The sequence below is a fragment of the Pan troglodytes genome, chromosome 12, assembly GCF_028858775.2.
Source record: "Pan troglodytes isolate AG18354 chromosome 12, NHGRI_mPanTro3-v2.0_pri, whole genome shotgun sequence".
In the NCBI taxonomy this organism is placed as follows: Eukaryota; Metazoa; Chordata; class Mammalia; order Primates; family Hominidae; genus Pan; species Pan troglodytes.
The window spans coordinates 51,850,982-51,921,795 of record NC_072410.2 but is presented as its reverse complement, the minus strand read 5'-3'; the positions used below and the strand labels follow the sequence as shown (position 1 = coordinate 51,921,795).

Here is a 70,814-nt window from a genome sequence, read left to right as displayed (position 1 = left end):
GAATTACCCTGCAGAAAAAGGAGATGCCATAACAGACCAGGCCAGGGAAGCTGAAGGTGATGGAGAGGCCAAATGAAGTGTGTGCATTTTTGATAACTGTGTACTTCTGGTGACTGTACAGTTTGAAATACTGTTTTTTATCAAGTTTTATGAAAATGCAGAATTTTGTTTTACTTTGTTTTTTAAAGCTATTATGTTGTTAGCACACAGAACACTTCATTGTTGTTTCTGGGGGAAGGGGTATATGTCACTAATAGAATGTCTCCAAAGCTGGAGTGATGTGAGGAAAACACCTTTCCCTTCTAGTTTTGGGAGACTTCCTCTTGGCTCCCGGGAGGAGGGATTCCCTGACTTTGATACACATGAGTACCTTGGCACTAAAGCTTTGTGTTTGGAAAAAGCAATTCATTTTTATGTCCTCTTCTCCCTTTCTATCTTTCAGCATAGACTTAACTCTCTTAAGCCCAGACATCTGTTGGGACCTCATCCCCAGTCACTGGTTACCAGTGTGTCAGGCAATCTGGACTTTCCAGTGGTGCCACTGAGATGGCACCTGTCTAAAGAGCGGTGGTTCCGTTCCTAGATTGTGGATCTTCAGATACATTCTGCCATTTTCATTTCACTTCCTGAAAGTCAGGGTCACCTCGTGAAAAGTTGTTAAACAACATGCTAAATGTGAAATGTCAACCCTCACTCTAAACTTCCCCTGTTCAGAGCATCAGATGAAGACTTCATTGGGTTTTATAGTGGCTTTCTGATTTTTGGCAGTCCACTGAAGAAGGGAGTTTGAAAGTTGTTGTATACTGTTAACAATTGTCTTCCATGTCCTGCCTGAAATACCATGATTGTTTATGGAAAGTATCTTTAATAAAGCTGGATACAGTTTGGCTTGGAAAAAAATGTAACTGAAATATATATATAATATATAGGTATATAAATAAAGGCTCTTAAAAATAAGAGGAAAATGTGACAAAATGATAAACATCATGAGAGAGTTTTAAAAAATCCTCTCAGAGAAACTGATTGATTGAGTAGACAAAACATAAATGAGAATGTAAAATGTTTGCATAATGAAAATTATAAGCTTAATCTAATAAATACACCTATAGAACATTTATAAAGAGTGAGCATATACTAGGCCACAAAGAGAATCTCAGGAAATTCCAAAAAAGTAGGCCATGTTATTTTTATTATTATTATTATATTTTATTATACTTTAAGTTCTAGGGTACATGTGCACAACATGCAGGTTTGTTACATAGCTATACATGTGCCATGTTGGTTTGCTGCACCCATCAACTTGTCATTTACATTAGGTATTTCTCCTAATGCTATCCCTCCCCCAGCTCCCCACCCCGCAACAGGCCCTGGTGTGTGATGTTCCCGCCCTGTGTCCATGTGTTCTCATTGTTCAACTCCCACCTATGAGTGAGAACATGCGGTGTTTGGTATTCTGTCCTTGGGTTAATTTGCTTAGAATGATGGTTTCCAGCTTCACCCATGTCCCTGCAAAGGACATAAACTTATCCTTTTTTATGGCTGTATAGTATTCCATGGTATATATGTGCCACATTTTCTTTTTTTTTTCAAAAGCGTTCTCACTCTGTCGCCCAGGCTGGAGTGCAGTGGCGCGATCTCGGCTCATTGCAAGCTCCGCCTCCCGGGTTCACGCCATTCTCCTGCCTCAGCCTCCTGAGTAGCTGGGACTACAGGCGCCCGCCACCACGCCCTGCTAAATTTTTTGTATTTTTTTTAGTAGAGACGGAGTTTAACCGTGTTAGCCAGGATGATCTCGATCTCCTGACCTCCTGATCCACCCGCCTCAGCCTCCCAAAGTGCTGGGATTGAGGCGTGAGCCACTGCGACTGGCCGTGCCACATTTTCTTAATAAAGTCTATCATTGATGGACATTTGGGTTGGTTCCAAGTCTTTGCTATTGTGAGTAGTGAAAGTAGGCCATGTTACTTAATACTGCTTCCTGATGACACAAAGCTAGGAAAACCCTAAAATGAAGAATAGAAAAACATACAAAGAAAAATATATATACATACAAACATTTGTATGTATAATTGACCCATGAGCAACCTAAGTGTGAATAGCATGGTCCACTTATATGTGGATTTTTTTCAATAAATATTTTGAAAAAATTTTTGGAGATTGCCACAATATAAAAAAAATTGCAGATGAACCAGGTAGCCTAGAATTTTTTTTTTCTGAGATGGAATCTTGCTCTGTTGCCCGGGCTGGAGTGCAGTGGCATGATCTTGGCTCACTGCAGCCTCTGCCACTCCAGGTTCAAGCAATTCTCATGCCTCAGCTTCCCAAGTAGCTGGGATTACAGGCATGAACCACCACCCCTGGCTAATTTTTTTATTTTTATTTTTAGTAGAGATGAGGTTTTGCCATGTTGGTCAGGCTGGTTTCAAACTCCTGACCTCAGATGGCCCGACCGCCTTGGCATCCCAAAGTGCTGGGATTACAGGCATGAGCCACCACACCCGGCCGAAATAATTTTTAAAAAATAAGAAAAAGTTAGGTCTGTCATAAATGCATAAAATATATGTAGATGCTAAATCAATTTTATCATTCGCTAACATAAAATATATACAAATCTATTATAAAAAATTAACATTTATCAAAACATATGCACACAAACACAGACCATACATGGTGCCATTTGCAGTTAAGAGAAATGTAAACAAACTTAAAGATGCAATATTAAAAGAAAACTGCATAAATTAGCTGTGGTACATACTGTACTATTGTAATAATTTTGCAGTCACCTCCTGTTGCTACCACGGTGAGCTCAAGTGTTTAAGTATCCACTTAAGACACTACGTGATGCTAATCGTCTCCCATAAGCAGTTCCTCACTCCAGTAAATTGCATATGGCAGTAAAAACTGATTTAGTTCTCCTGTATTTTTCATTTTCAGTGCAATATCATAAACCTTGAATAACATCATGGGTTCCATATGAGATGGCACTAGTGAGTCTGGAAGCACTCCCAAAAAGCAGAGAAAAGTCCTGACATTACCAAAAAAAGTTGAATTGCTTGATATGTGCCATTTATAAAGGTCTGCAGCTGTGGTTGTCTGCCATCCCAAGACAATTGAGTCTTGCAAAGGACAATTGTAAAATAAAGAAAAGGATATTTGTGAAACCATCACTGTAGCTACACCAGCAGGCACAAAAACCTTGCACTTTTTGCAAAATATCTTTTTAATCTCTTATTGAAAAATGCAGTTTTTATGTGGGTGCAGGATTGCTGTAAGAAAGGCATACCTACAGACTTGAACACCATTTGAGAAAAAGCAAAATCCATTAATGACAACTCAAAGCAAAAGGAAGGTAAAGAATCTAAAGCAGGAGAATGTATTGCCAGCAAACGATGGTTTGATAGTTTCAGAAAGAGGTGTGGCTTTTAAAATGTCCATATGACAGGAGAAGCAGCTTCTGTCAATCAAGAGGCGGTAGACAAGTTTCTGGAAAATCATTCAAGAGAAAGGGTATCTTCTTAAACAGGTTTTTTTTTTGTTTTGTTTTTGTTTTGTTTCGTTTTCTGGGTTTTTTAATTTTTTTAATTTTTTTTGAGACAGGGTGTCACTCTGTCACCCAGGCTGGAGTGCAGTGGCGTAATCTTGGCTCACTGCATTCTCCACCTCCCAGATTCAAGTGATTCTCATGCCTCAGCCTCCCAAGTAGCTGGGATTACAGGCACAGCCACCACACCCTGCTAATTTTTGTATTTTTTGTAGAGATGGGATTTCGCCATTTTGCCCAGGCTGGTCTCGAACCCTTGAGCTCAAGCAGTCCACCTGCCTCGGCCTCCCAAAGTACTGGGATTACAGGCATCAGCCACTGTGCCCAGCCTGAACAGGCTTTTAATGTAAATGAAAGTGCCCTATTCTGAGGGGGAAAAATGCCACAAAGTACATTTGTTAGTAAAGAAGAAAAGCAAACACCAGAATTTAAAGCAAAAAGGGATAGACTAACTCTACTGTTTTGTGCAAATACAGTTGGGTTTATATGATCAGGACTGCCCTTATCTATAAAGCTGGTAACCCCTGATCCTTGAAGGGGAAAGGTAAACACCAGCTGCCAGTCTTTTGGTTGTACAACAAGATACGCATCCATTGATGCTTTATCCCAAAGTCAGGAAGTACCTTGCCAATAAGGACTGCCTTTTAAAGTTCTTTTGAGGCCAGGCATGGTGGCTCTTGCCTATCATCCCACACTTTGGGATGCTGAGTAGGAGGAGGGCTTGAAGCCAGAGGTTTGAGACCATCCTGGGAAACAAAGGATGAAACCCCCATCTCCACAAAAATTTAAAAATTAGCTGGGTGCAGTGGCATGAACCTGTAGTCCCAGTTATTCGGGAGGCTGAGGTGGGAGGATCACTTGAGCCCAGGAGTTCAAGGCTGCAGTGAGCTATAATCATGCCACTGCACTGCAGCCTGGGCAACAGAGTGAGACCTTGCCTCTAAAAAATAATTAATTAAAAAATATTTTTTAAAGTCGCTTATGATTTTCTGCTCTACAACGTGTGTAAAACAGCCTTGTTAACTGCGGAATAAGCGACCGTATCACATCTCCTGAATAGAAACTAGGAGCACATCTGATCTGATGCACTTTAATATTGCCTTCATTTTTTGAAAAGATTAATTCAACACTTCTGTGCTGGGACTAAGCAAAGTCAGTCAAAATGTGCCCTTCACTCTTCTTTCCACTGTACTCCAGCCTGGAAGACAGAGCAAGACCCTGTCTCTAAAAAAATTTTTTTTGTATTTTTTTAAAAAGAAAAACAATAGGCTGGGCGTGGTGGCTCGTGCCTGTAATCCCAGCACTTTGGCAGGCTGAGGCAGGCAGATCACCTGAGGTCAGGAGTTTGAGAACAGCCTGGCCAACATGGTGAAACCTCGTCTCTACTAAAAACACAACAATTAGCCAGGCATAGTGGCACGTCCCTGTAGTCCCAGCTACTCAGGAGGCTGAGGCAGGAAAATTGTTTGAACCCGGGAGACAGAGGTTGCAATGAGCCGAGATGGCACCACTGCACTCCAGCCTGGGCGACAGAGCTAGGACTGCTAGGACTTTGTACCCCTATGAAGTCCCTGTAGTTTGTGTTCAACCTCTGCTGTTTTCAACAAACTAGCAAAAAGTTACTAGCTATGAAGCCCTTAATAAAAGTGTGCTTGTTTTGAGACAGAAGGAATGCTGAGGGAAGGAGAACCAATCCAGGGAGGAGAGAGGGTAGTGGCCGCCACAAGGAAAAAGCCAGCACGAAGCTTTTGTTGATCCAGCGAGTATTTATTGAGGACCTGCTGTCTGACAGGCCTGTGCTGGGTGCTGAGGCTACAGGGGCACAGCAAGGCTCTTCCCTTGAGAAGCCACTGATGTCACTGGGTCACTCGAGGTAAGCATGTTTGAAAGGGCTAAATCAAAGAACAAGGCAGGAAGTCCACAAGGCCAACAGAAGGCCCTAGAGAACAAGCAGAGCTCAGAGGCTCCGAAGGCATTGAGGAGGAGGAGGAGGGTCAGTATTGGCAGGCAGGAGCAGCCCCTCAGCTCTGGCCTGCCCTCAGGCCACACCCTGGCCCATGGGCTTCTTGCACACCCACTGATAGGGGGTGTCACAGGTCATGTCATTCCACTTCTGCTGAATTTGGACACAGTCTTCAGTCTGCCCATTCTTGTGCCGCCAGTTGTCAGGCTGATTCTTTTCCCAAAACCTGAAGACAACAGGGCTTTATACTGTTAGATGAAGGCAGCATCCCTTCCCGGTGCTGGGGCTCCTAGGGAGCTGACATGGGATGAGTCTAGGGAGCTGACTTGAGATGGGTCCTTCATCCCCTAGTGGCCCTAGGATGAGGACAGGGCTGGGAGAAGGAGTACCCTGAGGGTGTCTGTGCTCAGGTTGCTCTTAGTTACTGAGGATCCAGGGACAGGGAGGGGTGTCTATGAAGCTGCAAGCTCCCATCCCAGAATTCACACTAATATACCTTCTGAGTGGGCAGGATCCCTTGGAACCAGGCCTGAGTAGGGCAGGGGGAAAAAAACAGAAAGACCCACTCATTGGCTGCATGCCAGCCTCAGGACCTGTCCTTTCCTAATGACCCTCTGTGGAGGAGTCCAGGTGAGAGCGATGACCACACCTGTGTGTCCAAACGCACACACATCACACATATACCACACATACACCTCGCACACCACATGCATTACACATGCCACATACATGGCACACACACCACACATACACCACATACACACCACACACATCACACACACATATACACACAACACTACCACTTACTGGGAAGGGACACACAGTGTGTAGCTAGGTCCACCAAAGACAGTGCCTGGGACAGCGCCAGATGGTGGCTAGACTCACGCTTTGTTCTGGGCGGCGTTGAATGGTGTCCCATCTGTCCAGCGCCAGGAGCCCTCTGTGCCCCTGTCAGTGAGACCGATCCAGTAGTACACTTTACTTGTGAACTCTACCAGAAATGCCTGCAGAGAAAAGGCAGTGTCATTGTTTGTCCCTGTGTGTGGGGAGCCAGTTCTCCAGGCCACCTGGAGAACCTGTTTATAGATATACACATAATTATATATGCATATCAAAAACTGTAAACAGAATTTTAAAACACTTTTATCTCATTTGGGGAAAGTTAAGAGGTAAGACAAAACTGTATACTATAGAATTTTTTAGGATATCTAAACTCAGGGTAAAACCAAAGGAAAACATTTCTACTTCTTTAGTAAATGGCTTGTGTGAAACCTCAAGCTCTCACTCTTTTTTTTTTTTTAATAGATGGGTTTGTTTGATGAGGATTGTGATCTAATGATTGTTTAGCAGCAATTTTACCAAACTGTAAATTCTTTCATTAACAGGCATTATAAACAGATAATACTAATCTTATTTAAAAATCATGAGTGCCACACTGATGAATATACAGCTTATGAATAACTTAAAAAGTATTTCCCATTTTAGGCCAGGCACAGTGGCTCATGTCTGTAATCCCAGCACTTTGGGAGGCCAAGGCAGGCGGATCACCTGAGGTCAGGAGTTCGAGACCAGCTTGGCCAGCATGGTGAAACCCCGTCTCTACTAAAAATACAAAAATTAGCTGGGCATGGTGGCAGGTGCCTGTAATCCCAGCTACTTGGGAAGCTGAGGCAGGAGAATCCCTTGAACCCAGGAGGCGGAGGTTGCAGTGAGCCAAGATCGCACCATTGCACTCCAGCCTGGGCAATAGAGCGAAACTCTGTCGCAAAAAAAAAAAAAAAAAAAGTATTTCCCATTTTAAAAGGCAAACACAGGATACAAAAACCTATACTAAACAAAGAAGCTATAATATGGATACACGATTGATGTGTCTAAAATGATATATACAGTACGTAATTAATGTTAATTATGTGATCAGTACATTTTCCCATATGATTCCCTTCGTGCTTCACTTTCCCCAGAAATTGAATTCTGTACTCCCTCTTCTAAAATTGGTACAATCAGGTTATCCTTGGACATCAAATTATATTTCATCACAAATTTAATAAACCAATGGCACAAAAATGTTTCATTTTCATATTCATCAAATATCTGCCAATGATGAAAATAAACATGTGAAAATATTCTGTAAATTCTACGGCATACTGATTTTGGTGTCACTACAGATGATTCCTTTATGCTAACCCTGCTGGGAAAATATTTATTGCTATTCAGAAGACATGCAGCACCATCAGGTGTGTGTCTAGTATAGTCTATAGCAGGACACTCTTTTGGAGTTTTATGAGCTACGCAAAGAAAAATCCATTGTTCAGTTGCTGTCATTTGAGTACAAGTATCTGGATGGCATTCACTCTGAAGTTTGACAGCAAGTCCAATTAGCTCAAGGCACAATTGTCTTAAATGTCATACTTCCATACACCTTCATCTTGGCCTTTAGGTGCTTCAAGAATTTTGTCAATATTGGAGCAATCTGCTCTTATGTTCTGTTGAATAGACTGTTGAGCAGCTAGTGTACTGTCCATTTTATCAAAGGATTCATCAGGCCAATTATAGATATCCTGTGCCTTGGTGCCCTGCCTGTTCTGCCTCAGCACTGCCATCCCCTCTGCCATGATCATAGTGCCAGCACCTCCCATAGCTTATTAAGAAGATGTGTTTTACGAAGTTGCATGTTCTTTCTCAGGCCAGTAACAGTGGTCTCAGGAGAGCCACAGGGGGGTAGGCAGTTCTGCAAGTCAAATTGGACAAACATTGTGGTTCTTTGTTAGTAATCCTGGCAAGTTCTGATAAGGACCATGACAGTGAGCCACCTGGGACGGTATTGCGTTTGGTGGTCCTCGGACCCATAGTTGTGTGCCTGGTCTTCCCAAGAAGCCTGGGTCTCCTATTCATGGGCCCTCTACAGCAGCTGGATTAACTGACATTAAAATCAAGACAGGCTGGATGCAGTGGCTCACTCCCAGCACTTTGGGAGGCCCACTTCGGTGAATAACTTGAGCCCATAAGTTTGAGACCAGCCTTGGCAACATGGCGAAACCCCATTTCTACAAGAAAAATACTCCCAAAAATTAGCCAGACATGGTGTCGTGCATCTGTAGTCACAGCTACTCGGGGAGCTGAGCTACTCAGTGGGCTGAGGTGGGAGGATCGCTTGAGCAAGGAGGTCAAGGTTGCAGTCAGCCATGATCAGGCTACTGCACTCCAGCCTGGATGACAGAACGAGACACTGTCTCCAAAAAAAAGATGACTGGAAACAAGCCTGAGAGAAAAACAAATGCATGAGAAGGGAAGTGTGCTCCTAGCACTTAAGGGCATCACCTGATGCCACCTCCCCTTGGCCTTCCTCCCTGCTGATGTCTCTTGACCTCTGGTGTCTCCCTCATTCATGGAAGACATGGAGGTTTGCTGTCAGGGATTCTACCTCCAGTGCATGTGCTCATCAGAACTCACTCAATATTTGTTCCCTGCCTGGCAGAGGAGACATGGAGGTCTCCGTCATACCCGCTGAGAGCAGGAAGGCCAAAACACCAAAGTCCCTTATTCCACACCAATTCCACCAACAACACCCCATGCTCGCAGCTCTGACCTGCTCCTCCTTGGAGGCCACAGATGCCAGATGGGCTCCCTGGGACACGCAGAACTGCTCAGCCTCATGCCAAGACTTCTTGACACTAGAAAAATAATATAAGCTTCCACCATTGAACTTCCAGCCTTGCAGGACCATCTGGAGAAGCTGACCTGGAGCAAAGATTGGGGAGAAAAGAGAACCAGGAGCTGCTGGTAGGAGTCCCAGAAGGAACTTTTCTGACCTCTCTAGGGCCTGCCCACTGAGGTTCACAAGCCCATGAAATTCTTGATGTGCAGTGCTCCAGGAGAAAGGCCTGGGGGGCTGCACTGCCATCTCACTACCCAGCACTCCAGGAAGCAGCCCTCAAGACGCCTGGCTTGGGCACTCCTGGGAGGCTCAGGCAGCTCTCTCTTTCCAGATACCTGCTTCCTGGCTATCCTGCCCTCTCTCCCAACTCATTGCTATCACCTGACAGTCCTCTCCACCCCAATTCCTGCCATCTTCCCTGGGGATTTTACAGGTATCCCATAGCCTTACTCATTACCTTGTCTTCATCTCCATCCACTTGCACTGCCACACCCATGGCCATCCTGGGACCTGGTCATCACCTGGTCTGCCTGGCCTTCCATTTTTCAAACTCTTATAGCTCATCCTGTGAGCACAAGCCCCAATTCTGTCAGCTCTTTCTTCCCTCCCTGCCACAACAGCCTGCTCTTTGGCGTCATCTATGCCACAGCTGTTTGAAATGGTGCTGCACAAGCTCAATTAATCACCAAATTGTTCTTTTGTTCAACGTGCATTGTGCAACGTTCCTTAACTTCTTCCAGCTAGCCACTGCCATACTGTACAAAGATCAATCAGACATGATTGATGCCCTTAAGGAACTTAGAGCCTAATAAATGAGACAGATGGAAAAAAGGTGTTGAAGATGCATTGACTAAAAAACACATGCACAGTAGAATAGTCACGGAAGAAGGTATGGTCTGTTTCATCTGAGCAGGAGGTGGGGCTCAGGAAGGACACCCTGGATGAGATGTTACTGGAGCTGAGTCTCTCTTTCTTTCTTTCTTTCTTTCTTTCTTTCTTTCTTTCTTTCTTTCTTTCTTCCTTTCTCTCTTTCTTTCTCTCTCTCTCTCTTTCTTCCTTCCTTCCTTTCTTCCTTTCTTTCTTTTTTTGAGACAGAGTTTTGCTATGGATGCCCAGGCTGGAGTGCAATGGTGCGATCTTGGCTCACTGCAACCTCTACCTCCCGGGTTCAAGCGATTCTCCTGCCTACCCTCCTGAGTAGCTGGGATTACAGGTGCCCGCCACCATGCCCGGCTATTTTTTTGTATTTTTAGTAGAGATGGGGTTTTGCCATGTTGGCCAAGCTGCTCTCAAACTCCTGATCTCAGGTGATCTGCCTGCCTTGGCCTCCCAAAGTGCTGGGATTGCAGGCGTGAGCCACTGTGCCCCGTCTGGAGCTGAGTCTTAAGGGACTGAGGAAGAGTTTGCCAGGTGTTCAGTGTTAAGGAGAGCACCCCAGGCAGGGAAAAGGATAAGCACAAAGGCATAAAGGTCTGGAACAGCCGGGCACAGCCTGATCTATTCAAGCTACTTGGTATTCTTGGGACATAAAGGATGGGTGAGTGATGAATTTGGACAGGTTCACCAGCACTAAATGGTACATTCCATGTGAAACAGTTCGGATTTTTTTTTCCCTATGAGCAATGGGAAGCACTGCAAGGTTTTGAGAAGGATGGTAATATGTCCAGATTTGCACTGGAAAAACGTCAACCTGGTGGAAGCTGAACCAGAAGAAGGTACTCCTAATGAGGACAGAAACACCAAAGATAACACAATGGCGAAAGTCCCAGTAAGAGATGGGTATAAATCAGGGGTTCGAAAAATGTGGTCCCAGACCATCAGCATCACCTGACAACGTGGTAGAAATGCAAATTTTCAGGACCACCATAGCCCTACTGAATCCAAAATTATGTTTTAACAATCTGCTTCAGCAAGCCCTCTGGTGGTTCTGATGCCCAGAACTAGTCATCTAAACCAACGATTGGCAAACTCTAGCCTGTCAGCAGTGTCTTTTTAATAAAATTTATCGGAGCGTAGCCATGCTCATTAGTTTACTGTCTTTTTCTTTTGCTTTATAATTACGAACAGAGTTGAGTAGTTGTAACAGAGATCGTACAGCCCCAAAGCCTAAGATATCTAGTTCTTTGTCCTTTAAGAAAAAAAATTAAGCTAATAGTTCTCAGCCCAGATGCCAGTAGATCCACCTAGGCAGTTAAAAAAAAAATACTGATGCCAGACACCCTCACCAAAAAAAAAAAAAATCACAGTTCTGGAGGTGGGTCCCCAGGCATCAGTACTTTCAAAGCTCCTTGGGCGATTCCAGTGTGCCCCCAAAGTGGAGAAACACTGGGCTCACCTAAAGCAGCAGTGAGAGCTGGGAGGAATAAGGATATTGGGGCACTAGGAGATGTGTGAAGAAGTGGGGCCTCTGACCCCAGACCAGGAACCGGGCAAAGCAGTAAAGTGGAACGTCACTGCTGCCCACCAAGCCCTCATTTGTCAGCCCCCATTTCTTCAGTGGCTGCCCCAAACACTCCCTTCTGTCTCTCAGCTGCCCTCTTGTCCACAGGCCAGTCAAAGAGAACTGCCTGAAGTTTCCAGAATCTCATGATTTTGTGTCTCCATGCCTGCAAACCCTATTTGCTTGGCAAACACCTATTCATCCTTCAGGATGAAGTTCAAGAGTCATCTTCTCACAAAGCATCTTTTGATCTTTTCCCCACAGATCTCTTCCCTCCCCCTAGAAGATTCCTTTTCCCTTCTTTTTGTTCTGCCCCCAACCCCAGTTCTCAGTACCTGCTTCTAACCTATCAGCCTTATACCTGTCTATATGTCTTTCATGCAAGTCTGTACTACTAGCCTGTAAGCTTCTCAAGGGTACCTATCACACCTTATTCACCTTTTTACCCAGCACATCACAGGGCCTCAATAAAGCATCAGGTGAGGGCATGAATGCTAGGTACTTTGTTAAAGTCCTTACATGTGTGAACTCATTGGATCCTCACTGTGATGCAAATAATATTGTCTCCCCCTTGCAGATGAGAAAAGTGTAGCTCAGAGAAGGTAAGTAACATGCTCAAGATCATACCATTTGGGATATCAGGAAGTCAGAAATAAGGCTGTGTGGCCCACTAGCCCATGCCGTCCTTATCACACACGTGCACCATTTACAGTTGGTTTCCTGTGTTCATTTGGTCACCGTGACCAGGATATAAGCAACTTGAGAGCAGAAACTTCCCACCTCACACCATCTCCAAAACTGCCCAGGCTCCTTGGGCCCATTTCCCTGGATTTGGTCAAGGAGATGCATGTTGCAGTAAAAAAGAGGCTGATGAGATGGAAGACTCTACCCTCTCAAGAGACTGTGCCCTCCCCAACGGGACTCCCCTCTCCCACTTACTTTGGGTTCTTTGTAGCTGTTCCTGTGAAGTAACGACCTCATGGAGGGTCTTCAGGCGACTCTGCTCCTGCTGGATTTCCATGGTTAGAGCTTTGGTGTTCTCTAGATCCCCTCTTAACCTCCGGATCTCGGCACTGGCCTTCTGCAGATTGCTGTCTAACATCTGGGTCTGGGAAGTTAAGGCTGAAGCATTCTTCATTCCTTGTTTTAGGGTCTGTATCTCTCTGCTGGCATTTTTCATATGACCATTTAAGACCTGAATCTGGGCATTTAAGGTATTCGCATTTTCCATCTCTGCCTTGAATACCTGAATCTGAGTATCTGTCTGGTCCAGACGGCCATTTGCTTTTTGGGTCTGGGCTGTGACCATTTCCAAATCCCTTTTTAACACGTGAATTTCATCACCAGCCCTTTCCAGATGACCTCTTAAGAACTGGATCTCAGCACTAGTGTTGTCAAAACTGCTTTTTATAAAGGCCTGGGTCTGGGAGTTTAAAGCATTTGTGTTCTGCAGATTTTCCTTTAGTCCCTGGATCTCAGCATTGGCTCCTTCCAAACTATTTCTTAAAACCTGGTTCTGGGTCCTCAAGTCATTGACACTATCTAGATGGCCTCTCAAAACATGGATCTCGGCATTAGCATTCTTTAAACTGCTATTGGCTAATTGAGCCTGGGTATTTGCCATTTCCAAACTGGCATTCAACATCTGAATTTCAGAGTTTGCATTTTCTAAGCCTCTGCTTAGCAGGTGGAGCTCAATGCTGGTGTTTTCTAAACTGCTTTTTAAGAAATTCAGTGTCTGGAAAGTTAAAGCATCTGCCTTTTCAAGGTCTCCCTTGAGCCTCTGGATCTCAGCATTGATTCCCTCCAGGGAACTCCTTAACATCTGTGTCTGCAAACTCAATGTAGTGGCATCCTTTAGAACTCCTTTTACCATCTGGATTCCAGCACTGGTGTTTCCCAGAAGATCACCGAGCACCTGGAGCTGCGAATTGACATTGTCCACTCTGCACTTCAACATCTGGATTTCTACTACCCAGGCACTGGAATTCTCCATGTGGCCTTTAAATGTCTGGATAAGCTCTCGCATTTCTGCCTCCCTGCCAAAGTGGTGATGATCTGGAGGGAGGAAGTGAAGAAGGCAGCCAAAGAGGCCCATTATGTAGGGTAGCATTTTATGGGCCAACCAGAGTGTTCCTAACATTTCCAAGGGAAATGGGTACTGCACAGCCTTCAGTGCTCCCCCAAGCACCCTCCTGGTCACACAGCCACCCAGACCCTGGGGATGGTCCACCTGAGAATGTGGGCCAAGAAACAAAGATCTAATTCACTGTTACACACAAATGAAGGGGTCAGAAGGATTGAAATGCTTGCCTGCTGTAAGCCAGCTGCCACCAGAAGTCATGCTGGTAAGGCTTGGATTATTTTGTCGTTATAATTGCTCAACTTGAAAGTAACTGATTTTATCATTTAGAGCTGTTGAAGTTTAATTCTACTGGAATTTCACCATAGATGGGTCATTATGGGAAAGAAAATAGGTATGAATAAAGCCTGTGGTTAGTCCTACATTATATTTGTACACCAAGCATAGAGCCTCTTGATTCACCATTGTTACTTGATAAAAACCACCACAAACATAAGTTTTATGATGGCAAATTCCATGGAGAAGAAAACACAAAGGAAAGAAACAGAAACAAAACAAAATAGGTGTGCTGGGAGGAAGTACCCTGTTCAATCAACAGGGCTGTGATAGAGGCACGCCATGCCCTCCAGGTAACTAACACTGGACCTCAGCTGAGATGGCCTTTTAAAGAGCCAGCACCCCCGGTGTTACATAGGGCAAGGGTCCCTACAGAACAGTTTGAGGATACAGGAAACCTGAGTAAAAGGCCTTGCGCTGGGGTCGTTGAAGGAGACCCCGCAGCCCCTTTAATCTGCAAGGTCTTTCCCACCAACCTCACATGCATCTACCTCTGGTCCTGCTAGCATCCTTTGTTCACCTCACGAACTAGGACCTAATCTCACACATCCATGATCCCCTTCTGATTCCAGTCTCCCCTCAGGAATAGGGAGAAAAACCCAACTTGGCAGGGACCCTTTCTGGAGCATCCATGTACTATTTCTCATGCACTGCCTATGTAGATGTGTGAGACCTCAGTCACTGTGCTAAGGTAAGAGAGGCGACCTTTCAAGGTACTGGGAGTTCAGTCAAAGATTCTGCTTTGTAAAGATAGACAAACAAATCAATGTGACAGAATGGAGAATACAGAAGTAGACCCCCACACATATGGACAATCGAATTTCAACAAAGGTGCAAAGGCAATTCGTGGAGAAAGATAACTTTTTCAACAAATGGTGCTGGAACAATCCATTTCACACCGTTATACAATAATTAACTCAAATGAGGCAGAGACCTAAATGTAAAACTAAAAACTGGGCCGGGCGCGGTGGCTCACGCCTGTAATCCCAGCACTTTGGGAGGCCGAGGTGGGTAGATCACGAGGTCAGGGGATCGAGACCATCCTGGCTAACACGGTGAAACTCCGTCTCTACTAAAAATACAAAAAATTAGCCAGGCGTGGTGGCGGGCACCTGTAGTCCCAGCTACTCCACAGGCTGAGGCAGGAGAATGGCATGAACCTGGGAGGCAGAGCTTGCAGTGAGCCGAGATCGCGCCACTGCACTCCAGCCTGGGTGACAGAGCGAGACTCCGTCAAAAAACAAAAACAAAAACTAAAACTAAACACTGTACAATTTCCAGAAACAAAGGAGAACATCTTTGTAGCCTTGGATTAGGCAAATTTCTCACATACGAGACCATGAGAGTAATCCATAACAGAAATAAAATGATAAATTAGACTATCAAAATTAAAATCTTGTTAGGAGAATGAAAAGACAAGTCACAGACTGAGAGAAAATATTTGAAAATCACATGACTAGCAAAGAACAAAGAGTACATACTCTATGATCCCTTTTCTATAAAACTCTAGAAAAAGCAAACTAATCTATAGTTACAGCAAGTAGATCTGTGGCTGCCCAGGGATGAGGAGAGGAAGGGAGAGGAAGGAATTACAAAGAGCCACAAGGAAACTTTGGGGTGAGGAGGATGACTATGTGATGATGATTGTGGTGATGGTTTCAGGGGCACACACATATGTCAAAACTTAACAGATTGTATGCTTTAAATATATACACCATTAGACCTCAATAAAACTGTGTTTTTAAAAAATTATCTCTTTCTATGAGGATGGTGGAGCCCATTCAGTGGTCTGAGGGTACCAGGGGAGAAGCTCATCCTAGGGTCTGAACATCTGAAGGCTCCAGCTCCCTCTGCACCCCACCCCCACTGTGGCTACTTACTGTTGGGTTCAAAAGGTAAATGCCCAGTAATGTTGTCTCCCAGAATTACAGCTTGCACAGGCTTCGGAACAGGTCTTGTGTGCTGTTGAACTGAGACATTCCATTTTTCCAGGTCAGCAAATCCCCAGCCCTGAGCCTGGGAGGATACGCTGTCCCACACAGAGGTAGAGTTCCAGAAGCGGGGAGATAGCAGCAAAGACCCTCCCAGGGTTTCCCTCATGAACCTCAGTTCTTGGGAGGCTCCCCCTTGGACAGTGGCCTCTATCTGTTCCCAGGGAAGCTGTGGCTTGGGCCTGGAGCTGGAGGTGGAATGATCTTTCTGGGAGCAGAGAGGCCTAGAGAGTGTGCATCTGGGGCCCCTGGGGACTTTGTGCTGAAAGGAGAGAAAGTTAGTGAGATTTGGGTCACCTGGGGGCTTACCCACTACAAAGAGAGTCACAAGAGAGAAGACCAAGGTCACAGCCATAAATGCCGGGGTAGCCTGAACGAGCCTCGGTATCTTGGGGGCTGCAGGAGCCATTGCCACAGAGTCCACCTCTGCAGGGGAGAAGCCAGTGTCCAAGGTGAGAGGGTGCTGTGCAGGCTGAGACACAGCCTCTCTGATTCTGTTTCCTGGGTTGTCTAATGGGGATGATAACTCCTGCCATGCTTATCATGCAAGTGGTTATGGAGAAGGAAGACAAAACACTTTGGGCTGTTCACCAGAGCTAGATGTGGATATGGTAGCAACACAGAGCTGAGGAGCTCTGAGACCGAGACCACCACTCTCCAAATCTCAAGGAGGCTTTGGTGGTGCACAGGGCACAGAACCTGGCACAGAGCACAGAGCAACAAAAGTGTAGTTTGAATGAAAGAAGAAAGGAAGGGAGGGAGGCCTCACAGGACCAGCTCAGTGTGCAGGGCTGGGATTCCAAGCCAGGACCATCTGAATTCAAAGTTCATCCCCTTTCTCTTGCCAGGTCTGCATCCCCAAGGACAAGGGTCTGGGGAGAGCAATAAGACAGCAATAAGCTGCCTTATGGCAGAGGGCCAAAGGACAGGCAGGCTACTCCCTCACTGGGCACGAGCTGGGGCCCCAGTTTTCTCACCTTGGGGGTGCAGGGAGACACACTGGTTATCTGTGCAGAAGCGGACTGCCTCACTGTCCATCTCTGCTTCCTTAATCCTCCAGCACTGCTCCCAGCCACTGACTCCTGGAAGGGCCGTCCTGTGGACCAATGGCAGTGGAAGCAAAGCTGAGACACCCACACTTATATGCTCCTGACAGAGGTCCTGACCACCCTCCCAGCTCTTCCTCCCTCCCTGCCTGACTCTGCAGAAACCCGCCCCAGTGGGCCCCTCCCCTAGAGGCTCCCAGACACCCATCTGCCCTATTTTCTTCCTCTTCCCATTAGCACCTTCCCATCAGTTCTCAGCCCCATCATCCCAGCCTCTGCCACATCCAGCATAACCCCAAACACACCTCTTCTTCTCTGGGGGCTGGGACTGGCACCTAGGAAGGGGGTCTCAGCTTTGCATAGAAAACATCCTTATGACTATGGCTGACCTTTAATTCTAGCCCCAGAACCTCTTAAGTAAAAGGAGTCAGGTAAAAGAGGGGCCAGGTCAGTGTGGCCGATATTTGCAGGTCAATGGAGGAAGCGGGGTGACCAGCCACTTGGGGACTCACAACTGAATTATAGTATACAGGAGGATGTGTGGAGGTTATATAAAAATACTACATGATTTTGTACAAGGGACTTGAGCATCTGTGGACTTTGGTACCCATGGGGGTCCTGGAACAAATCCCCTGCAGATACCAAGGGACCACTCTGTAAAAAATATATCTGGTCTTCATCTCAGCTCCTGACACAGAACTCCTAAAACCCTTAGAGTTTCCTGGGTGACAGGAGTGTTTTTTGTTATTCATCATAAGCCCCTTAGGACTACACTTGGGTTTATGCTAATGAGGTGACACAGGGTGGACCTTTAGATAATTTCAGGCTGGAGGCTGGTCCCAGAAAGACCAAACATGGGATTAGACTTTGGAAGACTGGGACTTTCAGCCACCCACTCCCATTCCCTACTCCCAGACCTCCAGGTATGGGAGATAGCCTGGGGTCTGGGCTATAACGACTCTTAAAAAATGAGATTCAAGGAGCTTAGGGATTGGTGATCCACATGCCAGGAGGGTGTCATGCCCTGACTCCACAGAGACAGTCTCCTGCACTTGGGGCCCCACTGGGCCTTGCCCTGTGTACCTCTTCATCAGGCTGTTTTTGTCCTTTACAAGAAAAGAATAGTAAGTACAGGGTTTTTCTGAGTTCTGTGAATTGTTCTAGTGAATTATGAAAACTGAGAGGTTGTTGCAGAAACCCCCTAATTTTTTGTTTGAGACAGGGTCTCCCTCTGTCACTCAGGCTGGAGTGCAGTGGTACAATCATAAGTCAATGCAGCCTTGAACTCCTGGACCCAAGTGATCCTCAGTTCTCAGCCCCAACATCCCAGCCTCTGTCACATCCAGCATAACCCCAGCATAATTGGGACTACAGGTGTGTGCCAACATACCTGGCTAATTTTTTATTTTAATTTTTTTGTAGAGATGGGATATCTTTTTATTCCCCAGGCTGGTCTGGAACTCCCGGCTTCAAGTGATCCTCCCACCTCAGCCTCCCAAAGTGCTGGGACTACAGGCATGAGCCACCTTGCCTAGCCAGAACCCCCAAATTTGTAGTTGACCAGGCAGAAGTGGGGTCACTACCTCACTTGTAGCTAGCATCTGAAGGGGGGCAGTCTTGTGGGACTGAGGCGTTACCCTGTGAGATCTGTGCTAACTCTGGAAGTTAGTGTTAGAATCTGTTTGAATTGTTGGATGCCCAGCGGGTGTCAGAGAATCGGCTGGTGTCAGGAAAAAGCACACATTTGGTGTCAGAGGTGGTGTCAGAAAATACCAAGCAGGCCCCAACTTTAGCTGATTGGATCCATGCCTCCTGAGGTGACCAGGTTCTCAAGACTAACTCAAAAGAATCTGATGGAGCAGGCTGGGGCCAATGTGTGGCTTTCAATGAGCCCTATCCCTTCCAGGAGGAACAGATACTGCTTCAGGGGTTCCTGCTGCTGGGTGGGCCTAGCATTAGAAGAGAAGGCATGAGGCATCCCAGTGGACAGTGCCATGGAGCTGTGCAAGCGTGATGTCCCTGTCCCTGCCACAGGGGTTACCAGCTGAACAGAACCAATATTCCCATGGCTGGTCAAGGAACCCCTCTAAAAGCCAGTGCTGGGGTTACCAGCAGATTCCTGTTCTTTGGTTCCTTCTTGTCTCCATTACTTCAAACGGTCACAATCTTTTTGAAATAAATCACATTTTCTTTCACTTTGGAAAGTCTAATTACATATTATACCATCATAGCAACTCTTAAACTCACAAACTTGCAAATGGCTTGTTCCATCCATGTTGTGTTGTTTCTTTGCTACTTTCACCCTCTGTTCCTATGTCCCATTCTCATGTCTTTTGCACAGATCCTGGGGTCAGCCTCTTATAGGTCCCCAGCTGCCGACTAACAACACTGCAGACCGACCACAAAGGTGGAGAAGCCACACGGAACGTGCCTCCTCTGAGGCCGGGCCAGGAGAACAGCTTTGGCCCAGGAGGAGCCTGTGCCATGCGTGGCTGATGTCAACCCGGCAAGCAAGTTGCCCCGTGGGTAGGGGATCTGCAGGCAGGAAGGGAGCGGTTGCCCACACCCAGTTCATGATGGTTGGGGTGTGTGTGTTTGTGTGTGTGTGTGTGTTGAACTGTGCAGTGTTAGGGGCCCAATGTGTAGAGTGCAGAGCCACCATTTGCTGCCTTTTACCTCCTGTTTATTGAAAACTGACCTTAGAGAGGAGGGCACAGCAGGAATGAAGGGTGAAGGCACCCATTTCTGGACTATCAACAGCGCTGCCTGAGATCCCAGTGGTGTCTGCCAGACTCCTTCTCCGCCACATAGAATGGGATGGAAGCTGCTGGAGGTGCCTCCCTAGAGGCCCATCAGACACCCAGGGCTGGTGGCTGAAAAGAAAGGGCTTGTCTTGGTTTCTGTTTCCCCATACACAGGAAGGGCCCAGGCTGGACCTACTCAGGACCTATTTCCTCCTGAGGCCTGAGGGCTGAGGGAACCTCGAAGGCAGAACTCTACGGATTCCTTGCCCAACTGGAAGGTCAGAGTCTGGGCCAGGGGAGGGGCATAGTTCTTCCCTGGCCTCCTCACCCACCCTCCGGGCCCTAGCTCTTCTATTTCCCACAGGAACACCATCTACCAGCAGGGCAGAAAAACCAGGGGGTTGCTATGTCTTCACTGAGAGGCTTTCTGTTCTCTGGCCAGACAAAAACAAATGGGCATTAATACAAGAACTGGCCAGGCACGGTGGCTCATGCCTGCAATACCAGCACTTTGTGAGGCCGAGGCAGGTGGATCACTTGAGGCCAAGAGTTCAAGACCAGTCTGGCCAACATGATGAAACCCTTGTCTCTATTAAAAATACAAAAACTAACTGGGCGTGGTGGCAGGTGACTGTAATCCCAGCTACTCGGGAGGCTGAGACAGGAGAATCATTTGAACCTGGGAGGCGGAGGTGGCAGTGAGCCGAGATTGCACACTGCACTCCAGCCTGGGTGACAGAGCAAGACTCCAAAAAAAAAAAAAAAAAAAAGAAAGAGTCTACTTGGGACTAAAGCCAAACCAGAGGGAGCCAGAGCCAGGAGAGGGAGAGAGGCGGATTCTTCTTTATATTTTTTAATCCAGGACATTTTATTTAATAGTAGGGACAGCTTCTTGACATGATGTGAGCACTTGTATTCAGCAGTACAAAGTGTCCTGATTTTACACCCTACAAAATACAGCAACGACAATTCATCACATTTATAGGCCTGAATGCAAACCACCATCTCACCTGGCTTTTATTCCATTCATCTCCTAACTGTTCTCCCTGCCTCTCCTCTTACCCCCTCTCAAGTCCTGTCACCATGGTGCAAGCATAATGATCTTTTCAAAAAAAATTAGGTGTACACACAAATATTACTTAGCTCTCTCAGCTGGGAGAGGCAATGATGTTCAAATAGCAACAGCCACACAGCCCCCAGGTTTTGATTTCTAACACCATTCTCCAAAAAAAGGAAACCAGGGCTCATTAGAGAAATGGCTGACTCTAGAACTGGGGCAGGAAATACTCAAGATGAGCCTGGAGCATCTTGTAGTACCAGAAAGTAAGGAGATGCTTAGTTACCAAAACAAACAAACAAACAAACAAACAAACAAAAAAAAACTGAGGGAAGTATGTCAAAATGACACAGGAACCAATGAAGGAGCTCCCAATGGCCAAAGCCAGAGCAATTTGAGCAAAAACAAAACAAAAAACCAAATAAAATAGTATTGGATTATAACCCAAAGTGTAAGAGAAATATCTGTGAGTCCATACTGACATAAATGAATGTCTGAGTAAGTAAACAAATAGATAAGTCTCTAGGGCAGAAAATGTCCAAATATTTTATGTAAATATCCCATTCTGAGAAAAGTAGAGTGTAACTTCCTACTCTTTCAGTGTGAACTGCATATAGTGACTTCCTTCCAAAAAGTTCAGTACAGGAAAAGGGAGAAAAGAGTAACTCTGGAGTCAATAAACTTGGCAAACACTACCCTAGCCTGGAGATCAAGGTCAACGCCAACAGTAATGAATTCTATTGATGGTATGTACCCTTCATAGGATGTGATGAGAATGGCCCTTTATCTCCATGGTCTTCCTCCTGAAACTCAGTACCCCAATCTAATCATGAGAAAAACACCAGACAAATTCCATTTAAGGGACAATCTACAAAGTACCTGACCAGTGGGCTCCTCAAAACTGTCAAAGTCTTCAAAAACAAGGAAAGACTGAGAAAATGTCACAGCCAAGAGGATCCCAAGGAGACATGATGGCTAAATGTAATGTGGTATTCTGGATGGGATCCTAGGAGAGAAAAAGGATGTTAGGGGAAAACCAACGAAATCTGAATAAAGTATGGACTTCAGTTAAATATTGGCTCATTAATTGTGACAAATGTACCATACTAATATAAGATGTTAACAATCGGGGAAATGGGAAAGGGTGGGTATATAGAAACTCTCTGTATTATCTTCACAATTTTTCTGTAAAGCTGAAACTATTCTATAATATAAAGTTTTTTAAAAAAATTATTGAGACAGGGTCTCACTCTATCACCCAGGCTGGAGTACAGTGGCGTGATTACAGCTCACTGCAGCCTTGACCTCCCAGGTTCAAGCAATTCTCCCACCTCAGCCTCTTGATTTGCTGGGACTACAGGCATATGCCACCACACACGGCTAAGTTTTGTATTTTTTTTTAGAGACAGGGTCTCCCTATGTTGCCCAGGCTGGCCTCAAACTCTTGTGATCAAGTGATTCTCCTTGAGTTCTGTGCTCTGTGAACACAGGCATGAGCCACTGAGCCCAGCCTAAAAAGGTATTTAAAAGATATTAGGGATGGCTGGGTATGGCAATTCACACCTGTAATCTAAGCACTTTGGGAAGCTGAGGCAGGAGGATCACCTGAGCTCAGGAGTTTGAAGCCAGCCTGGGCAACATAGCAAGACCTCATCTCTACTAAAATTAAAAAAAAATTAGCTGGGCATGGTGGTGCACACCTGAGGTTCCAGGTACTCAGGAGGCTAAGGCAGGAGGATTGGTTAAACCCAGGAGTTCAAGGTTGCAGTGAGCTGTGATTGTGCCACTGTACTCCAACCTGAGTGGCAAAGGGAGGCCCTGTCTCAAAAAAATCAAAATTAAAAAAAGACATAAGTAGTAATTATGGAATCTCAGAAGACCAGAGTCAAGCTTTAGAGTCTATGCTGGCAGGAGGAATGCTCCAAGAACGGCAGCACTAAATCTAGTCTGAGCTCTGAAAAAACACCAGGACAAATCAAAGGTCTCACATGGTTGAATCCGACCGGTGGTCCCTGGGTCACATGACTGCACTTTAAAAATAAATAAATAATTAAATTAAATTAAATTAAAACAGGGTCTTGCTCTGTAGCCCAGGCTAGAGTGCAGTGGTGTGATCACGGCTCACTGCAGCCTCAATCTCTTGAGCCCAAGCAATCCTCCCACCTCAGCCTCCGAAGAGCTAGGATTACAAGTCCGCACTACCACACCCAGCTAATTTTTTCTGTATTTTTTGTGGAGACGGGGTCCCACTGGGTTGACCAAGCAGATCTTCAACTCCTGGCCTCAAGTGATCCTCCTGCCTTGGCTCCCAAAGGGCCTCCCAAAACATCTAGCCTCATGCCTGCACTTTTCTGCAAGGAAGGCTCTAAGTGCTAGTTCTGCTTCTAACTTTAAAAGGTGAACTCAAAATACAGGAAGATACCTAAACCAAGAAGCTGTTCAGGATAAAGGAAGAACCACAAGAGTGTGACAAATGTTTTCCAGTGACATAATTCTATTGCATGTCTGTAGATCTTGTTATTCCTGGAAGCATTTAAGCTTTCAAATGTAACAAATCATTTGTCACGCTTCTTCAACACTAAGTAAAAAACAGATGTCACTCATCTGCCTAAAACACTTCAATGTTTCCTCCTTGTCCTTCACATAAAATCCAAAACCCCTCCTCTGGCTTTGAAGGCCCTCCAAGAGCTGCCTGTCCCCTGCTTCACCTCACACCACACTCCAGCTAGACTGGACTTCTCTTGGTGCCTCAGGCCTGTCACACTCCTTCTCTGCATTTTCTGTTTCCTCTCTCTTTCCTCGTCTGTGTCCCCATCCCACTCTGCCTAAATTCTGCTCATCTCTCAAGGCTCAGCTTATGTGCCTCTTCCTCAGGGAGCCTTACGAAATCCTTTCACTTTAGGCTCCCATAGATTAATAAAAGTTTCCTTTTTGAAAACACACTGAGTTTATCATAAATTGGGTAGCCTGTGTTTTCTCCCCCCAAAAACAGAGATTCATTCTGGTCCTGAAAAAAAAAAGAAAGTTGCCTTGGGACAGATAGGAGGGGAGGTTCTTGGAGGTCTGGGATGGGAACAGAGAGGTAGAGAGAAAGGAGGGCCTGAAATCTCTGAGGGAGGCAACGCATTGCCCTGCTGGGGGCTACCTGGAGCCCTGGCCAGGTGGGGTCACCAAGGGAGCCAATGGCAGCCCCCATGCCCAGGGCCCAGCCCCAACCAGGGCGACAATGCCAGGAATAATGCCAATAATCCCAGAAGCCAGGGTGCTTTGTAAGAAAAAGGGGAAGTGCTAGGCAACTACACACGTGTGCGCGCACACACACACACACACACCCCACCCAAATAATGGCTTATCTTCCAAAGCACTGGGAAAATTAAAGCAAAGAAAGCATAGCTCATACAATATGAGAAAAAGAGGAGAGAGAGAAAGAGAAAGTGAGAGAGAATGACAAAGAAAGAGAAAATGAAGTGATTCAATAGATAGATAGATCAATAAAGCATAAAAACAGAAAAATAAAATATTATAGTACATGTTCACGAGCATTAGGACTAGTTGGTCAGTGGGGGTGACTCAAGTATTTTTTTCTCTTCTTTTATATTCAAACACAAAAGGATAAATTTTTCAAGAGTATTTTATTGCAACATTGAAAGAGGGCATGTCAAGCATTGTTAGCCTGCCAAATCAGAAAAAAAAAAGAAAGAAAACAACTAATGTAATATAATAAATACCCAAGTTGACTGAGAAAAAGTTCTCACCTGTCCCTGGCTCCCAATTTTTCACCTGACAATGGAAAAATCCCCAGAATTTCACAAGAAATACTGCGGGGTCCATGATACGAGGAGCTGCCCAGGTATTGATAACACCCCAAGACCTGCTAGAGACAGGACTAGAGCACTATCAATGGTGGGACTTCATGGGCGAGGCCACACTGCCAGCAGAAGGGCAGGTGCCCATGTAGCGACCTCCCTGGAGAAGCAAGGCATGCATACAGTGGGGGAGGGAGCCAAGGTCACAAGACAAAGCAAAGCAACAGGTGTCCCAGCTTCCTCAAGGGAGGAAGCCAAGGCAATGCTGCACTTGTTGGGTTCAGGCTGGGGCACAGACTCCAGATAAAAACACATCCTCACTGACTCAGGCTCTTTCAGTTTCAAGAAAAAGCAATGGTTGGGGTCAGGAGCACAGCCTCGTAAGGTCCCCATGCACAGAAACCAGGAGGATCAGAAGGGCTGGGAGGATCTGAGGCAGCCCTGGGAACGGGAGCAGCCGGAGCCCTTCAGGCTGCCCTCCGGGACCTCCATTGCGACTCCTCTGAGCCGTTCTCTTTTCTCTGCCAACTATAATCCTCTGCAGTCACTTCTTTTTTTTTGAAACAAAGTCTTGCCCTGTTGCCCAGGCTGGAGTGCAGTGGTGGGATCTCAGCTCACTGCAACCTCTGCCTCCCAGGTTCAAGTGATTCGCCTGCCTCAGTCTCCCAAGTAGTTGGAATTACAGGTGCCCACCACCATGCCCGGCTAATTTTTGTATTTTTAGTAGAGATGGGGTTTCACCATGTTGGCCAGGCTGTCTCGAACTCCTGACCTTAGGTGACCCACCCACTTCAGCCTCCCAAAGTGCTGGGATTATAGGCAAGAGCCACCGTGCCCGGCCTGCATTCATGTCTTTCCTCTGCCTCATAGCTTCTGCTCATTGCTAGTTTCTTCCAATGCCGCGTGACGGCCCCTCCAGCCTTTCTCTTAACTCAGTGCCTTCCAGCTCAACTTCCTTTTGTTAACAGCTTCATCCTCTTGCTATTTCCTGGTTCAAATTCTTTCCCAGAGAAATGGTCTGATTTTCCCAGCTCATCTCTTTGCCAAAACCAACCAGAGATCCCCGACCAGCCTTGTTCTTGTCACCTCCCATTTCCTCCATTGGTGAGGGAGGGATCCCCTGCCCTAAATAGGACAAGATGGCCAAAACACGACATTTGACACTGTGCAGGTGAGACTGGCAGCAGTTTACTAGTCACAAATACAGTCTACTGGGGAAAGATATCATAAGCCACACAGGGCCACACGGGGTCACCCTCAGGAGCAGAGTGAACCAGCCAGGGCTGTGGGAGTCAGGCCTTGTAGTAACAAAAGGATGAGATGCCCCGGATTCCTGTAGGAGGATGTGATTGGCTTGTTTGAATAGTTTCTCAGGCTGGCAGAGAAGTGAAACCCATTAAGTAGAAAACTGGGTGGTGTGCAGCTGGTCCAGATGATAGGGAATTAGCCAGGTGGGGACCGAGGGCAAGGATATATCTGGTGAGAGGCAGGGAACTCAGGGTTAGGTCTTTGGGGCCCTGTGAGGCATAAAATGTCACAGCAGCACGTGGTATTTCAGGTCTTACAATGCAAGCCTGTGCCTTCAGCTGTGACCCATTTGCACCCAGAACAACACACTGCTGGTTACACTTATTTAAGGAAGCATCTTTTCCTGAGGACCCTAATGAAGACCTGTGCTCACTCCACCCTCCCCTCCTCTCTGTGGTGGCTGCTGCCTGGATTCCCGCTTCAGCCACTGGACTTGGGATTTGGAACTGATGCCTGTGGAACTGGGTCTCTGTGAAGAGTGGGGAACCTGCTGAGACTTGTTCTTGGGAATTGAGCTAGAGACTAGAAGATTGTCCAGTGAACAAGAAGAAAGATCACCAAGATCGTGACATTGGAGACCTTGCTCTACTTTAATAAAAACTAGAGATAAGTACTGGTCACATTTTGTGGCATTTCCAGGGCTGGAACTTCCCCAGTCCTTGTTATTTTTGACTCCCCAGATGTTTCCTGAGGATACCCTAGAACTTCATGTCCACCAGAGGAGACTGCCTTTCCCACATATTCACCTGGACAACCAGAAATGAAAAAGTGCACGTGGAGTGAGTCCTTGACCCAGGCAGCATTTTATTCTGAGGAAGCTGGAAGGTGAATTCATGAAGGCACTGAAGGCTGCTTCCCATGCACAAGACACAGGAAGACAGGAAATGCAGAAGGAGGAGGAGGTGCCGGAGAGGTGAGGACAGAGGCTGTATGGACGCTGGGTGGAAGGCAGGGCTCGGCACTCCAGCGTACTAAGGGAGTGGAAGGAGAAGGGAGCCAGCCGAGCTCTGAAGGAGATACAAGTCCGTGTCAGCCGCTGACTTGAACCAGAGAAGAACGGGTTCAGGCTTTAGATGATGTGGATGAAGAAACCACTGGGGACATACCATGAGCAGGATTTCCAAGAACAGAGCAATTTGCATGGCAAACACAGCCAGCTGCTAGCTGCCAGCACAGCTAAGCAGAGACATGGAAATTCTAGGGGGTTTGGCCAAGAAAAGCCCTGGATGACAATATCAGGAGAATTGCTTGGTTGCTCTGGAGTAACTTTGATGTGATGAAGCTGAGGCTTCTCTGAAAGAGTGGAAAACCCCAGGGTGTTGTGCCGGATTACGGGTCTTGATCCTCCTTAGCAGGGCAATTGGAACTTCTAAATCCTCTCTACCCACCCCTCCCACTTTAACCTGAATTCTCCTTTCCATTCCAGCTGCCTCCAAGAGGTCAGAGAATTTCCAGCCAAGACAGACGGACTCCAGAATGCCACTGTGGGACGATTTTGAAGCAAGAAAAATTAACGTGCAAAGTCGTCCTGGAGTCTGGGGAAGAAAGGCATTTCCTCATGTTTAACAAGCGTTGGAGCTCAAAGAGTGAGCTTGGGAGCCTGTCCTGTCATGGTTCTGATGGGACATAGGGTCGCTTACAAATGAAAAGAAACGTTATGTCACAGGGGGCATCATTCCAGGCCTGAAGTGAGGGAGCCTTTATATTGCCACAGTGTTCATTGTTCCCAGCATTGTTGGGCTCACCTGGAATCCAGAACCTACCAAGAGGGGGGAAAAAGATGGATTTACAAAGTGGAAAATCAAAAAGAACTTATTTCCAGTGAAGAAATGAGTTAACTCAACCCAAGCTTTTGTCCTAGGGAATGGCATAGCAAATGTCTGCACCCAAGCCTCAGAGGAAGGGGACTGGTGAGACTTCGACCTCTAAGCTTTCACATGCCCCAAGTCCAGGCCAAACCAACCCACCACTTTCAAGTCCCTACACAAACCCACACTGTGAAGACCTAGACTCATGACAAGATCCCTGAAGCTGGCCAGGTAGAAGGCCTTGTTGCCAAACCCCAGAGGGCGTGGAGGGCTCAGGTCCACAGCCAGTTAGTGACAGGGTTGCGCTCGATCTTGGTTGCAATGTTCCAGTCATCCTAAGACAGGGAAGAATCAGAAACCCTGTCTCATGGGGAACTTCGCCCCCACTCCCTTCATGCCCTGGCCATGGCCGGGGAAAGTCAGGCTGGCAGGGAGGGCTCCAGGGGCTTACCTCGCACTTTGGACCTTGTTGAATGGCGTGTCATCCACCCAGGACCAGTCCCCTTCCATCCCTGCTTTAGTCAGGCCAATCCAGTAGATGAGTCCCCCCGCTGTTTTATACAGAAACTCCTGTAGGAAAGACAGGATAAGCAGAGGTGCGGCCACACTTGGAGCTTGATCACCTGTCTCTGGGTGTTCTTCACCTGCGCTCAGTGACAGCCCTGACCCACAGATGCGCTGCACAAACTGGCCTCTCAAGCTTCTTCCTGCCCTTGCCCAGAGCCCAGATTTCATCTTCCAGATTATGATGTGTCCCTGCTCTGCAGCTAACAAGCTCAGGACTCAAGCCTTTCTGCCACTCAGGAAGCAGGTGCTGAAGCACAGGAAGGCCTCAGCTGAACTCCAGAGCACGGACCACAAGAGAATGGTTCATATGATAAAACCTGAATTAAATGAGCCCTGAATCCACATACGGCACTGTGCTGAGTCGTCCATATGCATTCACTCCTTTCCTCTGAGGCAGGTGCCATCACCATGCATGTTTCATCAAGTGAGGGCCAGTGAAGTTTGCCCAGTGAAGTTGGGTATTCCACCCAAGCTGCTAGGACTAGTTAGATGGCAAGGTTTGGGCTCTAGAACTACGCCAGAGCCCAGGCTCTGACCTGCTCTGCTATCCCACCTCCCAGATGAAAAGGGCCTGCCCAATTTCTGCCTCACCAGGCAGGAGACTTCTTGAGTCATGTGGAATCATTAAGGCTGTTCACAAATATTTCTTTTTTTCTGGGCACATGGAAAGTAGATCCTCTCTGCCCTGTTCCAGGAGTACTGGAATCCAGGATCCTCCCAATCCAGCAGTACTGCATAACTTACTTAACTTAATTAACATAACTTAAGCTAGTGAAATGTAAGCAAAAATGAGGTATGTTAAATCTGGGCAGAAGCTTTGCACAATATGTCAAGTTCCCTTTTCCTGCCCCAGCAATTGTGGAGACATGTTAAGATGAAGACTCCTTGGCCTGGGTCCTTGAGTAGCCACAGTGAGCACAGCCCCCTTGCCGGCCCTTATTCGACATGCTACTGAGAACTAATCCTTCTTCATTAGGTCATCAATATTTGGGGATTTTTGTTCACACAGTGTAATCTTGCCCATCCTCCCTGGCCCAGTGCTCATACGCCCCCTTCACAGAGCCCATAGGCACAGCACTCACCTGCTCACTCTCTGAGGTCACCGAGGTCAGGTGTGAATTCCTGGACACACAGAACTGCTCGGCACTATACCAGGTCTTTGAAATGAGAGAAAAGTAATAGAAGTTCCCCTTGAAGTACTTCCAGCCTTGAGAAACCACCTGTAGAATATCATCTAGAGAACAAGAGGTAAAAGTGAACGCTGGTATTCTTGATTTCTTGGGATGCTGGCTTGGTGGGGGCACTTGAATGAGGTCTCAGAGACAGCAGCAAATGGAGCTGTGCTCTGGTGTCCTTGGGTCCTTGTATAGGGGAGTAGGGACACTCTTTCAAATCCTGAAAGTCAGACAGAGACTAATAGAGTCTCTGGGACTGGAGAGGTTATAATGCAAGAGGTTGGACAAAGAGTGTCTTCCCCATGATGAGGAAGCAACCCTCCATCGGCCATGACAAGTAGCTGAGCCCCTGGACTCTAGAAAGGAACTTGATGGGAAATGACTAGGTGTGGGCCAGGGTGGACATCCCCTAATGCTTTTACATTCTGCACTTTTGTGTGGGAGCTCTAGCTGGACCCTGGTCTCTTTTCTCCTAACAGCCCCTAAGTCCTCCCCAACCTCAAGCCCTCTCTCCTTAACTTCCTAGCCCATGGCTGCCCCTCTTTTGCCCCCACTTTCCTCCCCAACCCACCAGCCCAATGGCCTCAGGTCTGGGACAGGTAAGATCCCATGGGCCACTGGTCAGCTTCAATGTAATTTTCTGAGTCACTTACTTTGTCGTTTGAGCAACTTGCTCATATTCTCCAAGCTGCCCTGGAGTGCCCGGATCTTTGTATTTAAAGCACTGGCTTTCTCCAAATCACTTTTTAACTCTGGGATTTGGGCATTTAAGGTACTGACTTCTTCCCAACTTCTTGTTAAGATCTGGATCTGTGCGTTGGCCTTCTCCACACTGGTTTTTAACTTCAGGAACTGAGAACGCACATAACCCAGGCTCACATTCACCATCTGGATCTGAACGCCAGCTGCCTCCATGCCGTCGCTATTCTTTTTAATTTCAGAATCCAGGGTGCTGATGTTGTCCACACGACCTTTCAGCAACTGTACATTGGTCTTTACATCTGATATGGTGCCCATAAACCGGGGATCTGGGATTGAGAAAGTCAGGAGGTCAGCTGAGGGGAGCCCCAGGGACAGGAGTGGGGGTGTTGTCAGGTTGATCAAAGGAAGGGAAGGAATAGGCTGAAGCTTCCCAAAGAACCAAGACAGTCCAATGGGCCACCCCAACCCTCCAATCATTCATTAACATACAACAAACGTGCAATGGGCACCCACCATGTGCCAGGAACACAGGTGGATACAGATAATGGGGAGACTGATAAAACACAGGCTCTCTGTGAAAAGATTTCACAGGCAAGCAGAAGCAGGAGTTAGAAACCATTCCTGAATTTTCTGAGTGTTCAGGGAACATTTGATAAAGGGTGCCCTCCATGAGCCCCGTCACTCTCCCCAGAACTTGATTCCCCCTAGACCCCACCCCTTGGTTGCCATCCCTCTGTTTTCAGAAACCCCTGAAGTGGCCATCTGCTAGGACAGCACCACTCCCCCACATCTGTCCATGGGCCCCTCTGTGACCATGGGAAGAACCAGCCACTAATCTGGAAGTGGCTTCTCCAGAGAACATGGAAGAGGAAATTACAAAACTGTTTCTCCCCTTCCCTTGCCCCACCCACTTTCACATTCTGCTCAGGTCCCAGGCCTGGGTACCAGAGAGAGGATCAAAGATAAACCAAGAAGCTCAAAGGCGAGCCCTGAGGAAAATGCCATGCTAGAGGCCAGGGGTCTAGGATGGGGCAAGGGGGACTCTGCTCAGAGCCTACAAGTCTAAGACCAAATATGTCCCGAGGCCACAGAGGGAGAAAAAAAACCCAACAGCTTCTTGGGTCCCCTTGCTCTGCTTCCTGGAGCCCTGGCAGGAGGAAGAAGGCTCTGCCAGCAGCAAAGGCCATGAAGCCTGACAGAGCCAGAAAAGGAAGAAAGATAAACCATGCAACATCAAATGAGCAGGAAGCCTCCCTAGATGTGATCTTTACAGGGACAGGAGAATGAAGACAGCACCAATGGGTCCTGGTGAGAGGGGACTGAGTCATGGATATCTGTTGGCTCGTTGGCCAGGCTCTCCATCTGGTGAGTTGGGGCCAATGATACATGAGGCTCGGTCCTTCACAGGGTCAGGAGACATTGCACTGTCAAGGACTGTCCACAAGGCTCTAGATCCAAGGAGCAGAGCTCAGATTGGTGTGGGGGTGGACGGGGAGAAAATAGCACAGGATGAAAAACTAGATGAATGTTTCCTGAGGACAAAAGAATGTATCCTTGAGCACCAATGTGCAAATGCTAATCCCAATAATATCCCAGAAATTGGGAGGGAAAGAGCATCAGCTCACCGTACTGGGGGTGGCACACCCTGTTACTGCACATGGAAAGAGGAGGAAGGAGACGAATGAAAAAGCCACAGGCAGGAGAAACCCGGAGAGCAGGGAAGTGGTCTCGATCTGGAGGGAGCCGGCTGGCCACAGAGAGGGGCTAAGCCCAGATGATGAAACATGAGGACTTACAAAGGACGGCCTGCAGCAGGACGGAGGCGACCAGGACCAGCGTCAGGCAGATTAATGCAGCACGGACTGTGGGTGTTTTCCCCGGGACCAGAGATGGACCGGACTTGGGAGGAGGCTCTGCTGGAAGAAGAAGAAAATGTGTGTTGAAGGAGCAGCAAAGGGCAGGTTTGCACACAGAACACGGAGCAGGTTCTAAGCAGCGATGTGGCTTGCCTCGGGGCCAGAGGGAGATGTTCTGTTTGTCCACAGTGAAGTGCGCATCAGGGGCCTCCCTCTCCACAGTCATCCTGAGTGCTCACCCTTATCCTGAGAGCACAGATGCTTCTGGCTGCCTGTCTCTCCAAGGGCTCTTATCTAGAGGAAACAGGAAGTCAGTCCCACAGCAGGTCACCATATCATCCCAACTTCCCTATTCCTGACTAGATACCTTGTCTGGCTGACTCCCATCCTCAGATGTCTGAGCTTTCAGGAAGAGGCCATTTGTTGTCTTCTCTGGGGGTCTGTTACATGGATACATTAACCATCTTGTCCCAAAGCTATCCCATTTCTCTTGTAAGACTCTCATCATCCATCCACCCATCCATTCACCCCACAAATACAGGCTGAGTGCCTTCTAGGTACTGATGCTCTACCAGGCATAGGGCCACAGTGATGAATAACTCACAGTCCTTGCACCAAGCAGCTCATAGTCTGGTAGGAAAGACAGACATGAGCAAATAAATTGCAAGGTGATGAGCACCAGAGATAAATATGCCCAGTTCAAAGAAGCATACGAAATGGAGTAATGGGGGAAAAAAAAAAAACTCCAGTAGAAAGATAAGCATATGCCAAAGGATGGAGCATAAGATAGCATGGAGTGCTTGGCAAATTGTAAATAGTTGCAATATTGCTGGAATGTAAAATATACATTCCAACAGGAAGGGGACGCACACGGGGTGGAAGAGGCACCTGGGGTCTGATGATGAAGATCCTTCTGATCATGTCAAGGAGCTGGACCTCTGGCTTGTGGGTGACATGGGGCCAATTAAGGACTTCAGGCAGGAGAGAGACAAGGACAGGGACACTGTAGAAACATCACTCTGATCCTGGTGAGGAGCAGACTGGTGGGAGAAGCCTGGAAGCAGAGATACCAAATAGGCAACCATTGCAATAGAATATCCTGCTTCCTGTTATTAATGCATCTTGGCTGATACAATATCCCTTTATAATATGCAACTTGGAGATTCAAAGTGTAAACCTAAGACTTGGGTTCTCCTCCCTGCTTCCTGCACCATGTGAGATTTTCAAAAAAAGTAGGGGTGCTCAGCAACCTCAGACTAGGAATCGTTCTGTTTCTCTCTCCTCTCTCTCTGTCCCCACCTCCTCTCTCCTTCTTTGTAGTCCTAAATAGAGAGTTCCATATGTGCAAGAAGCTCAGGGCACAGAAGAGCTGATTTGGGCTCAATGAAGGACTAAATTTTCTCCTGGGCGGCTTCTCATGCTTTGAAGAAGTCTGCCAAATCTGAGAAATTTGGCCCATGGCAGACTCTAGACAAATATTTCTTGGAATATAGGAAAGAGGAGAGGAAAGAGGGAGGGAAGGAAGGAAAAAAGAAGGAAATTGGTCCAGATAATTGGAGGATGGGTGAATGGATGAATGGATGGATAGAGGATGCATGGATGGATGTGTGAATGGTAAGTGACTTGGAGACTTGATAGCTGATCATGCCACTCAGACATTTACACAGTCTGGGGCCTGGGATCTGCCTTCTAGAAGCTGCTGCTTCTTTCCTATGTCTCCAGAAGTTCTCATTCATCTTCAATGCAAAAGCATAAGGGGAAGTGTGATTTACTCCTTACCCAGGAATGAACAAAAGCTCTGGCCGCAGGACAAGAAAGCTATCCTGGGCCTACTGAGGCTGAGCCAGTGGAGCTGGATGACAGCCTGTATCAGGGACCAGGATTAGAGGTTAAGTTAACAGGGCCAAGGAAATATCTACCTATGCTTTCAGGGGCTACTGCCACCTTTGGTACTTGGGAAGATAGTGGCTGCACGCTCAGCCCATGCCTATGTGCAGCTCATTGTAGTTACAGGCCCTTGATGCTCTCTCTCCAGCTAACCGGGCCTCAGGCTGGAGCGGCTTCTCGGACTGGATGAGGGAACCCAGAGAGGACCCCACACTGGGAAGCTCTGGGAAGGAAGCTGGGTAGCAAAGATGGTGTCTCATTTGTTCTGTCCCATCGCTTCCCTACCCAGCCTGTCTGTAACTTCCAGGCCTGCTGTCTGCTCTAAATTTTAACATTTGATAGTCCCGAATCTGAGGGCCTGGCTCCACAGCACTGCCTGCCTCTGAATGTCCATGAAGATTCCTACTCTCTTCAGGCGGCTCGTGTGGTTGCAGAGCCTTGGTTCCATCAGGGCTTAGACAGGATTAGAATGTTCCACTTCTGGACTCTCGTGCTTGGGACCCAGCCTAACTCCAGAATCATCTCTGCCCTTCTGCTCCTGGCTCCTGGCCCTTCATCCATAGCCTGTCCTATTTCTGGGCCTGGGGATAGAGAAGAATCCAAATTACTCAAGACCCTGGTAGAAGGGGCCTTGCAGGGGTCCATGTCTCCTCCTGAGGCATTTGCAGGAAAGAAGCCGCCACACAGTGTGCCTGGGAAGTGTCTTGTCCATTTCCGCTTGGTTGAGAAGTTGGGTTTTCTCTGCTGGTTAGTGGTATGAGTTATTCTTTATAGAGCCCCCCAGATGCTCTCTCATTGGTCCCAGGAAAGGATGAGGAAGCCTCAGCAGGCTGGGCCCATGGCATAGGAAGGGGCTGGAGCAGGGAGCATTTACTCCAAGTGATGGAAATGCAGGCTGAGGTAGGTAGAATAGCTACCGCTAGGCGAAAGGCTGTTCCAGCATGAGGAAGCTGAGCAAAGGCATGGAATCCTGGGCTGTGGGCCTTCTGGGGTTTCAGAGGAGGTGGATGTAAAAGTCCCAAACCATAGGAAGTTTCATTTCCCACTTTGTGGAGAGGGAGGGAGTCAGAAGCCATCTTCCTATTATCATGCTCATCTACAGGTCTTTCCTGAGCACCTCTCCTGTGCAAACCTCTGGATGCTCTATCTGGCACCTGGCCTGGCAGGAGAAAAGACAGAGAAGCAGGCAGGTGCCTTGGCCACACTTTCCAGTCAGGAAGGCGGGCAGTTCTCCTGGGCACTCAGACAATGCCCTGCTCTTCCAAACAGAAGAGGAACTCTGGCCAGACCTAGTGACCAAAAAAATCACCGCTGTGATGAGAACGGGAAGTCTGTGCTCATTTTTTTAGTTTCTCCTCTTCCTGTGTTCCTGGGGTTCTAATATTTTCTCTGGATAAGGATGGAGGAAGAAAACAGCTTGGTCACTTTTTCCCTTTCTCTGGTTGAGACTATGGTTGGGCCCAGCCTTATGCTTGGAGGAGGACCATGGGTTTAATCAACAAGACTGGAACAGAGACCTGGGTTGTATGAAATGCTCCAGCAGTGCCAAGAGTCATCTCCAGGGAGGAGTCACCCGAGTCCCTCAGTCAAGTCATGGAGGAAAGTAGAGTGAACGCCAAATTGCGGAGTGGGGACAGGGAAGGAGAAGAGAGGGAGGAGGGGAGAATGACTCTGAAATGAGAGGAGATTACAGCTGGTCACACCTGGCTTACAGGCCTCAGAGGGACTCCTGTGATGTGATGCGGGATTTGGCCCACAGCCTCCAAAAAATCAAGGGATTCCATGCCACCCTCTGGACATGTGCCCTGGGCACAGGGGATAGGGCAGAGAAACCAAGGAGCATAGGTGGCACCATTCACTCCTCTAGTCCTGCTGTGCACTAGGTACCAGGACACAGCAAGGAAAAAGACAACCACAGACCCTGCCCTCAGGAATGGTTTTCCTATTGTTGAAAAAATATGACATCCTTAATGCTGGGGAGAAGGGAAGGCTCTCCCAAGACTAAAAATGACTGACGACACTATAGGGGCCTTCCCAGGTCTTCCTGGACCCTGATAATGGGTTCCTCTTTTATGACATTATATGAGGACAGGTCTCTTTGGAACAGTGACAATAAGCCAGACCCTACTGGTCAGGGTATTTCACCCAGTGCCATCATAAATAGTGTGATATGTAAATGGGCTGGCAACCTAGCCACATGGAAGAGCTGCTGTGTACCCGGCAGAGGAGGCTGCCCCAAAACTACGTCATAAGTCAAAGAACTCATGCCTATAGCCTCAGTGGGAAGGGCGAATCTATGTCAGGAAAGTAATGAAAGGCTTTTGGGAAAAAAAATATGCATAGTTTCTTTTTAAATCTTTTATTTATTATATAATTAATGATAATTAATGATAGAAAAAAATCCAAGTAAGAAAAAAACCCACCATAGACTGGATGCAGTGGCTCATGTGTGTAATCCCAGCACTTTGGGAGGCCAAGGTGGGTGGATCACCTGGGGTCAGGAGTTTGAGACCAGCCTGGCCAACATAAGTGAAACTCGTCTCTACTAAAAATACAAAAATCAGCCAGGCATGGTGGTGTGTGCCTGTAGTCCCAGCTACTCGGGAGGCTGAGGTGGGAGAATCACTTGAACCTGGAAGGTGGAGATTGCAGTGAGCTGAGATTGTGCCACCGCACTCCAGCCTGGGTGATAGAGTGAGACTCTGTTTCAAAACAAAACAAAACAAAACAAAACCATCATAGAGAAAACAAATGTTGTACCCATAGTTCAGTCTTCCTAACCACCCACGTGTATATGTATACACATCTATATCTATAGCCATAGCTGTGTCTAATCATAACTATGCATATATTATATACATAATCACAACACAATTTCTGCTTATTTTCCCTAGCATCCTTCCCCACCTGTCCTGCATTTCTTTTTTGTTTTTTTGTTTTGTTTTGTTTTGTTTGAGATAGAGTCTCACTCTGTTGCCCAGGCTGGAGTGGAGTGGCGCGATCTTGGCTCACTACAACCTCTGCCTCCAGGGTTCAAGCAATTCTCCTGCCTCACCCTCCTGAGTAGCTGGGACTACAGGTGTCTGCCACCACATCCAGCTAATTTTTTGTATTTTTAGTAGAGATGGGGTTTCACCGTGTTAACCAGGATGGTCTCAATCTCCTGACCTTGTGATCCACCTGCCTTGGCCTCCCAAAGTGCTGGGATTACAGGCGTGAGCCACTGCGCCCAACCTCTCCTGCATTTCTGATACCAAAAATCCCCCTCCATTGGGAAATTTTTTCAGTTTGTGATTCAAATGGGGCTGCTGATCCTAGATACCTGCAGGTGTAGGAGTGACAACTTGCAATGATGGGTGCCCAGGGTTTGGGTAGGAAGGTAGCTCTCCTCTCTCCCTAAACTGAGGGCCCTAAAGATATGACTATAGGGCAGCTAGTAACCAGTTCCTCTGTCATGTGGAAGACCCCAGTAGAATAAGACCAGCACAGAGACAGAAGCTGTAACAAAAAATGAAGAGACAGAAAGTGAGTCCTGATGTCTTTGAGTGCTGGATCCTGTTGAACTTGAGTTCCATTCCCCACAGACACTGTGTTTCTTGGTTTGGTTATGTGAACACAAACAAAAATGAAAATCTCTTATTTTCATTTGAATTTAATTGGATGAGTTTCTGTTTCTTGCAACAAAAGAGTCCTGTCCAATGCGTTATGTAAGCATATATATTTTTTTTTACAAAACTAGACTTATACCCTATAGTGTGTAAGTTTTTTTGTGTAATAATGTATTATGGATAACCTTAAAATCAAACTTACATCTGCATAATAACTTTTACTTTTATGTCATGCTCTACTGTAACTTCATTTTCACTTTTTATATTTGATACATTTGGATTTCATGATATTCCATTTTCTTCTTATCTCTTATGGTTTTGTTCAAGTATTCCATGATTTTAGAAAGGAATCTAACTTATCCATTTCTAAATGGGTAGCCTGCTGTCCAGATACCATTTTTTAAAACCATGCATAATTTTATCTCTGATTATGAAGTACCATCTTCATCATGTGTTTCATAATATGTTTGAGTTTGTTTCATATCTTTAAAGGTCTGTTTCTGGACTTTCTATTGTGTTCCATTTGTCTTTCTATTGATATAACAAAACTCTATAATATTAATTAGTATAGCTTTATAATAAAGGCCCTATCTCCAGACACAGTCATATTGAGGATTAGGGATTCAACATGTAAATGAACAGAAAACACAATTCAATCCATAACAGAGCTCATAGAACAGACTAGCAGAAAAATATAACCCGTAATAAGGATAAAAACCAATCTACTGAAACGAACCCAGAAATGATACAGATGTTAGACTTTCCAGACAAGGACATTACAATAGACATTATAACTGTGTTTCTTGTGTTCAAACAGTTAAATAGAGACATGAAACATTTAATAGATACAAATTGCACTTATAATGACTAAAAAAACTACAACGCCTGGTATGAAAAATACACTGAAAGGGATTAATGGCAGGTTATAAATTGTAGAAGAAAAGATCAATGAAGTTGAAGATATACCAATAGAAACTATGCAAAATGAAGCACAGAGAGAAAAAATAACAGAACATCAGGAAGTCTGAGACAACTTCATGCAATTTAATATACGTGGATTTGAAGTCCTCAAAGCGGGTGGAGAGGGACAGAAAATATATTCAAAGAAACAATGGTCAAAATGTTTCCAAGTTTAAGAGCTATTTATTTATATAATAACATGGATGGGTCCATTCCAAGATGGCCAAATAGGAACAGCTCCGGTCTGCAGCTCCCAGCGTGATTGACATAGAAGCAGGGTGATTTCCGCATTTTCAACTGAGGTACCTGGTTCATCTCATTGGGACTGGTTGGACAGTGAGTGCAGCCCACAGAGGGCGAGCCAAAGCAGGGTGGAGTGTCACTTCACCCAGGAAGCACAGGGATTGGGGGATTTCCCTTTCCTAGCCAAGGGAAGCCGTGACAGACGGTACCTGGAAAATCGGTACACTCCTGCCTAAATACTGCTTTTCCTACAGTCTTAGCAACCAGCAGACCAGGAGGTTCTCTCCTGTGCCTGGCTCAGAGGGCCCCACACCCACGGAGCCTTGCTCACTGCTAGCACAGCAGTCTGAGATCGACCTGCGAGGCTGCAGCCTGGCTGGGGGAGGGGCGTACACCATTGCTGAGGCTTGAGTAGGTAAACAAAATGGTCAGGAAGCTCAAACTGGGCACAGCCCATCACAGCTCAGCAAGACCTACTGCCTCTATAGGCTCCACCTCTGTGGGCAGGGCATAGCTAAACAAAAGGCAGCAGACAACTTCCGCAGACTTAAACATCCCTATCTAACAGCTCTGAAGAGAGCAGTGGTTCTCCCAGCACAGTGCTTGAGCTCTGAGAACAGACAGACTGCCTCCTCAAGTGAGTCCCTGACCCCCGTGTAGCCTAACTGGGAGACACCTCCCAGTAGGGGCAGACAGACACCTCATATAGACGGGTGACCCTCTGGGATGAAGCTTTCAGAGGAAGGATTAGGCAGCAATATTTGCTGTTCTGCAGCCTCTGCTGGTGATACCCAGACAAACAGGGTCTGGAATGGACCTCCAGCAAACTCCAGCAGACCTGCACTGACTGTTAGGAGGAAAACTAACAAACAGAAAGGAATAGCATCAACATCAACATCAACAAAAAGGACATCCACACCAAAACCATGCCAACATCAAAGACCAAAGGTAGATAAAACCACGAAGATGGGGAGAAACCAGAGCAGAAAAGCTGAAAATTCTAAAGAACAGAGCACCTCTTCTCCTCCAAAGGATCGCAGCTCCTCGCCAGCAACAGAACAAAACTGGGTGGAAAATGACTTTGACGAGTTGACAGAAGTAGGCTTCAGACGGTCGATAATAACAAACTTCTCTGAGTTAAAGGAGCATGATCTAACCCATTGCAAGGAAGCTAGAAACCTTGAAAAAAGGTTAGACGAATGGCTAACTAGAATAAACAGTGTAGAGAAGACCTTAAATGACCTGATGGAGCTGAAAACCATGGCATGAGAACTTCGTAACACATGCACAAACTTCAATAGCTGATTCGATCAAGTGGAAGAAAGGATATCCGTGATTGAAGATCAAATTAATGAAATAAAGCGAGAAGACAAGATTAGAGAAAAAAAGAGTAAAAAGAAACAAACAAAGCCTCCAAGAAATATGGGACTATGTGAAAAGACCAAATCTACGTTTGATTAGTGTACCTGAAAGTGATGGGGAGAATGGAACCAAGTTGGAAAACACTCTTCAGGATATTATCCAGGAGAACTTCCCCAACCTAGCAAGGCAGACCAACATTCAAATTCAGGAAATACAGAGAACACCACAAAGATACTCCTCAAGAAGAGCAACGCCAAGACACATAATTGTCAGATTCACCAAAGTTTAAATGAAGGAAAAAATGTTAAGTCCAGCCAGAGAGAAAAGTCGTGTTACCCAGAAAGGGAAGCCCATCAGACTAACAGTGGATCTCTCAGCAGAAACCCTACAAGCCAGAAGAGAGTGGGGGCCAATATTCAACATTCTTAAAGAAAATAATTTTTAACCCAGAATTTCATATCCAGCCAAACTAAGCTTCATAAGTGAAGGAGAAATAAAATCCTTTACAGACAAGCAAATGCTGAGAGATTTTGTCACCACCAGGCCTGCCTTACAAGAGCTCCTGAAGGAAGCACTAAACATGGAGAGGAACAACTGGTACCAGCCACTGCAAAAACATGCCAAATTGTAAAGACCATTGATGCTATGAAGAAACTGCATCAATTAACGGGCAAAATAACCAGCTAACATCATAATGACAGGATCAAATTCACACATAACAATTATTAACCTTAAATGTAAATGGGCTAAATGTCCCAATTAAAAGACACAGACTGGCAAATTGGATAAAGAGTCAAGACCCGCTTTCTGCCCGTGGACGCCGCTGAAGAAGCATCGTTAAAGTCTCTCTTCACCCTGCCGTCATGTCTAAGTCAGAGTCTCCTAAAGAGCCCGAACAGCTGAGGAAGCTCTTCTTTGGAGGGTTGAGCTTTGAAACAACTGATGAGAGCCTGAGGAGCCATTTTGAGCAATGGGGAACGCTCACGGACTGTGTGGTAATGAGAGATCCAAACACCAAGCGCTCCAGGGGCTTTGGGTTTGTCACATATGCCACTGTGGAGGAGGTGGATGCAGCTATGAATGCAAGGCCACACAAGGTGGATGGAAGAGTTGTGGAACCAAAGAGAGCTGTCTCCAGAGAAGATTCTCAAAGACCAGGTGCCCACTTAACTGTGAAAAAGATATTTGTTGGTGGCATTAAAGAAGACACTGAAGAACATCACCTAAGAGATTATTTTGAACAGTATGGAAAAATTGAAGTGATTGAAATCATGACTGACCGAGGCAGTGGCAAGAAAAGGGGCTTTGCCTTTGTAACCTTTGATGACCATGACTCCGTGGATAAGATTGTCATTCAGAAATACCATACTGTGAATGGCCACAACTGTGAAGTTAGAAAAGCCCTGTCAAAGCAAGAGATGGCTAGTGCTTCATCCAGCCAAAGAGGTCGAAGTGGTTCTGGAAACTTTGGTGGCGGTCGTGGAGGTGGTTTCGGTGGGAATGACAACTTCGGTCGTGGAGGAAACTTCAGTGGTCGTGGTGGCTTTGGTGGCAGCCGTGGTGGTGGTGGATATGGTGGCAGTGGGGATGGCTATAATGGATTTGGTAATGATGGAAGCAATTTTGGAGGTGGTGGAAGCTACAATGATTTTGGCAATTACAACAATCAGTCTTCAAATTTTGGACCCATGAAGGGAGGAAATTTTGGAGGCAGAAGCTCTGGCCCCTATAGCGGTGGAGGCCAATACTTTGCAAAACCGCGAAACCAAGGTGGCTATGGCGGTTCCAGCAGCAGCAGTAGCTATGGCAGTGGCAGAAGATTTTAATTAGGAAACAAAGCTTAGCAGGAGAGGAGAGCCAGAGAAGTGACAGGGAAGCTACAGGTTACAACAGATTTGTGAACTCAGCCAAGCACAGTGGTGGCAGGGCCTAGCTGCTACAAAGAAGACATGTTTTAGACAAATACTCATGTGTATGGGCAAAAAACTCGAGGACTGTATTTGTGACTAATTGTATAACAGGTTATTTTAGTTTCTGTTCTGTGGAAAGTGTAAAGCATTCCAACAAAGGGTTTTAATGTAGATTTTTTTTTTGCACCCCATGCTGTTGATTGCTAAATGTAATAGTCTGATCGTGACGCTGAATAAATGTCTTTTTAAAAAAAAAAAAAAAAAAAAAAGAGTCAAGACCCATCAGTGTGCTGTATTCAGGATACCCATCTCACGTGCAGAGACACACATAGGCTCAAAGTAAAGGGATGGAGGAAGATCTACCAAGCAAATGGAAAGCAAAAAAAAGCAAGAGTTGCAATCCTGATAAATAAATCTCTGATAAAACAGACTCTAAACCAACAAAGATCAAAAGAGACAAAGAAGGCCATTACATAATGGTAAAGGAATCAATTCAACAAGAAGAGCTAACTATTCTAAATATATATGCAGCCAATACAGGAGCACCCAGATTCATAAAGCAAGTCCTTAGAGACCTACAAAGAAACTTAGACTCCCACACAGTAATAATGGGAGACTTTAACACCTCACTGTCAATATTAGACAGATCAACAAGACAGAAGGTTAACAAGGATATCCAGGACTTGAACTCGGCTTTGCACCAAGCAGACCTAATAGATAGCTACAGAACTCTCCACCCCAAATCGACAGAATATACATTCTTCTCAGCACCACATCACACTTATTCTAAAATTGACCACATAATTGGAAGTAAAGCACTCCTCAGCAAATGTAAAAGAACAGAAATCACAACAAACTGGCTCTCAGACTACAGTGCAATCAAATTAGAAATCAGGATTAAGAAACTCACTCAAAACCACACGACTACATGGAAACTGAACAACTTGCTCCTGAATGACTACTGGGCAAATAACAAAATGAAGGCAAAAATAAAGATGTTCTTTGAAACTAATGAGAACAAAGACACAACATACCAGAATCTCTGGAACACATTTAAAGCAGTGTGTAGGGGGAAATTTATAGCACTAAATGCCCACAAGAGAAAGCAGAAAAGATCAAAAATCGACACCCTAACATCACAATTAAAAGAACTAGAGAAGCAAGAGCAAACATATTCAAAAGCTAGCAGATGGCAAGAAATAACTAAGATCAGAGCAGAACTGAAAGAGATAGAGACACAAGAAACCCTTCAAGAAATGAATGAATCCAGAAGCTGGTTTTTTGAAAAGATCAACAAAATTGATAGACCACTAGCAAGACTAATAAAGAAGAAAAGAGAGATGAATCAAATAGATGCAATAAAAAATGATAAAGGGGATATCACCACCGATCCCACAGGAATACAAACTACCATCAGAGAATACTATAAACACCTCTATGCAAATAAACTAGAAAATCTAGAAGAAATGGATAAATTTCTGGACACATACACCCTCCCAAGACTAAACCAGGAAGAAGTGAATCCCTGAATAGACCAATAACAGGCTCTGAAATTGAGGCAATAATTAATGGCCTACCAAACAAAAAAAGTCCAGGACCAGATGGATTCACAGCCGAATTCTACCAGAGGTGCAAAGAGGAGCTGGTACCATTCCTTCTGAAACTATTCCAATCAACAGAAAAAGAGGGAATCCTCCCTAACTCATTTTATGAGGCCAACATCATCCTGATACCAAAGCCTGGCAGAGACACAACAAAAAAAGAGAATTTTAGACCAATATCCCTTATGAACATTGATGCGAAAATCCTCAATAAAATACTGGCAAACCGAATCCAGCAGCACATCAAAAAGCTTATCCACCATGATCAAGTCGGCTTCATCCCTGGGATGCAAGGCTGGTTCAACATACTCAAATCAATAAATGTAATCCATCACATAAACAGAACCAATGACAAAAACCACATTATTATCTCAATAGATGCAGAAAAGGCCTTTGACAAAATTCAATAGCGCTTCATGCTGAAAACTCTCAATAAACTAGGTGTTGATGGAATGTATCTCAAAATAATAAGCGCTATTTATGACAAACCCACAGCCAATATCATACTGAATGGGCAAAAACTGGAAGCATTCCCTTTGAAAGCAGGCACAAGACAAGTATGCCCTCTCTCACCACTCCTATTCAACATAGTGTTGGAAGTTCTGGCCAGGGCAATCAGGCAAGAGAAAGAAATAAAGGGTATTCAATTAGGAAAAGAGGAAGTCAAATTGTCCCTGTTTGCAGATGACATGATTGTATATTTAGAAAACCCCATCATCTCAGCACAAAATCTTCTTAAGCTGATAAGCAACTTCAGAAAAGTCTCAGGATACAAAATCAATGTGCAAAAATCACAAGCATTCCTATACACTAATAACAGACAGAGAGCCAAATCATGAGTGAATTCCCATTCACAATTGCTACAAAGAGAATAAAATACCTAGGAGTCCAACTTACAAGGGATGTGAAGGACCTCTTCAAGGAGAACTACAAACCACTGCTCAGTGAAATAAAAGAGGACACAAACAAATCGAAGAACATTCCATGCTCATGAATAGGAAGAATCAATATTGTGAAAATGGCCATACTGCTCAAAGTAATTTATAGATTCAATGCCATCACCATCAAGCTACCAATGACTTTCTTCACAGAAGTGGAAAAAACTACTTTAAAGTTCATGTGGAACCAAAATAAGAGCCCGCATAGCCAAGACAATCCTAAGCCAAAGGAACAAAGCTGGAGGCATCACGCTACCTGACTTCAAACTATACTACAAGGCTACAGTAACCAAAACAGCATGGTACTGGTACCAAAACAGATATATAGACCAATGGAACAGAGCAGAGGCCTCAGAAATAACACCACACATCTACAACCATCTGATCTGACAAACCTAACAAAAACAAGCAATGAGGAAAGGATTCCCTATTTAATAAGTGGTGCTGGGAAAACTGGCTAGCCATATGTAGAAAGCTGAAACTGGATCCCTTCCTTACACCTTATACAAAAATTAATTCAAGATGGAGTAAAGACTTAAATGTAAGACCTAAAACCATAAAAACCCTAGAAGAAAACCTAGGCAATCCGTTTCAGGACATAGGCATGGGCAAAGACTTCATGACTAAAACACCAAAAGCAATGGCAACAAAAGCCAAAATAGACAAATGGGATCTAATTAAACTAAAGAGCTTCTGCACAGCAAAAGAAACTACCATCAGAGTGAACAGGCAAATTACAGCATGGGAGAAAACTTTTGCAATCTACCCATCTGACAAAGGGCTAATATCCAGAATCTACAAAGAACTTAAACAAATTTACAAGAAAAAAACCCCATAAAAAGTGGGCAAAGGATACGAACAGACACTTCTCAAAAGAAGACATTTATGCAGCCAACAGACATATGAAAAAATGCTCATCATCATTGGTCATCAGAGAAATGCAAATCAAAACCACAACAAGATACCATCTCCCGCCAGTTAGAATGGCAATCATTAAAAAGTCAGGAAACAACAGATGCTGGAGAGGATGTGGAGGAATAGGAACCCTTCTACACTGTTAGTGGGAGTGTAAATTAGTTCAACCATTGTGGAAGACAGTGTGGTGATTCCTCAAGGATCTAGAACTAGAAATACCATTTGATCCAGCGATCCCACTACTGCGTATATACCCAAAAGACTATAAATCGTGCTACTATAAAGACACATGCAAACGTATGTTTATTGCAGCACTATTCACAATAGGAAAGACTTGGAACCAACCCAAATGCCCATCAATGATAGACTGGATTAAGAAAATGTGGCACATATACACCATGGAACACTATGCAGCCATAAAAAAGGATGAGTTTATATCCTTTGCAGGGACATGGATGAAGCTGGAAACCATCATTCTCAGCAAACTATCACAAGGACAGAAAACCAAACACTGTATGCTCTCACTCATAGGTGGGAATTGAACAACGAGAACACTTGGACACAGGGTGGGCAACATCACATGCCGGGGCCTCTCAGGGAGTGGGGAGCTGGGGGAGGGATAGCATTAGGAGAAATACCTGATGTAAATGACCAGTTGATGGGTGCAGCAAACCAACATGGCACATGTATACCTATGTAACAAACCTGCACGTTGTGCACATGTACCCTAGAACTTAAAGAATAATTTTAAAAAAATAGATGAATGCATTTTACTACGTGAAATAAGCCAGACCCAACAGACAACACATTATGTGATTCCATTCATATGACACCCGAAAAAGGAAAAACTGGAAGGATGGAAACTGATTAGTGGTTGACAAGAGCTGACAGAAAGAGAAGTGGTTGCTAAAAAGTAGATGAACAGGGGAACCTTAAGGGTGATGGAATGCCTTGCATGGTACTGTGTTGGTGTACATCACTCTATGCATTTGTCAAAACCCACAGAACTCTACATAACAACGAGTGAAATTTCAAAAGTAAGAAAAGGACATGAACAGACACTTCTCAAAAGGAGATGTACAAATGGCCAATAAACATAAAAATGCTCAACATCATTAATCATCATAGAAGTGCAAATTAAAACCACATCTCACACCAGTCAGAATGGTTATTATTAAAAAGTCAAAAAATAATAGATATTGGTGAGGGTGCAGAGAAAAGGGAACACTTATACACTGTTGGTAAGAATGTAAATTAGTTTAGCCCCTGTGGAAAGCAGTATGGAGATTTCTCAAATAACTAAAAGTAGAACTACCATTTGGTCCAGCAATCCCACTGCTGGGATTCTACCCAAAGGAAAGGAAATCACTCTACCAAAAAGACACCTACACTTGTATGTTTATTGCAGCACTATTCACAATAGCAAAGTCATGGAATCAACCCAGGCACCCATCAATGGTGGACTGAATAAAGAAAAAATGATATATATACACCATGGAATACTGTGCAGCCATTAAAAAGAATGAAATCGTGTCCTTTGCAGCAACATGAAAGCAGCTGGAGGCCATTAACCTAACTAAGTGAATTAACACAGAAAGAAGAAACCAAATGTTCTCACTTATAAGTGGGAGCTAAACAATGCGTACCCACAGACATAAGATGAAAACAATAGATACTGAGGACTCCAAAAGTGGGGAGGGAGGGGGACAAAGGTTGGAAAACTACCTATTGAATACTATGTTCACTATTTGGGTAATAGGCTCAATAGTAGCCCAGGCTCTTCTCTCTCTCTGTCTCTCGTTGTTGTTGTTGTTGTTGTTGTTGTTGTTAATAGAGAAACAGGGTCTCACCATGTTGCCCAGGCTGGAGTGCAGTGGGTATTCACAGGTGCAATCAGTGCACTACACAGGCCAGAACTCCTAGGCTCAAGTGATCCTCCTGCCTCAGCCTCTGAGCAGCTGAGACTACACATGCATGCCACTGCACCTGGTGTAGGCTCTTCTTTGAAGGAGAATCTGGAAATTATATCTCCATGTCCACTACATAGGATAGTTGATCCTGACATTTGAAGGAAGAAAGTTCACTGACACAGAAATAGGGTATAGTAGGTAGTCTCAATGATCCCTGCCTTCATTTCCTGTGAGCTTGGAATCATGACCTTCCTCCATGAATGAAGTCTTCAGATGGGACCACAGCCCCAGCCAATAGTTTGACTGTAATCTCATGAGAGACCTTGAGCTTGATGCACCCAGCTAAGCTGCACCTGGATACCTGCCCACAAAAACTGAGATGATAAATATCTGTTAAAAACCACTACGTTTTAGGGTAATTTGTTATGCAGCAATAAATTACTAACACAGGGGGCAGGGAGGGTTATGAATAGGACCCAAGCAATGTATATCTCATATCTACCTAGTTCAGCCTGCAAAGCTTGGAATTCTGGAGCTCTTAACAAACAGGATGATCAATAGGCTAAGCTCCCTCAGATGTGAAGATTTGGTTCACCCTATCAAGTAAAGGACCCAGATAGCTGATGTGCTAACTAAAGGGAAAAGGAAAAAAGAATAAATGAATAATCACGGAGGGAAGTCATATGGTTTCATGAACATAGCAGAAACAAGAACTAAAAGGACTACCTGCATTTCCTCCTTTCTGTATTATATATATTTTTATATTTTTAATTTCATTTAGTTTTTCTTTCTTCTCTCATTTACCATTGGATATAACTGTTCAAATATCCAAATGGAATAATAACAGAACTAGAGGAGGGGCTGGGCACAGTGGCTCGTGCCTGTAATCCCAGCACTTTGGGAGGCCGAGGCAGGTGATCACCTGAGGTCAGGAGTTCGAGACCAGCCTGGCCAACATGGTGAAACTCTGTCTCTACTAAAAATACAAAAATTAGCTGGGTGTGGTGGTGGGCACCTGTAATCCCAGCTACTCGGAGGTTGAGGCAGGAGAATCTCTTGAACCTGGGAGGCGGAGGTTGCCGTCAGCCAAGATTGCACCACTGCACTCCAGCCTGGGTGACAGAGGGAGACTCCATCTCAAAGAAAAAGAGGAGGAAAATCAGTCGTTCAGTAATCCTAGACTTAAAGCTGGATGCAACAACTTAAAAGACAGTGGGGGGGTGCCTGCTCTTAGAAAGAGCGTATGTTTTCTGTTGGGTAAGATACAACTGCTCCAGATCAGGTGACAACAGCTTGAGGAAATGTCAGCACAAGGAAAAGTATGTGTATGGATATTGGGCTGTAAAGATAGTTGTCTTTTTGGCCTGTCCAGAATACCCTTACTGATAAAGATGAATCTCAAAAATCTATGGTAGGCAGGATCCCCAACTCCCAGTGAGAAGACAAAAAGAGTTGTTTCTTCTTTCTAACTGCCTGGCAGCTGGATCTCAGGCATATTATCCCGGCTCAGGCAGTCAGATGCCACCACCTGTGTGATTGAGACAATAATGCACTCTTTCTTTGGTTCTGCCTCTTTTTCAAGTCTTCCCATCGAATCTGAGAGCAAATGGCCACCCTCTGAATAAATTCCCTTTATGCTTAAGTTATGCAGACATAGGCTTGTTGTTTCCAATAGAGAACACTGTGACTGGGCGCAGTGACTCACGCCTGTAATCCCAGAACTTTGGGAGGTGGAGGCAGGCAGATCACTTGAGGTCAGGAGTTCAGGACTACCCTGGCCAACATTGAGAAACCCCGTCTCTACTAAAAATACAAAAATTAGCCAGGTGTGGTGGCGGGCATCTGTGATCCCAGCTACTCAGGAGGCTGAGGCAGGAGAATCGCTTGAACCTGGGAGACGGAGGCTGCAGTGAGCTGAGACCACACCACTGTACTCCAGCCTGGGTGAGAGAGTGAGACTCTGTCTCAAATAATAATAACGATAAATTTTTAAAATAAACCCTGTGTAATATACCCACCAAGTTATCCCCTTTCCTTCTAAGAGTGACCCAGCCTTCCCAACATGTGTTGCCTCGAACACTAGTCCAGGATGTTCTTCCCAGAAAAGGGTCCAAGACTAAATAAGTTGGTGAAATATTTCATACTGTCTACTTTTTTTTTGAGAATTATATTAAAGTTCCTGAGAAGTCCTGTGTTAAATATGTTTAACATTTTTATACCAGGGTTTTGGTATCATTTTGCTTTTATACTCTCTTCACAGAAGACACTTCTCACTCTGAGAAACACTGGCCTGAATTCGAGAAAGGACGATTCAGAGAGACTGAAGTTCTCTCTGATTTCCCAGTTCTAGTTTGCTCTGTGAGATCTTGCCACTTCCCCAGATGAATCACACAAAGAATCACCACCCCCTTCACAGGAAGCCATGCTCCCCACAGAATATCATCACCCTTCTATTGAGTACTCTACCTTCCCCATTACGTTCAGATGCTTCCTCAGACATTTATAAAGTGTTTTATTCTGGGGTCTGTTTAGGGCTCTCTATTCTGTTTCACTGGTCTTCAAATTATCTTGATATCACTAAACTAATAGCTGCTTTATAAAACATCTTAAAATATGGCAGGCCTCCTTTTTAACCTTTTCTTAATTAAAATTTTCTTTGCCATTTTTAACTTGCTCTTTCAAATTACCCTTTGGCAAGTCCTATTGGGATTTTAAGTGGAATTTTAGTAAAGCTGTAAAATAACTTAGGGAGAGTTGATGTCTTTAGGATAGTTTTTATATCCACCTGCATGTGGTGTTTCTCTATTTCATTTATACCTGTCGGTCAAACTTGTTTTGGTTTTCTTCTTGTGAGCACCAATCTTTTGTTTGAAGGGAAGAAAACAACATTATTATTTGTAGATGATATGATTTTTTTACCTAAACCTGGAAGAGTTACTTAAATTGATGAGGGTTAATCTTCATATAGACAAAAACAATCCACATTAATAACTTTCCTATAAACCAAAACCAGCTCATTAGAAATGGTGGATATGCAGAGCAATTGGGGGGCTTCATATATATTTAGGAACAGAATTAACAAGACTTGGTAATGGGCTTGGTGTAGAGGATGTTGGGGTGGGAGCATCAGTGAAATATTTCAGAATTTGCCCCACTGTCACCCTGCGAGGGAAGACCATGTTGGATTAAACATTCTCCTTTCCATTCTAAAACCCAAATTTCTGCTTCTTGATGACACTTCTCAAGGTTTTTGACATTCCTGGTTTCAGGACTGTTGGTATGGTCTTAGCTACTTCGTTCTTTTCATTTTGGTTAGCTAGTCAGCTCCTACCCCACCATTGTTCCCAGAAATCTGCCTGTAGGATTCTCTGCAGCTATTTTGCATCACTCTTCTCTGGTTGTTTTGATAAAGTGGGAAGAAAGATCCTCTGTGGGAGTTACAAAGAGGAACTGAAAAGAGGAGTGAAGATTTAGAACAATAGTAAAGGATAACAGAAGAGGAAACTCACTAAAGGCAAAGAAATGGGTGGGCAGCTCAGAGACTGCTTATTCATGGTGATCTGTAAATGTCAAAGGCTCTCAGACACACATGGAAGTAGGCAAGGGAAATGCCAAAGCTCCCATTCTGGGCTCACTTAAAACCTTGCAGGTTATAACTGCAGAAAAGAAAAAATATATATTTATATTTATATATAAATATATATAAAAGAAAATATATATGTATATATATAAAAATGTAAATATTGCTATAAAGGAATCAAATTATTGAGAAACACACCAATCAGAATTACAGACTTTTAGGGTTAAAGGTTACCGTTTACAGTACATAACAACAATCTCTGAAGTCCAGACATCTTAAAAGACTCCTTTGTAACTGGCCAGGTGCAGTGGCTGTCACTTTGGGAGGCCGAGGTGGGCAGATCACCTGGTCAGGAGTTCGAGACCAGCCTGACCAATGTTGTGAAACCCCATTTCTACTAAAAATACAAAAATTAGCCGGGCATGGTGGTGGGCACCTGTAATCTCAGCTAATCAGGAGGCTGAGGCAGGAGAATCACTTGAACCTGGGAGGCAGAGGTTGCAGTGAGCTGAGATCATGCCACTGTATTCCAGCCTGGGAGGCAGAGTTAGACTGTGTCTCAAAAAAAAAAAAAAAAAAGACTCCTTTGTTATGAAACAGAACAGGATTATACACCTTCAACAAGTCCTCCCACTGGGCAAAAGAGTAAAACTGATGCTCTTTGTGATTATTCTCAATATACCTCCTTCTCAGTACTTGCTTTAAATAGATCTGCTTTCCTGTAGTTTTGTGGGAGGGACTATTTCTCCTCATGTCTCTAAGATCTGTTTTATGAGCACCATTCTTAACATTAAGCCTGTTCTCAAGGTTAAGACCATTAGTCCAGAAGAAAACTCCTGAGAAACTTCAATATGAAAAGTAAAAGAGTAGAAGATAATTTTAAACAAATGGAATATGCAATTGTTCATTGGTGTTTAAAATTGGCCTCTTAGGTTTAGACAGAAAACTCTGATTTGAAGTTTTGCCAGTTATCATTGTGTAAATATCCCCACGATAGCTGATTTCAACTTGGCACGATGTCACCAAACACGGTTGTGAAGAGAGGCCCACAATAGGCTCCCATAAGCCTGTAAAGGACAATGCCAGGGCACCACTGTTTTCCTCCCGTGACCATGATCTATCCAATTGTGTGGTTTTCCCCCAGCCTTGCTCTCCAGAAAGGAGAAGAGAGGGGTTTGCCTATAGGTTTGGGATGGAAGGACAGAGATACTAGGAGTATGACACTGTTAAATGCTACCCAGGAGACCCAGAGTAGGGAAAAGATGCAAAGGCCCCAGTATAAAATGGAAGGAATGAGCCCCAGCCCCTTAGAGGAGTCTCCGTTCTGAGAACTTATCTGTCGATTTCCACCAACTTCCGCCAACAACCTGCTGTGGCTTTTAAGTTCTGTCTGTAGACTCCAAAATGAACTGTTCCTCTTCCCTGGCCACAAGAGGCCTGGCTGCCCACATGCCACAACTCCCTGATGTGGGCATGGCTCCTTTACGTGATTGTGGCCTATGGTCAGTTTCTCAGGAGTGGGTGATTGATAGGGAAAGCTCTGGTGCTTTCCCTGGAGCAAGAACCACCAGGACCACAAAGGCCTCATGTTTGGCCACCAGCTACCTCCCTACAAGGAACAAAAACCCTTTCCATGAGTGTAACAACTCCAGGGACCCGAGGATATTTCCTGGGTATGTGGGGAGAATTAGATGAATAACGGGAGAGTAAAACATAAACCTGATCCCACTAGTCGTTTGCTTCAAAAGAGTCTCATTACCCTTAAAAGAAAAGAAAAATATCCTGATCATCTAACAAAACCCTTTGGGATCTGGAGCCTATCTTCACATTCCCATCTCTCACCACTCTCCTCACTGGCTTTCTTTATGTTTGGAAATATGCCAAGCCCATTTCTTCACAGGCCCTTTGCACTTGTGAATGTATATATGTAGGTATGTATGTATTTACATACATGTACATATATCTTTTCTTGGTGAACCATTTGAAAGTAAATTGTAGCATTTCAGCGTTATTTGATATTTCAGCCCTTACCTAAAAACAAACAAGGATATTCTCCCCCCATAATCCTAATACAATTACCACACCCAAGGAATTTAATGTGGATAAAATATCAAAGCCGTTATAAAAATTTACAGACCAGGCACAGTGGCTCATGCCTGTAATCCCAGAACTTTGGGAGTCCAAGGCAGGAGCATCACCTGCGTCCAGGAGTTTAAGACCAGCCTGGGCAACATAGTGAAACCTCAGCTCTACAAAAAACTAAAAAAATTTGTGGTGGTGCATGCCTATAGTCCCAGATACTGTGGAGGCTGAGGTGGGAGGATCACTTGAGCTTAGGAGGTCGAGGTTGCAGTAAGCCATGATCACACCATTGCACTTCAACCTGGGCAACAGAGAGGGGCTCTGTATCAGAAAAAAAAAATTTACAAAAACCCTTAAATGAAAATATTTACCCAAAAGAAGCTAGGTTTATTTCCTGATCCCAGGATCCAATTAAAGTTCACACATGGTATTTGGTTGTCACGGCTCCTTAGTTTCCATTAATCTAGGCCAGCCTCATAACCACAACCATCACTTACACACACTCCCCTCTTTTTATCTTTCATCATATTAACATATTAAAGAGTTCATGTCCATTGCTTGTAGAATGCCCAATTCTGGACTTGTCTGATTGCTTCCTTATGATTAGATTCAGGTTGTGGTTTTCTTTTAAAATAAACTGTTAGTGCAACTTGACACCCCTCATGTGAGGGTGGTGCTGAGTAGTGGCTTAGCTGGGAACCCAGCAAGTGTGTTCCAACCGTTGCCCAACCTGGCCTCCTGGTGTCCCCTGGACTCCACAGCCCTGATGCTGCTCAGGTTTTGAACCCTCCCCCACTAGAAAAATACTGAAGAATTTTCTGTGCTCCAGAGCAAGTGCTCCAGAGCTCCTAAGACCAACTGTTTATTGCCTTTGGATAACAATGCCTGAAACACTGGAACAAACATGTTTTGACGAAGGACATGGAAACTAGGATGTACCTCTATCCAGAAGCCTCTGTGTCAGAGATCTTAATCAAGACCAAGAAGATGCCCCACTAGGCAGAGAGACTATTTACTGACAGTGTTACACCCAAGGGGTGTATATCCTTGAGGATTCCACTGTGGGACCACAGAACCAGACATGTCACCCTCACCTATAATACCAACCGCACCCAGCTGGTGTGGAGAGGATCAATGCATTTATTGAGTGAATCCTGAAAACAGAAGCTGGATGCAAATCTACTGAGATGCCCTAGGACTCCTCTAGTGGCATCTTTAAATCATCTGGGAATTTGGCTTGGCCTAGTTCAAAACTAACATGGTCAAATGAAGATTTGTGTTTCTGGCCAAGATGGAGTAACAGAGATTATGTTTACTCTCACACCTAAGATAAAACAGACAATATACAGAAAACAGTGGTTTTTAGGACACTGGACATCAGGCAATGAAGAATAGTGATCCCTGAAACAAAGGAAACAAATGAGGTAAGCTCTATGATTGCCCTAGCTTACTACCTGCGGAGTTTCCAGGCCACAGCACCAAGAGGAAGAACAGAAGGCACCAGGCAGACTCCCTGAGTTGAGAAGACAGAGCTGAGAGTCCAGGGATACCACAGCAGCTAGAGTACACAGGACAGAGCTTGTAATCCAGATCTCTGGAGTTCTATATCTGAGAAGACAGGAGAGAGCTGCTCAGATACAGAATTCCAGAGATCTGGAGCCTTCAGCACCAGTCAGCACATGTGTGTGAGGAAAGCACCTGAAGCTGGAGAAAGAACCATTCAAAGGGATTAGAAGGAAAAATGTTGTTGCCCATGCAAAGCCTAGAATGGTGCCTGTTTCCATCAGCCAGACTAGAAAATTTATAATTCACAGGGCATTGGGTAGAGTATGCAGGACTCAGGGCAGGAAGAGCATCAGGAAAAATAGCTAATGCATGCTGGGCTTAATGCATAGGTGATGGGTTGATAGGTGCAGCAAACCACCATGGCACACGTTTACCTATGTAACAAACCTGCACATCCTGTACATGTATCCTGGGACTTCATAAAATAAAATAAACTGTGTATTTAAAATAATAATAAATATAAGGTCGTGTTTGTCTACAAACAAGGATAATTAGACTTTTTCCTGTCCAATTTGGTTGCCCTTTATTCCTTTTTCTTGACTAATTGCTCTGACTAGGACTTCCAGTACTATGTTGAATAAAAGTGAAAGTGGGCATCTTCGTCTTGTTCCAGACGTTAGAGAAAAGGCTTTTGGTGTTTCCCTATTCAGTGTGATATTAGCTGTACATTTGTCTTATATGGCCTTTATTGTTTTGAAGTTTATTCCTTTTGTACCCACTTTGTTGAGAATTTTTTAATCATGAAAGGATATTCAATTTTATAGAATGCTTCTTCAGCGTCTATTGAAATGATCATCTGCTTTTTGTCCCTAACTCTGTTAATGTGATGTATCATGTTTATTGATTTGCTTATGTTAAACCAGGCTTTATCCCTGAAATAAAATTCACTTGATTATGGTAGATGATCTCTCTAATGTGTTGTTGGGTTTGTTAGAATTTTGTTGAGAATTTTTGCTCCTATGTTCATCAGGATATTGACTGGTAGTTTTCTTATTTATTGTGTCTGGTTTTGATATTGAGTAATGCTGGCCTCATAGGATGAGTTTGGATGTTTCCCCTCTTTAATCTTTTGGAATAGTTTGAGTAGAATTAATATAGCTCTTCTTTAAATGTTTGGTAGAATTCAGCAATGAAGCAATCAGGTCCTAGGATTTTTATTGATGGGAGACTTTTTAATTAGTGCTTTGATCTCATTACTTGTTACTGGTCTGTTAAGATTTACTATTTCTTCAAGTTCAATTTTAGTAGGTGGTACATGTCCAGGAATTTATTCATTTCTTCTTGGTTTTCCAGTAGGTGGGTGTATAGATATTTATAATAGCCTCTAATGATCCTTTATACATCAACGGTATTAGTTGTAATGTCTCATTTTTTATTTCTCATTTTATTTATTTGGGTTTTCTCTTTGTTAGTCTAGCTAAAGTTTTGTTGATTTTGTTCATATTTTCCAAAAACCAGCTTTTTGTTTCCTTGATGTATTACATTGGGTATTGTGTTTTTAATCTTAATTTCACTTATTACTGCTCTGATCTTTATTATTTGTTTTCCTCTACAAATTTTGACTTTGGTTTGTTCTGGCTTTTCTAGTTAAGGTGCACTGTTAGGTGTTTATTTGCAGTCTTTCTACTTTTCTTTAAAAAAGTGGCTCCAATTTATGGCTCTAATTGATGCCTCACTTTCTACTTTTTTGATGTAGGCATTTATTGCTATAAATTTCCCACTTAGTGCTGCTTTTATTTCATAGGTTTTGGTGTGTTGTGCTACCATTTTAATTTGTTTCAAGAAATTTTTAAAATTCCTTCTTGATTTCTTCATTGACTCACTGGTCATTCAGGAGCATATTGTTTAATTTCCATGTATTAGTACAGTTTCCAAAATTCCTCTTGTTATTGATTTCTAGTTTTATTCATTGTGATCAGAAAATATATTTGATATGATTTTGAATTTTCTGAATTTCTTGTGATTTATTTTGTGGCATAACATGTAGCCTATCCTGAAGAATGTTCCGTGTGTGGAGGAATAGAATATGTATTCTGCAGCTGGTAGGTTGTTGTATAAATGTCAGTGCCGTGTTTGGATATGGTTTGTCACCACCAAAACTCATGTTGAAATTTGATCCCCAACATGGCAAAGTTGGGAGGTGAGCTTAGTGGGTCATAGAGGTGGATCCCTCATAAATGTCTTGATAAGTGAGACTAGATTAGTTCTTGGGGAAATGAATTAGTTTCCTTGAGAGTGGGCTATTATAACACCAGGATGCCCCTCAGACTTTATCTCTTCACATGTGTCCATTTCTCCTTTGACCTTCTCTACCATCTTTTGACCCAGCACATGGCCCTCACCAGAAGCTAGGCAGATGCTGATGCCATACTCCTCATACTTCCCAGCCTACACAACTGTGAGCTAAGTAAGCTTCTTTTCTGTGTAAATTACTCAGTCTCAGGTCCTCTGTTATAGTAACACAAAATGGATTAAGTCAGATAGGTCCATTTGGTATAGAGTGCAGTTTAACTCTGATGTTTGTTTGTTATTTTCTGTCTGGATAATCTGTCTATTACTGAAAGTGGGTGTTGAAGTTGCCTAATATTATATTGCAGTCTCTATTTCCCTTTAAATCAATTAATATTTGCTTTATACGTCTGGGTGCTCTGATATTGGAATGCATAGTTACAATTATTATACCCTCTTGCTAAATTGACTCCTTTATAACCTCTTGCTGAATTGACTCCTTTATCATTATATAATGACCTTCTTTGTTTTTCTTTACACTTTTTGACTTGAAGCCTAGTTTATCTGATATGAGTATAGTTACTCTTGCCCCTTTTTTTGCTTCCATTTGTATAAAATATCTTTTTCTAACTCTTCATTTCCAGTCTGTATGTTCCGTTATAGGTGAAGTGAGTTTCTTGTAGGCAACACATAGTTGGGTCTTATTTTTTTAAATCATGCAGCCATTTATGTCTTTTAATTGGGGATTTAGTCCATTTATATTCAATGTTATTTTGATAGGTAAGGACTTACTACTGGCATTTTTGTTACTTGCTTTGTGGTTATTTTGTAAGTCTTCTTTTTCTTTCTTCCTTTCTTGCTCTCTTCCTTTGTGGTTAAGTGATATCTCTGGTAGTATGTTTTTAATTCCTTGCTTTTTTATTTTTAGTGTATCTATTACAGGTTTTTGCTTTGTGGTTACTGGGTAATTTATAAAGGAAAGAGGTTTAATTGACTTACAGTTCTACATGGCTGGGGAGGCCTCAGGAAACTTACAATCTTGGTGGAAGGCAAAGGAGAAGCAAGTGCCTTCTTCACAAGGTGGCAGGAAAGAGAGAGAGTGAAGAGTGACAGGAGCACTAAAATCTCAGCCTTCACCACTATACAATTCATCCTTGTAACCAAAAACCAGTTGTACTCCCAGAGCTATTGAAATTTAAAAATACTTTTCTAAGAAAAGAGACTGGCATCTCTCCTGCTCCCTCTCTTGCCACATGACATACCTGCTCCCCCTCCACCTTCCACCATGAGTAAAAGCTTCCTGAGGCCTCATCAGAAGCTGAGCAGATGCTCGTATAACCTGCAGAACTATATGCCTCTTTTCTTTATAAATTACCCAGTCTCAGGTATTCCTTTATAGCAATGAAAAATGGACCACTACAAGAAGGAAGCTCTCCACTCCAGAAAGGACCCATGGCTCATCTCAGCCAGCCCTGCCTATGAGCAAGGCACAGCACATCCTCCCAGGAGCAGAACAGGCAGATGCCACAGGGGGAGTGTGGCATCTCCACTGGGCGGGATGTTACTGGGGTCTTCCAGCCCCACTGACTTCTTGCCCAGTGCTTCTTCCAGTGGAGCAGCATGGAGCAGGGATAAAGCTCAGTGTCCAGGTGGCACCGCTTTGTGGAGCACTATGGCAGGACACAGTCAACTCTGGAGACTGGGACAGAGACAAGGAGAGAAGATACCTGATCTCAGCTCACCTTGATCCTCCATGCCGCTCTCCTCCTTACTTGCAAATCCTCCCCCTAAACCAGTCCCAGAGGCCAAGCCAGGAGATCACACCTATAAGGGTTCTGGCTTCGTGGTCATTGCCATGTCTTTATGTCCATTACCTTTGAAGAAAATCTAAATCAGTTTCTAAAATTGAAATCAAACCACGTCTCTTCCCTGCTTAAGAGGTTTCCATAGCTTTCCTTCCTCCATGGGGAAAAGTAGAGCCAAGAACCCCAAGAAAGCCTGGTAGCTGAGGCCATCAGTGGCTCCTGAACTCAGTCCTGTATTAGTGCAGTCACAGGCGATCAACATGTTAATCAAACCCATCTATAAATGTTTATGTTCCTGATGCTCCATTTTAAAAGGCAGATAACATAGAATGTATTTTAGAAGATGTGGAGCAGATGTTAGTAGCAGATGCTAGAGAAGCAGGAAAGTGCAGGGGTGAAGACCTGGGCTCTGAAACCAGACTGAGTTGGAGTCTTTGTTTCCCAGCACTGCGTGGCCTTGGGCAAGTGGCCGGACCCTTTGCCTCGTTCCCTTATATATAAAATAGGGGATGAGATATCATCTAACTTATGGGATTGTTTTGAGGGTCAACAAGTTAATACCTGTTTTAGAATGCTTGTGAGAATGCCCGGCACTGGATAAGCGAATGTTGGGTATTATTAAATAACACAGCCGGGCATGGTGGTGCATGCCTGTAGTCCCAGCTACTCAGGAGGCTGAAGAGAGAGGATCGCTTGAACCCAGGAGTTCGAGTCCAGTCTGGGTAACCTAGTGAGACCCTACCTCAAAAATATTTTTTAATAAATAATAATAAAAAAAGTTTTCAACAACGGAGGCACACAGACTTGACTTCCCACACTGCATTTTGCTTGCCCCCGGCCCTAAACATACATACCCCTAAGCTGCGATCCACTGCCTCTTCCCTCACGAGCATATACCCCTCCCCCACCACTCCTTTCGTCATATTTTGGGAAAGAATCCTTAAATTAAGTTCCCTTTAGCACTGCTTTTATAGGACATGGACATCCACAAGCTTGATCTTTCTCCCTGCCTAATTCACACCCAGGCTCAGATATGGATCTGTCCTTCCCTCGTGTTGCTTTTAAACATCTGGTCATTAAGAAAAGTTCATGTCGAGAACGCCAGAGTCCACAAGAGTGCGGGATTCCTGAGATCCCTGCCAAAGCGGCTCCCTGGCATTACAATTCCGCCGGCGCTCTCTCCCTCAGTGACCTGTAGATGGCGCCATTGCCTCTGCCTGGGCACAGAAGGACGCCTGCCGCTTGGAGTTCTGTTTTCACTATGCGTGTGAATCTGGTCCTCCTTAGGTATTTGTTGGACTGAATGATAGTTATAATGGAATCCTGGCCTTCCAGGAATCCCCGACCCCCTCAATGAATGTAGTAGTAATATTAGTCATCTCATTCCTACATTTCACTCCCTAGGCCAGGACCCCTGAGATTTCAGTAAAGGTATACATTTGCTGAATTCTTTGAACCAAGCGCCAGGTGCTGGCTTCATGGAAGGCAGAAAATTGCTTGCCTTGTCCCCAATGAGCACACATGAGTAATCAGTCTTGGTCTTCCGGATGTAGCCAGGGTAGCAATGGCCTCGATCCCACCAGCTGGTGACTATTAAATATGCCAAGCCCTGACAGGTTCAGTCCTGAGAGTCCGGAACCTCTAGGAATGCCAGGGGTTCTTGTTACAAAGAGAGCCGAGAAACAGGAGTCAGGTGGCAGTGACACTCCATGCTTCCCCTACTCCACCAAAGCTGTTCTTGCCACAGTCACGGTGAACTGACCCTCCTGTTTACAAATTCAACTGGCATTTTCCTATCTGTTGATTTTTTTTTACCTCTTGGTGACATTCTTTCCCACTCACACTCCCTCACAAGGCCCCATTTCTTGGATACTTGTGGCCTCACGCACTCCTGGTCTTCTCCTGCTTGGAACCTCCAGGAGTTCCTTCTCTCTCACCTCTCCCCTAGATGCTGGACTTGCTGATAGGTCCGTTCTTATTCCTCTTCCCTGCTCTCCACACAGATTCTCCCTGGACAATCTCCTTCCTCCCCACCTCACTCCCCAATTCTCTTTCAGTCTAAACCAGTCCCCCAGACTTATGAATCCAGCTACCACTGGCCCTTTTTGCTTGCTTGCCACATGAACTCTTCAAAAACAATAAATCCATACCTGAACCCGGCCCCAGCACCTGACCACCACATCCCTATCCCCACCCCAGCCAACAAGTCTGACCCTGGTTCTGTGCTCCAGTCTCCCGAGCCAGACAGTCAAGTATCACCCTTGACTCCTGTGTTAGTTTTCTAGGGTTGCTGTAACAAATTATCACAAACCAGGCGGCTTAAAACAACAGAGAGTGACCCTCTCATCGTTTGGAAGGCCAGAAGTCTGAAAAACTGTCAGCTGCATTGTGCTCCCTCCAGAATCTCCAGGGGAGAATCCTTCCTCACCTCTTCCAGCTTCAGGCATTCCCTGGCTCCTCCGTGTCTGATTCCAGCCTCTGCCCCCATCTTCACATGGCCATCTCTTCCGTCTCTATGCATCCTCTTCTAAGAAAGCTCTCCTTGGATTTAGAGCCCATCCTAAGCCAGTATGATCTCATCTGTATCTTTACCTCAATCATATCAGCTAAGATCCTATTTCCAAATAAGGTCTCATTCTGAGGTTCTGGGTGGACATGAATTTGGAGGGGATGCCATTCAACCCACTGTAATTCCTCCACTTCCCCGCCACAATCTAATTTAATGCATGCTACCTGGGTTTTTTGTTTGTTTGTTTGTTTGGGTTTTTTGTCTGTTTGTTTGCTTTTTGTTTTTTCAAGACAGAGTTTTTTGCTCTTGTCGCCCAAGCTGAAGTGCAATGGCATGATCTCAGCTCACTGCAACCTCCGCCTCCTTGGTTCAAGCAATTCTCTTGCCTCAGCTTCCTGAGTAACTGGGATTACAGGCACCTGCCACCACTCCTGGCTAGTGTTTTGTATTTTTAGTAGAAACGGGGTTTCACCATGTTGGTCAGGCTGGTCTTGAATTCCTGACCTTAGGTGACCCACCCACCTTGGCCTCCCAAAGTGCTGGGATTACAGCCATGAGCCACCGCACCCAGCTGCTACCTGGGTTTTTGTTTTTCTTTTCTTTCTTTCTCTTTCTCTTTCTTTCTTTCTTTCTTTTTCTTTCTTTTTCTCTTTTTTTTTTTTTTTTGAGACAGAGTCGCCCTCTGTTGCCCAGGCTGGAGTGCAATGGCGGGATCTCAGCTCACTGCAACCTCCGCCTGCTGGGTCCAAGCGATTCTTGTGCATCAGCCTCCTGCGTAACTGGGATTACAGGCACCCACCACCACACCTGGCTAGTTTTTGTATTTTTAGTACAGATGCAGTTTCACCATGTTGACCAGGCTGGTCTCAAACTCCTGACCTCAGGTGATCTGCCCATCTTGGCCTCCCAAAGTGCTGGGATTACAGGCATGAGCCACTGCGCCCAGCCACATGCTAGCTGTTTAACATCTTTCCATCCACCTACTTCTCTCCATCCACATGGTCAAGGCACCAATTCCTGCTCCCTGGCACCTGGTCAGGTGTCCAGGCCCCAGCCTTGCCTTCCATCCGCTCCTCACACAGCAGCCAGAGGAATTGTTTCAAAACAGATCTAACCCTGCTACTCACCTCACAACCTGCAACACACACACACACACACACACACACACACACACACACTCCCAGCGTCACTGGGAGAAAGCTCCAGCTCCCCAGCCAGCGCTCTGCAACACACCAGTCCCTCTGTAAGTGGTCCCTGCCCTCCTTTCTGGCTTAACGCCTAACAACTGCCCACCCACTTTCCAGCCGCCTTCCTCATGTCCCAAGTCTGCCTGGGCCAAAAGCGCTCCTGTGGGCTGCAGGTGCCACAGCGCCCACGTCTGTGCAGATGCTGCTCCCTCTGCTGGAAATGCCCTCTCCCTGCCCGGCCCACCTCACTGACTCCTTCAAATCTCAGGTTAGATGCCGATTCCTCTGGTCAGATAGCCCTGGCCCCCAAATCAAGTGAGATTCCTGTTCAGGCTCTCCCAGCTCTCCAGGCCACCCCCAGCACAGCCCTGTCACACTCTACTATGTGTGTGTTCCTTGAGAGCAGGCACCGGGCATGCTCACCACATAGTCTCTGCACCTAGCTCAGTACCTGTCACTTCACAGCAACAAACAACACATTGTGAGCACCCAGCATGAGTCAGGGACAGTCCTCAGCATCTTCCCTGCACTAACTCATTTCCTTTTCATAACAGCCCTGTAAGGTGGTGACTTCACAGGAGGCCCATTTTTTTAGATGTGGAAACTGGGGTACAGATACATTAGGTAACTTATTCAGAGTCACAAAGCTGTTAAGTAGCAAGTCTGGTGTTCCAACACAGGCAGCCTAGGTGCAGAGTCCAGTCCTAGCTATAATGCTATACTCAACCATGTATTGAAATAACTCTTTATTGGTTCAGTTAGCTAATGTAAAATGGAGCCAGCCTGACCCCAAGAAGTTAGCTGACTTTTCCTGAGGTTGTCTAGTGAGGTCAGAACTTTGACTCAAGCCCTCAGACTTCTAGACCGGTGTTGCTTATGAACCCACCAAAAAGAGACCAGGGGGCCAGGAGTCACTGGGCTGCTGCAGGTGCAGGATTCTCAGAAAGGCGCCTGAGAAAAAGGGGCCCTCTTCCTTTGCTGCCTTGTCCAGAAGTGCTCATTATAGTCAGGACAGAAGCCCTCCAGCACAAAAGGACACCCCGGCAGCAAGTCTCCTGGTACCCAGCACTATTCATGAGGTTCTATTAAAACAAACAAACAAACAAACCCTTTGTATTTTTGTAGAGACAGGGTTTCACCATGTTGGCCAGGCTGGTCTTGAACTCCTAACCTCAGGTGATCTGCCCAGGGTGTGATGGCGGTGCCTGTAATCCAAGCTACTCAGGAGGCTGAGGCAGGAGGATCGCTTGAAACCTGGGAGGCGGAGGTTGCAGTGAGCCGAGATCGCGCCATTGCACTCCAGCCTGGGCGTCTGTCTCAAAAAAAAAAAAAAAAAAAAAAAAACCACCTGAGTTCAGATCCAAACCTCAATTTGATTAGGCCTCTAAATCTAATTGCCAGATTAAAGGAAGTACAGAGGATACTGCAACATGGTGAGTAAGTCCAAAGAATGAGAAATGCTAAGGATGACTGCTCTAGTTACACACACACACACACACACACACACACACTCATACATAAAGAGTAAGATGAATGGTCACAGATTTTAAAAGCCTTAAAGATGTATCAAACAAACACAATGTATGGCATTTGTTTGGATGCTGATTGAAACAAGGTACCTGTTAAAGAAAACACATGTGAGACAAAAGAGCAAATGTGAACAATGACTGGCTATTAGTACTAATCTGTAGGTATAATTACTGTGTTTTTTGTTTGCTTGTTTGTTTGTTTTTGAGACAGGGTCTCACTCTGTCACCCAGGCTGGAGTGCAGTGGCTCGATCATGGCTCACTCACTGCAGCCTTGACCTCCCAGGCTAAGTGATCCTCCCACCTCAGCTTCCCAAGTAGCTGAGACTACAGGTGTGCACTATCACACCCAGTTAATTTCTTTATTTTTTTTTGTCGAAATGGGGTTTCACTGTGTTGCCCAGGCTGGTCTTGAACTCCTGGGCTCAAGTAATCCTCCCACCTCTGCCTCTCAAAGTGCTGGGATTATAGGCATGAGCCACCATGCCCGACTAATTATTACACTTTTTAAAAAAGAGTTCTTACTTCTTAGAAATACATACCGAAGTATTTACAGATAATAAAATAACTTCAGGGAGAAGAATAGGGATATAGATAAAATAAGGTCAATTGTGGAATCTGGGTAATAGGTATATGGTGGGGGAGTTATATTATTCCCTCTACTTTTGTACTTGCTTCTAAAATGCATAATAAAAGACTAAAATAAAAGAGTCACCCTCACACGGTGAACCAGGCAGCTGCAGCCAACCAGTCAGATTATGGATTATGAATCCACTTTATCCAGTCAATTCTGTTCTGGAGTATGGTGATCCCAGAAGGAGGTTTTGAAACAGGAAAGAGCCCCTGGATCTTAAAGAGGAGTCAGCTGTGGTAGGCTCAGAAGCCTGACCCTGGCTGGATGAAGTGGCTCACACCTGTCATACCAACACTTTGGGAGGCAGAGGCAGGAGGATCGCTTGAGGTCTAGAGTTCAAAACCAGTCTGGGCAACATAACAAGACCCTGTCTCTACAACAACAACAACAAAATTTTAATTTGCCAGGCATGATAGCATGATCCAATAGTCCAAGCTACTCAGAAGGCTGAAGCAGGAGGATTGTTTGAGCCCAGGAGTTCAAGACTGCAGTGAGCTATGATAGTGCCACTACATTCTAGCCTGGCAATAGAGTGAGACCCTGTCTCAGAATAAAAATTTAAAAAGAAAGCCTGACCCTTATAGCTTGGCTACATTTATAGAATATAGAATATTTCTTCTTCTTCGCTCTTTTTTTTTGTCTTTTATTGCTATTAAATATTGTTCTCCTTCAGTCTTTGGTAAAAATCTTTTATGAAAATTCCAACTTTTTTCACATGTGGCTAAGGGAAGCAAGGAAAGTTGAGTTTGTTTACCAAATGTTGAGACCCTCAATCCCATCCCCAGCTCCTAAGACACCTGGTCTTCCTCTGCAAGCAGGAGACTGGAAGAGCCTTCTCTGGGAAATCTAACCAGCCCAGGAGAAAGATATTCAAGGCAATGAAAATTGATAGATTTTTCTGAAGAAATTGAGAGGAGTTGTAGAGAGTTGGAAGAGTCTGAGGTTGAATTATTTCAAAGCATATAGAAAACTAACCAAATGAAAAGAAAAAATAATTATTAATTTTTAAAAGTAGTATAGGAAAGGAAAATATAATTGTGATTCAGCTGTGAATAATGTTTACATATTCATAGTAATATGATTACTGAATACTGATATACCAACTGTTATTTATTGGTTTGCCGCATCCATTTCCATTACTGTTATGTTCTTCCCTAAATCACAGCAGATGGAAGGCTAGAAACTATTCTTCCAGACTTACAAAAAGTTTGGGATCTGATTGTGATTTTAGATCTGCCACAGGGATTTTTTTTTTGTCTGTTTGGCCTATCAATAATCTAGAAGTGTTTTGAAATCCCTCACTAGGATAGTAAATGTGTACATTTCTCCCTATAATTCGTTCGTTTTTATGTTATCATTAGAAACCATGTTAATTGCTCCCAGCACTTTGGGAGGCCGAGGCAGGTGGATCACGAGGTCAGGAGATTGAGACCATCCTGGCTAACATGGTGAAACCCTGTCTCTACTAAAAATACAAAAAATTAGCCGGGCGTGGTGGCGGGCGCCTGTAGTCCCAGCTACTCAGGAGGCTGAGGCAGGAGAATGGCTTGAACCCAGGAGGCGGAGCTTGCAGTAAGCCGAGATTGCGCCACAGCACCACTGCACTCCAGCCTGGGCGACAGAGTGAGACTCTGTCTCAAAAAAAAACAAAAACAAAAACAAAAAAAAACCATGTTAATTGCATACATGTTTAGAACTGTTGCCGGGTGTGGTGGCTCATGCCTGCAATTCTAGCACTTTGGGAGGCTGAGGTGGGAGAATCACTTCAGCCCAGGAGTTTGACACCAGCCTGGGCAACAGAGGAGAACCCATCTCTACAAAAAATAATAAAAAAAAAATTGGCGGGTGTGGTGGTGCACACAGTCCCAGCTACTCAGGAGGCTGTGGTGGGAGGATCACTTGAGCCCAAGAGTTCAAGGCTGCAGTGAGCCATCTTTGTGCCATTGCACTCCAGCCTGAGGGACAGAGAGAGACCCTATCTCAAGAAAAACAAAAACAAAAAAACCTGTTTTATCTGCTTAGTGAATATTTTGTCATGAGAATGATATTAATATGGCCATGCTTGCTTTTTTGTTTGTTTGTCCAATGTATCTTTTTCCCTTTCTTCACATTCAGTTTGTCTGTATCTTTACATCTTAAATGTGTCTGTTTGAAACGACATATAGCTAGGTTTTCTGTCTCATCTTTTTTTAGTTCTTTCTCCAAAAGCGTTTTCAGCGTAGGTCATCCTACAGTATATATTGAGAAAAATGTTTAGTATGCCCTCATATCTGAGTGACAATCTGCCTGGATATAAAATTATAATTTTCAAAAGAGTCACCCTCACATACCCCAGCAGGGTCTATGTTCTGCCCTGATCGTACCTGCTATAATCTGAATGTGTCCCTCCAAAATTAATTTGTGTTAACCTATGTGGACACTGAGGGGGTATGAAGAGGCAGGGCCTTTGGGGACATGGTTGAGTCATAAGTGCTGCACCCTCATGGATGGGACTAGAGCCCTTAGAAAAGAAGTTGAAGGGAGCTCCCTGGCCCCTCCACCATGTGATGCCTCAGCAAAAGGGGCCATATTTGAAGCAGAGCAAACCCTCACCAGACAGAATCTGCCAGCACGTTGATCTCAGACTTCCCAACCTCCAAAACTGTGAGCAGTGAATTTCTATTGTTTATAAATTACCCAGTTCATGGGTTTGTGTTTTTGTTTGTTTTGTTTTGTTTTTTGAAATGGAGTCTCTGTCTGTCTCCCAGGCTGGAGTGCAATGACATGATCTCGGCTCACTACAACCTCTGCCTCCCAGGTTCAAGCAATCCCCCTGCCTCAGCCTCCCTAGTAGCTGGGATTACAGACACGTGCCACCACGCCCAGCTAATTTTTTTTTTTTTTTGTATTTTTAGTAGAGATGGGGTTTGCCATCTCTGTTGCCCAGGCTGGTCTCAAACTCCTGACCTCAAGTGATCTGCCCACCTCGGCCTCCCAAAGTGCTGGGATTACAGGCGTGAGCCACCACGTTTGGCCCTATAGTTCATGGTATTTTTGTTACAACAGTCTGAATGGACTTAAGGCAGTACCCCATGGGTACCTGCCCAAACCTTCTGGGTCATTTTCACAGGCTGAGGGAGCACCCAGTGGGTATCCTAAAGCAAAAAGGTTAGGGCAGGGCAAGCCACAATTAAAATAATAGCCTGCCCAAAGTTAAACTGCCACCTCCACTTCTTTGCAGCTTTTAAATGACAGGGTTGCTCCAGGGAGTAGTTCCAGCTACATTTCAGAAATCACAGGATTTTGTTCTTGGCTTCAGCGGGAATGATGCTGGTATTTCTCCAGTAGGCTCCAGGAAGATCTCCACGTACATGGAACCCTCTCTTAAGCAATTTAAGTGAACTGCTGTGTGCGTAAAGAGGGTGGCCTATGTGGCTGTGTGTGCATTTGTTTGTGCATACACAGGACGCCCCTGGAAGGTTACACAAGAAACTAACACTATTGAGTGCCTTTGAGGAGGGTACCTGGGTGACTGGGGACTGGAGTAGGGAATGAAGCTGTTCCATTGTTTTATAGCTCTTGATTTTTTAAATTTAATTAATTATTTATTTATTTTTGAGACAGGGTTTCGCTTTGGCATACAGGTTGGAGTGCAGTGGTATGAACATGGCTCACTGCAGCCACCTCAACCTCCCAGGCTCAAGTGATCCTCCCACTTCAACCTCCCAAGCAGCTGGGACTACAGGCATGCACCACCATACCCAGATATCTTTGTATTTTTTGTAGAGACAAGGTTTTGCCATGTTGCCCAGGCTGGTCTCTAACTCCAGAGCTCCGCCAATGCACCAGCCTCGGCCTCCCAAAGTGCTGGGATTACAGGTGTGAGCCACCATTCCTGGCCCTTGGAGTCCTTTTGATAAGAACACTAATCCCATTCATGACGGCTGTATGCTTATGACCTAATCACCTCCCAAAGTCCCCAACTCCTAATACCATCACATTGGTGAATAGGATTCAACACGTTACCGTGGGGGGACATAAACATTCAGATCATAGCAGGATGAGAGCAGCTCCCTCTCACCTCCCACTCTGGGACTGTGCTTCTGGAGAAGAGTTGGCTGGGGATGCCCTTCACATGAGACAGAGAGTGGATTGGGAAGGACCTGTCATCCTCCTGAGCATTAGGGACCTCCTTCCCCAACATATTTGATATTCCCGTTGTCATGTTTTATCTGTTCAGGTAAAGCTAATGATTGTCCTCTTACAATGGCAAACAACAAAGAAGAAATATCACCCCATATCTCCAAGGGCCTAATCTCTGGCAGCCTGCCAAGATGTAGGATTGGAAGCTGAGGAAAAGGGGGCGTGCATCCTGGAACAGAGCAGATGCAGATACACAGAGTTGAGCTGTCCTCCAACTCTTCTGTTCCCAGGGCCTCCTCCTAGAGAAAGCCCAACTCCTATGGATTATACCAAGCCTTACTCAAGTGCAAGCTCTCCCTGGCTCCTGATCCTCCTGGTGCCAGGCTCGCCCTTTACAGCCACAGTTATTTTCGAATGCATCACCCGTATAATCTTCCTATGTCTATGTCCCCTACAGACACTCAAAATGGCCTCTAGTCACTAAGAGGAAGAGGACAGTGACTGACGTCTGGCCACAGGGGTACCCTGGGGTGGGAGCTGCCGTTGTTCACTACAGCAAGGTGGATGTTTTCATTATCATTGTACCCCCAGTACTCAGGGAGTATTCCGGGAGCATAAAGGACTCCTCTTGGGTTTCCCATCCTAAGGGGGCTGTCTGTCCTGCCCCTTCCCTTATGGACCAGGATTAGGGAGCGTGGACTGCTGCACTGGGCACGAACAGGTGTAACCAGAGAAATTAGACACGCGGCCAGCTTCCCGGGCCTGGCCTCGTTGGAGACATTCCCCACTCTCCCTCCTTTTCCCACCCCCATCCACCCATTTCTGGACCCTAGGGAGCCATGGCCCACCACCCAGGGTGCCTGCGCAAGGAAGTCGGCGCAGAGCGAAACCCCTCGGTGCTGTAAGTTTGCGACCAGCAGAGGGCAGCATAAGGCCGCTTCCCTGGAGGTGGCCGGCAGGACCGCTGCAGCACTACTGGAGGCGGGCGGGCACCGACTGGGGGCGGCCAGGGTAGGAGAGCCCTGTCAGTGTGAAATTAGCCTGAAGACTGGGGCGTGGTATTAGTGCGTACGCGAGGGGCACGTCCCGGTCCCTGACACCCAGGACACTGTCGTTACCGCCGCCTTCCTCCATCAGTGTGGTACCAAGGGCCGTGTGGTGCAGTGATGGGGGCACAGGCTCTGCCATGAGGCTGAAAGGATGTTTCCACTCCACCGTTTACTGTGTGGCGTTGAGAAAGTTACCTGACCTGTCTGAGCCTCAGCTTCCCCATCTATTAAATGGGGTAATACGGCCCACCTCACTGGGTCGTTAGGGAGCTCATAGGCACACTGGTAAGTGCTTAATATTCACCTTCATCAGCACTTTTCTTATTGCGTCATAATTGCCCAACTGTGTATCTCTCCTTGTACAGGTTTCCTTAGCACTCGTGGGAGATTATGTTTGGGATCTATATCCAGGAGTGGAATTTCTGGGTCACATGGCATGAAAAAGTTCCCAGATGCCTGAGCTGCCTGGTTCTCAGGAAAAGGAGGGTGGGGCAGGGGGGTGTCTCCAATCTCAAAATACCTGTCAGGCATTTTGGGATTACAGCGCCCAGCCCCGTCCCTCATCAAAGTAACTGCTCCGTGAGCTGTTGTGAAGCCAACCTGAGTGGGAATGAGGTTGCCGCAGCTCTACACTGGGCCCTACACAGCCCCTGGCTGACCTCAGACCCTGTCCAGATCTCCTCAAACTCCAGCCCCTTGGAGCCCCCTGGTGTTGGGAACAAGCCCCCCCAAATCTGGCCATAAACTGGCCCCAAAACTGGCCATAAACAAAATCTCTGCAGCACTGTGACATGTTCATCATGGCCATAATGCCCACGCTGGAAGGTTGTGGGTTTACTGGAATGAGGGCAAGGAACACCTGACCCACCCAAGGTGGAAAACCACTTAAAGGCATTCTTAAGCCACAAACAATAGCATGAGCGATGACTGCTGCAGGTAACTAGCCCAACCTATCCTTTAATTCGGCCCATCCCTTCGTTTCCCATAAGGGATACTTTTAGTTAATTTAATATCTATAGAAACAATGCTAATGACTGGCTTGCTGTTAATAAATATGTGGGTAAATCTCTGTTTGGGGCTCTCAGCTCTGAAGGCTGTGAGACCCCTGATT

At 45.2% G+C, this 70,814-nt stretch overlaps 2 protein-coding genes and 2 pseudogenes across 6 annotated transcripts; 1 reads left to right on the top strand and 3 right to left on the bottom strand.

Moving 5' to 3' along the window:
• Positions 1–5,294: 5,294 nt before the first annotated feature.
• Positions 5,295–21,862, bottom strand: CLEC4F (C-type lectin domain family 4 member F). Of its 3 annotated transcripts, none has more exons than XM_016948724.4 (9): positions 21,736–21,862; positions 19,754–19,928; positions 16,987–17,105; positions 16,319–16,435; positions 15,899–15,988; positions 12,539–13,657; positions 9,091–9,242; positions 6,390–6,508; positions 5,295–5,730 (listed from the first exon to the last, which is right to left on the bottom strand). In XM_016948724.4, the coding sequence occupies exons 3-9, from the start codon at positions 17,045–17,047 to the stop codon at positions 5,580–5,582; spliced, it is 1,809 nt and encodes a 602-aa protein (XP_016804213.2). In that variant the 5' UTR covers positions 17,048–17,105; positions 19,754–19,928; positions 21,736–21,862; the 3' UTR covers positions 5,295–5,579. The 3 variants fall into 3 exon arrangements, with proteins under 3 accessions (XP_016804213.2, XP_016804212.3, XP_016804214.2); XM_016948725.4 differs by lacking the exon at positions 5,295–5,730 and adding an exon at positions 5,883–6,033; XM_016948723.4 differs by lacking the exons at positions 19,754–19,928; positions 21,736–21,862 and having other exon boundaries at positions 15,899–16,435; positions 16,987–17,151.
• On the bottom strand, positions 7,466–8,122 carry LOC107973511 (MOB-like protein phocein; annotated as a pseudogene).
• Positions 21,863–26,749: 4,887 nt separating the features above from the next.
• On the bottom strand, positions 26,750–70,011 carry CD207 (CD207 molecule). 3 transcript variants are annotated; one of them, XM_063789019.1, is made up of 10 exons: positions 69,899–70,011; positions 37,288–37,463; positions 32,967–33,132; positions 32,446–32,518; positions 32,318–32,372; positions 32,019–32,138; positions 30,174–30,548; positions 29,428–29,579; positions 28,230–28,348; positions 26,756–28,113 (listed from the first exon to the last, which is right to left on the bottom strand). In XM_063789019.1, exons 7-10 carry the CDS (start codon positions 30,535–30,537, stop codon positions 27,951–27,953), a joined length of 798 nt encoding a protein of 265 aa, XP_063645089.1. In that variant the 5' UTR covers positions 30,538–30,548; positions 32,019–32,138; positions 32,318–32,372; positions 32,446–32,518; positions 32,967–33,132; positions 37,288–37,463; positions 69,899–70,011; the 3' UTR covers positions 26,756–27,950. The 3 variants fall into 3 exon arrangements, with proteins under 3 accessions (XP_016800979.1, XP_063645089.1, XP_063645088.1); XM_063789018.1 differs by lacking the exons at positions 32,446–32,518; positions 37,288–37,463; positions 69,899–70,011 and adding an exon at positions 63,479–63,682 and having other exon boundaries at positions 32,019–32,135; positions 32,232–32,372; XM_016945490.4 differs by lacking the exons at positions 32,446–32,518; positions 32,967–33,132; positions 37,288–37,463; positions 69,899–70,011 and having other exon boundaries at positions 26,750–27,729; positions 32,019–32,135; positions 32,232–32,357.
• Positions 40,973–42,207, top strand: LOC737462 (heterogeneous nuclear ribonucleoprotein A1-like; annotated as a pseudogene).
• Positions 70,012–70,814: the final 803 nt, after the last annotated feature.

Excerpts from the sequence above, each read along its gene's own strand:
- CLEC4F (XM_016948723.4), bottom strand. The coding sequence starts at position 17,047 with ATGGACAGTGAGGCAGTCCGCTTCTGCACAGATAACCAGTGTGTCTCC. Across the intron at positions 16,436-16,986 it reads TGTCTCCCTGCACCCCCAAG|AGGTGGACTCTGTGGCAATG; the intron begins GTGAGAAAACTG and ends TCTCCCCTGCAG. Across the intron at positions 13,658-15,898 it reads TTTACCTTTTGAACCCAACA|ATCATCACCACTTTGGCAGG; the intron begins GTAAGTAGCCAC and ends TCCTCCCTCCAG.
- CD207 (XM_063789018.1), bottom strand. The coding sequence starts at position 32,304 with ATGACTGTGGAGAGGGAGGCCCCTGATGCGCACTTCACTGTGGACAAA. Across the intron at positions 30,549-32,018 it reads CCTGCTGCAGGCCGTCCTTT|ATCCCCGGTTTATGGGCACC; the intron begins GTAAGTCCTCAT and ends TCTCAATCCCAG. Across the intron at positions 29,580-30,173 it reads CAAGTTGCTCAAACGACAAA|ATGATATTCTACAGGTGGTT; the intron begins GTAAGTGACTCA and ends CTTGTTCTCTAG.